General features: G+C 42.4%; 1 protein-coding gene across 3 annotated transcripts; it reads left to right on the top strand.

Annotated features, from left to right (window-relative positions):
- The first annotated feature begins 50,232 nt into the window (after positions 1-50,232).
- LOC308386254 (uncharacterized protein) lies at positions 50,233-57,854 on the top strand. Of its 3 annotated transcripts, XM_080865670.1 has the most exons (8): positions 50,239-50,320; positions 52,104-52,296; positions 53,062-53,158; positions 53,247-53,308; positions 53,574-53,688; positions 53,922-53,983; positions 56,936-57,001; positions 57,317-57,854. In XM_080865670.1, exons 1-7 carry the CDS (start codon positions 50,286-50,288, stop codon positions 56,960-56,962), a joined length of 591 nt encoding a protein of 196 aa, XP_080721796.1. In that variant the 5' UTR covers positions 50,239-50,285; the 3' UTR covers positions 56,963-57,001; positions 57,317-57,854. The 3 variants fall into 3 exon arrangements, 1 of the variants encoding a protein (XP_080721796.1); XR_013969757.1 differs by lacking the exon at positions 53,247-53,308 and having other exon boundaries at positions 50,233-50,320; XR_013969756.1 differs by lacking the exons at positions 53,062-53,158; positions 53,247-53,308; positions 53,574-53,688; positions 53,922-53,983 and having other exon boundaries at positions 50,233-50,320.
- Positions 57,855-72,089: the final 14,235 nt, after the last annotated feature.

Here is a 72,089-nt window from a genome sequence, read left to right as displayed (position 1 = left end):
AAAAAAGGAAAGGCTATGAATAAGATAGGAAATAAATATGAAAAATTAAAAAGGGCAAATTTAACTAGGAAGGAATAAAATATAAATTAAGGTTAAAAATGAAATAACTGTACAACACAAATTAAAATGAAGGGTAAATTTAACTGGGAAGAATAAGATAAAGATAAATATATAAATTAAAGTTGAAAATAAAATAACTGTACAACAAAATACACAATACACAATATAGAACTATATAAGAATGTATGAAGAAATCTAAATATAAATAAATATATACACAATAACAGCAGCTGTACAAGTATTAACCGGAAATGAAGAATATAGTGACCAGTGTTGTGCAAAACCAAAGTCCAGAAAGTCCAGTGTGTGTGTAAGAACCATATGTGTGGGTCAGTACTGTGTGGTGGTGTGATTGAGAGACCGTATCGCCTGCGGGAAGAAGCTCCTCCTCAGTCTCTCTGTGTTGGTCTTCAGGGAGCGGAATCGCTTTCCTGACCTCAACAGAGAGAACAGTCTGTTGTTGGGATGGCTGAGGTCCTTCACGATCTTCCTGGCCTTGGTCCAGCACCGCCTGCTGTAGATTGAGTGCAGGTCAGGGAGCTCGGAGCGGATGGTGCGCTCAGCTGACCGCACAACCCTCTGTAGAGCTCGTCTGTCCTGCATGGTGCTGTTCCCGAACCAGGTTAAGATGTTTCCCGCCAGGATGCTCTCTATGGTGCACGAGTAAAAGTTCCTGAGCACCTTGGAGGGCAGTTGGAAGTCTCTCAAGCGTCTGAGGTGGTAGAGACGCTGTCGGGCCTTTTTCACCACGGTGTTGATGTGACAGGACCATGACAGGTCCTGCGTGATGTGAACTCCGAGGTATTTGAAGCTGTCCACTCTCTCCACTGGGCACTCGTTGATGACGGGGGTCTGGTAGTTCCTCTCCTGCTTAGTGCTGAAGTCCACTATCAGCTCCTTTGTCTTACTGACGTTTAGAAGGAGGTTGTTCCTCTGGCACCAGTTCTCCAGATTCCTAATCTCCTTCAGGTAGGCCGTCTCGTTGTTATCAGAGATCAGGCCCACCACAACGGTGTCGTCAGCAAACTTGATGATGGTGGTGGAGCTGGTAGTGGCCACACAGTCATATGTGTACAAAGAGTACAGCAGGGGGCTCAGAACACACCCCTGGGGGGCTCCAGTGCTGAGAGTGGTGGAGGCTGAGACATGTCCGCCCATCCTTACTGCCTGTGGTCTGCCAGTTAGGAAGTTGGAGATCCACTGACACATAGATGAGCTGAGTCCCAGATGCTCCAGCTTGGTGGTGAGTGTGGAGGGAATTATGGTGTTAAATGCAGAGCTGTAGTCTATGAAGAGCATTTTAACATAATTCCCCCTTCTAGTGTCCAAGTGAGTGAGTGATGTGTGGAGGAGATGAGAGATGGCATCGTCTGTGGAACGATTTGGACGGTAAGCGAACTGTAGTGGGTCCAGTGTGTCTGGTAGTGAAGAAATGATGAAGTCTCTGACCAGGTGTTCAAAGCACTTCATCACTACTGAGGTGAGGGCTACAGGGCGATAGTCATTGAGAGAAGCAGGGTGGGGTTTCTTCGGGACAGGAACAATGATGGACTCTTTGAAGCATGTGGGGATCACCGACTGAGATAAAGAGATGTTGAATATCTCAGTGAACACAGGAGCTAGCTGGTATGCGCAGTCTCTTAGGATACGACCTGGGATGCCGTCTGGTCCTGCTGCTTTCCTGGTGTTCACTCTCTTGAAGGCTCTCCTTACTTCATGCTCGGAGATGACGAGCACGTTTCCGGTGCTGGCAGTATCTTCCTGTCTGCAGCCGTTAGCGCCGCTAACACTAGCATTGTTGGAGACCTTAGCTGCAGCCTCGAAGCGAGCATAGAAAGTGTTCAGCTCGTCTGCCAGAGTCACGGCCGCGTTCGTCATACCGGTTGTTGGTGCTTTATAGTCCGTTATTGTCCTTAGTCCCCGCCACAGGCTCCTAGAGTCACTCTGTTGGAGTTGTGACTCTAGTTTCCTACCGTAGCGCTGCTTCGCCTCTTTCACCGCCCTCCGCACGTTATATGACGCGGCTTTGTACGGGTCCATGTCCCCCGTCATGAGTCCCGTGTTGTAGGCAGCGGTGCGGGATCTCAGAGCGTCGCTGATGGTTTTATCCACCCACGGCTTCTGGTTGGGAAACGTTGTGATAGTCTTTGTCTCCACGGTATCATCCGCTAGTTTCCCGATGAATCCCACAACCACTTCCGTAAACACGTTGACGTCATCGTCGGAGCTGTTTCTGAACATGCCCCAGTCTGCGTCATCGAGTGCGTCCTGTAACGCGGCCACCGATTGATCCGTCCAGCGCGCGACCTTCCTCTGAACTGGAACTTCCTGTTTCAGCCTTTGTTTGTATTTTGGCATGAGGAAGATGGCGGCGTGATCAGATTTGCCAAACGGGGGGCGGGATTGTGCCTTGTAGCCGTCCTTGACCGTAGTGTAGCAGTGGTCCAGTGTCCTTTCACCCCTGGTGGGGCAGGTGATGTGTTGATAAAAGTTCGGCGCTGCGCGTTTGAGGTTGGCGCTATTAAAGTCCCCCGTCACAATAAGCGCAGCGTCCCGGTGTTGTGTCTGGTGCTGTGTGAGTGCCTCATGCAGCTCGCATAAGGCGGTGACCGTGTCCGCTTGTGGTGGAATATAAACGGCACTTACAATGACCGATGTAAATTCCCGAGGTAGATAAAAAGGACGACACATGATGGACAGTAGTTCCAGATTTGGTGTGCAGGAGCGTGTGAGAGGAACAACGTTCGCAAATACTGCATGCTGGCCGTGGTGGATGCAGTGAAAAGTGAGTGTGACATCTGCTATTAAAAACGTACCCCTGTAGGACAGTTCAAATATTCGTAGAGTTGAAGTTCTGGCGTCAGACGAGTTTGAAATGCTGTTAGATGACCTGAAGAAAACTGATGTAATGTCTATAGCAGGAGATCACAGACAGAACTGATAATGCACAGTTGTGCGTATATGTCCGTTTTTTGGATGGGAAATTGCTCGGTTTACTACCGTTAGAGGGACACACAGCTGGCGAAATGATGTTTGAGAAGATTTAAGCTCTTTTTGAGGAAAATGGTCTGGATATGAAGCGTGTCTGTATACTTGTGACCGATGGGGCTCCATCCATGGCAGGAAAAGTGAGTGGTCAGCGAAATATTTATTTTAATTTGAAAGGGAATTATCAAAATGTTTTTTGTTATTATTATTATTATTTCAAATGTGCAAAAAATAGTTTAGTTATAGCTCCCTTTTTTTTAAATGGACCTTTTGGTGTGCATTTGTGAGAGGTCACCACCAGATTTATAGGGGAAAAGGAATAAAAAAAAAAATACTTGTTTTTCAGTACAGGTGTGTGGGTTTGAAATTGATCATGATCTGCTGCTTACTGGCTTCAAAAAAAATATCTGGCCCAGATAAATTCCTCGGTTTGAAAATCTGGCCCAACTAACTTCGTAGTTGAATAGGCATGATCTATGGGAATATAACAGTAAATACTAAATATTAAACATTATTGTTGACACGGCGAGTGAGATGAGCCGTGTGGATATAATAAAGGAGGATCCAATCGCAGGCAGTTGTGAAGGTGGTTTATTGAACACCAAAAATAAAAATGGACAAACGGCAAACGGAGAAAGAACTAAATTACACTGGGAACAACTAACTACTTGAACATGAACCAAAACACGAACCTGAACATGAAGGAAGATAGACGATGGTATATGATGGTGACAGCAGGGAGAACACACGAAAGGAACATGGTAGATACACAAACGGACCAGCAAGTACAATGACAGAAGACGCGACTTAAATAAACACAGAGAAACACAGGGAGATTACACAGAGGTGGTGGACACAGCTGGGAGTAATTAACGAGACGAGACAAGGGAGGTAAAACTGAACACACTCGCATGAGACGCAGACCTTCACAATAAAACAGGAAACCTGAACACACTACACAAAGACGCAGACTCGACACTGAGAGACAGACAGAATATAACACATGGAACCTGAACTAAACTAAATGTGAGACACAACCGAAGAACAAATCCTTAAACATGAATAAACAGAAACATAGAATTCTAATAACAATAATAATAATAGCACCCGAAAACACAACAATCATTCAAAAACAAACCAAAACATCAGAACTCAAACTACTGGGTTGAACCGACCCAGAACCGTGACAATTGTGCAGCACGTAAGATTGACAGCGCACAGTGTGCTTTGAGATAGGAGCCAAAAAGGGTGTAGTTTGTGTGTGTGAGCACCCGTGTGTACACCTGTGACCGTGAGCGCGCTTGTTTTTAAAAGGTTCCTTCATGTAATGATCTGCTAGAGGGTGTGGGGGGGCCACAGCCCCGTCCTCCAGGGCATGAAGCAGGTATGGAGGAGATCAAAACTCCAGACATCCAGAGGCCCCCAGAACACAAGAGACCAAGGAAGACCAACAGAGGGGCAGCCGCGCCACTGTCCCAGAAAGAGCTGAGGAGAGTCCCAGATGAGGGCTCACTCAGCAGCCGCAGAGCAGAAGCCAGGGGGAGTTGCAGTGACGTGCCCGTGAGCTCCGCCGGCAGCCAGCTGCGCCTGAGTGACCGAGCCCCAGGCCGAGGGGCCGGGGGCACCCCACCTCCGGAGTGGCCGGAGCGAGCCCCAGGCTCCAGGCCCTGATAAGCGGCCGCCAAGGAGTGAGCCGGTGTGTACCTGGACGCCCATCCCCGGACACAAAGAACCACCAACACACCGATGTCTGAGGGCGTCCGCCACCGGCAGGGGAAGTGGTGGTGGGGGGAGATAGGCCTGCATATCTTCGAGGGCCTTAGATGTCCCCAGAGAGGTGGCGTCTGATACCCAACCTGACATATAGACACAGACATACAGGCACACACAGACACAAACATCCATTCCCACCCTCATGCTCTCATATGCACTTACTCCACACTCAACCAACGTGGAGACAGACATAAAGAGACGCTGTACACACGATCACACTCCCCAAGCGTACTCTACAAACCGGGTCTAGGTACCCTTGCCCCTGGAGGGGGGAACTGCACCCTGCCCCGACTCAGCAGCAGCAGGAAGGCCCCACATTCCAGACCCCAATCGGACGGCCAACTCCTCCTCCTAGCCCCCCCGCTCCAGCAGGCTGCAGAGAACGGGGGTGTGTGAAGACTCCAAACCTTCCTCCACCCGCTCATATGTAGTGTTGATGCATGTGTGTTCTAAGGTGCATTTAAAACCCAGGAGGGCTTGGAGCTACCTGCCAGAGAGCAGCAGGTAAGCGCATAGCCCCTCCTGCTAGCCCTCAATGTCTACGTGTATTTAAAATTGAGAGGTGGGCAACAACGCCAGGGGTGAGGTGTACACCCTGATGGTCTTTTGGAGACATACATATAGGACCTTGGCCTATATGTATGTGTTATGAGACTGTGAGTAATGTGAATGTCTAAGTTGTGGGATAAAATTGAGGCAGAGGCAGCCAGAAAAGGGGGGGGGATGCCTCCCCTGCACCCTGGTGACACACCTTTACCCCAAGGCCCTGTATGTGTGGGTGATTGTAGTGGAGCGGGAAGAGGGAGGCAGCTGGAGATGGGGAGGGAAGGAAGGGATGGTCAAGTGATCCCTGTGCTCTCCCTCTAACAAGTATATACACTCACACATCCATATATACAAAGGTAGCTGGATGAAAAAACACAAAAGAATAAATCAGTCACAGATGTTCTAACACTTTGAGAGGATCCTGCTCTCATTAATCACACCTTATCAGTCACAATCTGAATGTAGAGGGACAGAAAATGGAGTAAGATGGAGGCGGAGTGCTCCTCTGTGTTCACTGTGTGACTCAGAGGTTCAGCACTGTCCCTGACCTCCTGCCACCTAACTGAATTGAATAAAAAATCAGCAGCAACCCAAGGGCATAGTGTTAAATAATACCCAGGCACACGGAGTACATTAAGATGTAGTATAAATAAGGAAAAGTAGAGCATCGGATGGCCTCCATGTTGCCACCTCATTAACCCTGTCAGAGAAAGAGAAAAACAAGTCTAAAGGGATATGTCAAAGAAAAAATGAAAGCCCACATGAGGTGGTGGCTGGAGGCAACTGAGGAAAAAAACTTGGGATGCAGGTCACATTTCAAAGGTTTTTAAAGCAGGGATTATAATGCTTTCCCCGGGATGATGTCCAGCTGCTGAATGCATACTAGTAGCAAACACACTCAGCAAAGCTGAGAAGAAAGGTGTTTTTCATTAATCAGATTAGTTATTGAGAAACACAAGCATCAGCTTAGACCCCATTGTAGTCAACAGTCATATAACTAGGTCACAATATATGCTACTGATTAATGAAGAAGCGAGTTTTTTTGTTCAGCAGAAAAAAAACAACTTCAATTGCAAATGCAAGCATTCGTTTGAGAGCTTCCTTTTTTAACCCCATCAAAATACAGTTGGTTGTTAATTAATAACAGTGGAGACCAACTCAGGACCTTCTTGCTGTAGGGCAACAGTGCTAACCACTGCACCACCTGTCTAATCAAGTCTGGCCGACTATGTCCAGATGTAACTTAACTGTCACAAAGGACATCATGGACATGATGTTTAAAAACTCTAACCTAACTGGGTATTATCACCATCTCTGCTATATATACAACAATGATTTGCAACCATTTCTGTGACGATCACTGAAACCAAGAGTGAGATGATTGGCAATAAGATGAATGAGACTTCTGATTTCTTTGAACTCTTCTCTTTCCATGGTCCAGTCCAGCATACGTGTTAAATGACTAAAACAAAACAAACAAGAATTGGATGCATAAGTTTGAATTCATACATTGCTTTAATACGTGGTAGCCTACTAAAGGTTCTCCAATGTCTTTTAACTTGAGAAGGCCAAGGACAATTCATTTTTATTGGTGATCTTGATCGGCATTAACTAGTAGTTTCTCTTTGCTATTGTGAAAAGGATATGCTTGACGGCACTTGTTGGTTTGACCAATACTCAGAAATATAGGAAAGTCCAAAAACTGAGTAAAAGAAGGACTAAACAGGACCTTGAAATCAATTATAGCATGTGGTTGAACCAAATATTGGTGGGTGAATCTATACATGTGTATTGTGGGGATGAACAAAAGTATTTTACCAGCATAATATAATCTGCAGTATGATCATTGCTTTAACAATGTAACAGATAGCTTTAAGATGGCCTTAAGATGTTTATGCATACTGTTATCATCAGTGTTGGGAAGGTTACTTTTAAAATGTATTCCGTTACAGAATACAGAATACATGCCCCAAAATGTATTCTGTAACGTATTCTGTTACGTTACTCAATGACAGTAACGTATTCTGAATACTTTGGATTACTTAATATATTATCATGCTTTTTACAACAACGTGAATGTACTATTGCTGTGTGATTTATTACTATTACTGAAGGTCCGCGACTCCGAACTGTAGTAAAGGGACCTCTGGCTAATACGGCGGGGTCCCTGTCGGCTCATAGCCGAAAAATAGCTTTACTTTGTTGTGTGGGTCAATTTTTCTTGCGAGAGACAGAGAGAGGCGTTGAAAGGCTGCTCCAACGGAACTTATTGTTTTCGGAGGAAAACACGAACACGGTGTACAGTCGAGTCTTAATAGCTTACTTACAACTGGGCTCGTCAGGCACTCTTCTTGGCTGAAGTGGTTATTATTATATTTACATGCTTCCAGCTCCCGTTTTTCCTCGACGACAGCTCGTACCTTTCCACTCGCCTTTTTCTCCCTCCTGGCGCTCACAGACCCATAACGTGTATGGCAGTCCATTCTCCCTGCAACACGGACTACACTGCCCATGATGCTACATTCTTTAGAGCTATGCTTGTAGCATTCTGCCTGTTAGCTTAGCACAACAACAACAACGAAAAGGCGCTCTCTCACCCAGGAAACACACAGTCGCAGAAAGAGAGAGAGAGCGAGCTGTAACCATGGCAACTGTAACGCTGCCGCCTGGAACTACAGAACGTAGCTGTCAAACAAAATCCAAACAGTCCTGACCCGCGACAATATGAAACAGGAAAGTACCGCAGTGTAATCCATTTATTTCAACAAAGTAACTGTATTCTGAATACCACCTTTTTAAACGGTAACTGTAACGGAATACAGTTACTCATATTTTGTATTCTAAATACGTAACGGCGGTACATGTATTCCGTTACTCCCCAACACTGGTTATCATATTAACTTTGTATTCCAGATGCAGTTATAACTATTTTATACATATTGCATATCTGTGCTTATTTTGAGTTGATGTTCGGTTCGTTAAGGGTCTTAAGCTTCACTGGCGTGACTGTCCAGGTGATACATGTTGATGGAAACTAGAACATAGAAGGAACAAAACACTTATATCAGGTCATTTTTATTATCTTTTATATGTTCATATTCTTGTATTGAGTTTTAAGTAGTATCAGTTGGTTAAAACATTTATTCAATTTACATTACATCTATAGTTTTAGTAAAAGGTTGACAGTGGCCTCTGTTTGACTGTGAGCGTTAGTAGGTGAGAGGTGACACAGAGTGCCACGTAAGGTCGTGACATATCACGTTGTCTTGTAATTGTGGGCTTGCAGAAGTGCTCGCTCACTGCAAAATCATTGTCTGCGGGTTTGGAGAAGCGGGTTGACAGGAAACATCTGTCATGGCCTGGGTCTAGGGACCCAGGGCTCCGGCATTTTCAGTGTATGTTTATGTTTATGTTTTCCGTGTGTTGTATTGGTTTGCTCTCCGTCTCTCCATGTGTCTGTGTGAGCTTCCGGAGGTGTGGGTTCGCTGAGGAGACTGCGAACCCGGAAGTGGTCTACTCGAGAGACAGCCGCACCTGCCGCTCGTCGTCCTCTGCCAGCTGCAGCAGATTACGCTCGTCTAGGAACGGCATTTAGGACTGCAGCTGAGCTGAGGCCGACGCTGGATCCTTGAGTCAGAACTCGTCAGTACTGCCGTGAGCTTTTACGTAACCTCCGAACAGATCCCCTGCTAACCCTCTGCCTTTTGTGTTACCAGGAATCGGGAGCGGAGTACGCCTCTAAAGTCACGGTGTGGGAATTGGAGTTTTTTGGAGTCGCCACCTTTCACTTCTCACGGACATCTGCACTGTGTGGGATTCAGGGAGAATCACCACGGGACCACAGTGCTGGGATTTTGTATATAGTTGTGTGTTTTTCACCTCCTGTAAATAAATCCACTGTCCTTCACTTAGAGTCTCGCGTTTGGGCCCTGCTTTCACTGTCACTCCACGGTCTGCCATCGCAGCCCGTGACAGAAGGATCCAGCCACTATGGACCCAGCGGACTCACCGCGGAAGCGCAGCTCCCGTTTTGACGGGACCCGACTAGTGCTTGGAGGGCCTCCGTGCTGCCGTTCCTCGCTGGCAGCCTACCCTTCGGCCCACTCGTCTGCTTCCTCTCCGCGGACGCCTCGGTCTCGCAGAGAACGCCCTAGCCGGTCCCGGGAGGATTACTATGAGCCAGACAGCAATCAGCTTATGCCCGCTCAGGCATTCTATAAGATGCTAGGGATTATTCTCATGCCACCCGACACACCCAGCGCTCCCACATCACTGCAGGAGCAGCCACATCAAAATCCGCCCTCGTCACGTTCCGCCAGCTTCATGAACACTACAGCTCGTGTTTCTCCGGTTTGGGAAAATAGAAGTTTTCGTTTTAAGAGCGATTATTCTCCCATAGGTTCAGAAGATTGTGCGCCTGACGTTCTTTCAAATCCAGGAATCAAGACTGTTTCGTCTAGAACTCTTTATTCTGGGGCTATGTTTGTTCAGTCAGCTGATCAGCAGCCACCTTCAGTTCGGTTAGCTGATCAGCAGCCATCTTCAGTTCGGTTGGCCGATCAGCGGCCACCTTCAGCTCAGTTTACCGCGCCACGTATGGACCCAGCGGTCTCTGAGGAGAGGCTCAGGGGGGAGGTTATGGACAAGGTTTACTGCATGTGTGAGTTGTGGTGGGAGAAGCCCACGGAGGGGTTGCGTCGCGCCGTGGAGAGGCGGCTGCAGGGGATGCTGTTTGAATTCCCCTGGTTGGTGGACTCCCTTAATTCAGTAGTCCTGGACTTCCTGCTTTCCACCCTCCACCTCCACTCTCCTCCTCAGGCTGCTCACCGGCCCGGACAGCTGGTGGATTCACAGCCTGAGACGCCGGCCCCGACGTCTACATGGAAACGACGTTCGCGCCGCCGGCGTTCCTCACCGCAGCCGCCCTCCCGGACATCTCAAGAACCGGCTGTGGTGAGTAATAAGGACACTTTTTCATTTCTCACCCCATCTGCTTTTTTGTTTTCAGTGGATGGTGACACCGCTGACGCTGCTGCAAGCCGGCCTACAGTACGACTAGCTTCACCGGCTTCACCGTCTGCGGATGTAGCGCCGTCATCTCATCCGCATGTAGTCACCCCTCAGCCATCTTCTTCACCGGCTCTACCTTCACCTTCCCCGCCTGCGTACACCGCATCACCATCTTCGCCTCCGGATCATCCATCTGTGGCTGAAGCGCGGCCGGAGGTGCCCGCACGGCCGGCTGTGGAGCCCTGCGAGCCGGAGCAGGAGCCCAGCGAGCGGGAGGAGCTCGCTCTGCCCGAGCCGGAGCTCATCGAGCGGGAGCCGGAGCTCATCGAGCGGGAGCCGGAGCCCAGCGAGCGGGAGGAGCTCGCTCTGCCCGAGCCGGAGCTCATTGAGCGGGAGCTGGAGCTCATCGAGCGGGAGCCGGAGCTCATTGAGCGGGAGCCGGAGCCGGAGCTCGCTCTGCCCGAGCCGGAGCTCAGCGAGCGGGAGGAGCTCAGCATGCCCGAGCGGGAGCTCAGCGAGCCGGAGGAGCCCGCGTCGCCAGCTGTGGAGCCCAGCGAGCCGGAGGAGCTCAGCAAGCCCGAGCAGGAGCTCAGCGAGCGGGAGGAGCCCGCGTCGCCAGCTGAGGAGCTCAGCGAGCCGGAGGAGCTCAGCATGCCCGAGCGGGAGCTCAGCGAGCCGGAGGAGCCCGCGTCGCCAGCTGAGGAGCTCAGCAAGCCGGAGGAGCTCAGCATGCCCGAGCGGGAACTCAGCATGCCCGAGCGGGAGCTCAGCGAGCCGGAGGAGCCCGCGTCGCCAGCTGAGGAGCTCAGCGAGCCGGAGGAGCTCAGCATGCCCGAGCGGGAGCTCAGCGAGCCGGAGGAGCCCGCGTCGCCAGCTGTAGAGCTCAGCGAGCTAATGCTGGAGGAGGACAGTGAGCTGGAGCAGCTCAGCATGCCGGAGGAGCACAGTGAGCCGGAGCAGCTCAGCGAGCCACCCACTGAGGACCCCGCACCGCTGCTGGCGAACCTCAACGAGCCGGAGGGACCGGCATTGCCAGCAGAGGAGCTCAGCGAGCCTGGTGAGCCCGCGCTGCCACCAGAGGAGCTCGGAGGTCCGGAGGGATCCGCTGAGCCAGAGCTGGAGGTCGGCGTGCCGGAGGGGCCGCCACGTCCCGCAGCCCGGCCGCCACGTCCAGCAGACCGGCCGCCACGTCCAGCAGACCGGCCGGTACATCGGGAATCGTGGGTGGTGCTGAGGCGGGGGCAGCAACGCCGTCGCCACTGGACCCGTGGCCGCCCGCCGGAGCTGCAACGCCGTCGCCACCGGATCCGTGGCAGGCCGCCTGAAGCATTCTGCTTCCATCACGGGGGTGGAGGTAGGCCGCCAGAACTGTTTTCCCCACCACTGCCTGAACCATAGCGGGTTTTGCCTGTTTTGCGGCCCGCTGGGTAGGCCGCAGGAACTGTTGCTGCCGCCATGGCAGTGGTTGGACTTTTGAACTGGGGTTTTGGGGCCCTCCGTCCAGGTCCCCCACCGCCCGCCCGGGGTTGGTTGTGCTCTGGTTTTTTTTGTTTTGTGTTTGGTTTCTTTTGGGTCGTCGGGAGCCGACCCTTAGAGGGGGGGTACTGTCATGGCCTGGGTCTAGGGACCCAGGGCTCAGGCATTTTCAGTGTATGTTTATGTTTATGTTTTCCGTGTGTTGTATTGGTTTGCTCTCCGTCTCTCCATGTGTCTGTGTGAGCTTCCGGAGGTGTGGGTTCGCTGAGGAGACTGCGAACCCGGAAGTGGTCTACTCGAGAGACAGCCGCACCTGCCGCTCATCATCCTCTGCCAGCTGCAGCAGATTGCGCTCGTCTAGGAACGGCATTTAGGACTGCAGCTGAGCTGAGGCCGACGCTGGATCCTTGAGTCAGAACTCGTCAGTACTGCCGTGAGCTTTTACGTAACCTCCGAACAGATCCCCTGCTAACCCTCTGCCTTTTGTGTTACCAGGAATCGGGAGCGGAGTACGCCTCTAAAGTCACGGTGTGGGAATTGGAGTTTTTTGGAGTCGCCACCTTTCACTTCTCACGGACATCTGCACTGTGTGGGATTCAGGGAGAATCACCACGGGACCACAGTGCTGGGATTTTGTATATAGTTGTGTGTTTTTCACCTCCTGTAAATAAATCCACTGTCCTTCACTTAGAGTCTCGCGTTTGGGCCCTGCTTTCACTGTCACTCCACGGTCTGCCATCGCAGCCCGTGACAACATCTGCCATGAAGATAGACAATGTTCCTTTTCAAACTGTGTTAAAAGTCATTGTGGTTTTGAATTGACGTATGCATATATTGTATCTGATGACGCATGAAGGGGCGTCATTAAATTTAAGCCCTGATGGTATAAAATATCTGTTTATGCTTTGATTAAGTCGGAGATCAGCGTCGTCTGCGAACAGAGCTGGTCTTCCCACGCGTGTTTTTCATTAAAATCAATTGTTTGACCAAGCTCTTGGACCATGGTTGTTTGTACTCTCCTTCCTCAATATTTGAACCTTAACAGTATACATTTGTATATATTTGAAACTGTACATGTACTTTACTTTGAAATAAATTCAAACTTGTTGTTACGGCCCCGGCCATAATCTGAATCCTGTTGGCTGTTTTTTTGTTCTGTGTTCTGTATCTTTAAGAGTCTGCAGGTCCTTTCTGATTGGAGAGCTGGCGACTGGTTGGTCTCCTGATTAAGTGGCTGTCTTGAAAAACCCTCTAGAGCAGTTGTCTCTCTGGCAGCAACTAACAGCAGCAGCAGACCCGTTGTTGGCCACCAAACCCTCAGGGACATTTGTGCGTGTGTTTTCCCGAGGATTGTTGAGCTTTGTAAACAGATTACTTTTTATGTGTAAATAGGTGCTGAAGCTGACGGGGTGAAATGCCTTATTATTTTCTGCACTTTCTCTTGTTTATTGAGTTAGGGAGTTAAGGGTAGCACCTGTCTTTTGTTTGTTTTTTGTTTTCAGGGTTTAGATAGCACCTCCCTTTTCGAATAAGCTTGTTTTGTTTGTTAGTTTGGCCTTTGTTCACCCCGGAGCTGAGCTTTCAGTTTAGACAAGATAAAACCACCTTTCACCTGTAAACCAGGGTATGGTTTTGGGGACTAGGGTGGGGTCACTTTCCTTTAAACCTGATGGGTCTGTCTAGCACAACACTACAACAGCAAAAAGAATTGGACACCAAGCAGAGCTCTTTGTCTGATCTCGTGCACGAGGGAGAGAACTGTGACGAGCGCTGTTCCTTCCGCTCGAACCCCAGTCGCTCTCAGCCAGCTTCCCCCAACACTGCTCTTTATTGTGGTTACATGATTATGCATAAGTTCATTAACATATGACGTCTTACACAGGCATACATGTGAACAAAGAGTACCTTGTCTGTGTGTACGTATAGGCATGCGTGTGTGTGTGTGTGTGTCAAGATGTGACCCTGTGAACGACTCCCCAAAGCTGGTGCTAGGAGCCCAGCGGTCCACCTAAACAAAGGGCTCTTATACTTAAGCAGATACAGAGTAGGAGTCCTCCTGTACCATAAATCAGTAAGAGAAGGTACGACCTCTCTCATGACCCTAGGATGTGTGTGTATGCCAGAACACTCTGGAAGGCACACAGAGTCTTTGCAGACTGCTAAGGATCAGACCTCTATCATTATGCAATCGATTATTAAACTCTGAGGATATATGAGTATATATTTCCAAGCATAAATGACAATCCACAATATAAACCTTACAAAACCCTTATTTTGCATTCCGGTACCCCTAGATCAGGATGTAACACTTGTGTTTTTTTGGAATTTTGTTGGGCAGTTACCAGCTATTATATCAGTAAAGTTTAACTGTGATAACTGTGGTATGTACTTCATTTTGAAAACTGTTACAAGTTGTCATGTCTCTGTCTCTACTAGCTAAATAGAATTATCCATCATCCAACATCTCCTGGCTGAAAATTGGTTGGTGATCTCTCCCTACAAAGCTGCCATAGAAGTAATAATAATGTATAACTTATTGAGCGCCGTGGGGAAATTCCTCTCTGCATTTAACCCATTCACCCGGTGAAGCAGTGGGCAGCCATTGGGCACCCGGGGAGCAGTGTATAGGGATGGTACCTTGCTCAGGGGTACCTCAGGGTAGCCGTTCAGTGGCTTCAAACCCCAGACCTTCTGATCATAGGGGCCACCACTCTACCTACTGAGCTATCCCTGCCCTCAGTATATGCCTTCCGGCATATGTTCCATACTTAACAATGTAGGTAGCGCACTTCATGCAAGTGTTCTGAGTACTGTGAGTACACTTGTGCACTGCACTAAAAATAGCAAGAATAAATATGGCTGTATATCATTTAGGACACTCTGTAATCTGTAGCAATAATGCACATTTTACAGTTTACAAAGTAAAAGCGTGTCAAAAAGCAAATCCATCCCCACAGGCTTCCAAGGTAAAATATTTAATATCACAATGAAAATGTCATATTTACAGGCCTGCTCAATAACAAACACACACACACACACACACACACACACACACACACACACACACACACACACACACTTACACTTGTTTGTTTTTGTTTTTTAATGATTCGCCAATATGGATTCTCTCAGGCTAAAAATTAGTGAGTATCAGTATCAGTTAATATATTATTAAATTATTTGTGAACTAAGCCTTCAAGCATTAGCTGATAACTCCCCCCCCCCCAGTCTAAATCTGGATGATGACACATGTACCATCTCTGCTCCTTCTTTTATCTATTCTTTAAATCTGACATCAATATATTTTTCCTTCCTTTCAAGATGCAGCAGCCAGATCAATGAAAAGACTCTTAGCCGAGCCACACTTTGAACTTGTGCTATCGAAAGAGAACTTTGAGGTCCTACTAAAAGTGCAAGACATTTTTCTCTATTGTTGGTCTCTGTATACGAATCCTTTGAATTGTTGTGTGTGTGCGTGTGTGTGTGTGTGTGTGTGTGTGTGTGTGTGTGTGTGTGTGTGTGTGTGTGTGTGTGTGTGTGTGTCTGTGTGTGACAGAGATGGAGCGAGTAGGTATTTACATTTTTGGTAGACATCCATGATATGTAAATCCGAAATGAAACTGACATGTTATACTAAGGAAAAGGCAGTATTTGACCATCAGTCAGGTCATGAATATAAAGAACAAACAAACAAAAAACGTTTTATCTCGGTCAACCTAACCACTAAGTGGGTGCTAGACATATGACTACACTCAGTAGATATATTTGCTAGATCTTTCCTGCTTTTCCCCTACATTTCTGTGTATCTTGGCAAAAAATAAATCAGTAACTTTAAAAACAGCTCACTACAGGCGAACATTTACTGCCATTCATTTGTAGTTAGTGTAGCCTGTTAGTTTGGTGTTTACCTCAGCTGGTGTCCACGTCTATTCACTCTGTCCTTAACAGAATTTGTTTCCCTTGCATCTTGAGCGCACACTGGGCAGGGAGAGCGTATCAAGTTGACTCCACCTCAATTCCAACCAAATAGACCTGGAAGTAGTGATGTTTTACTTTTCTGAAAACATGAAAGATGAGTGTTGTTACATTACCATTCAGTTTTGGGGTTACAATAGAAAAAGATAGATTTATTGTGGTATCGGGTAGTGGTATCAGTTTTGATTATTTCAACAAACAGAGGACATTTTGCCAAATAAGAGGATAATTGGAGATTAAGTATTGGAATCTCAGGAGCAGGACCACGCCTCCAAACACACTCCTTCCGGTTCTCATCTATATAGGTTCCCCCAGTTCTACAAGCTGTTCATTCTTCTTTATGTGCCCCACCCACCCTCCCCTTTTCAGTTCTTTAACCTCTTCATTTTTATTTAGCACATGAGGATCTGCCAGGCCCAGGAGCCATCACCAGTCCACTTCGAGGTCTTCCCCAAACTGCAGCTCAATTCATGTCCAAGCCATTCGCCTTTACCTACTAAAATGCTGTCAAACCTAAAATGAGGACGTAGGCCCAGCTAGTGAATCATGTCTGTGTAAACTCCATTCATATAAACTTTAATATTCAATATACCACATTTTCAACAAGTAAATCGCTCCAAGTTTGTTTTCAGACGTCCTAAAAAAATAAAACATTTTCTGATTGTTGCATGTTGCCAAAAGTTATGTCTGCTGAAGTCTATTTTATTCTTGTAAAACACAATTCTGTAGTTGAAAGACACGAATGTGGGATACTGTTTGTTCATGATTTGGACAGAGGAAAAAATTGCAGCAGGGCCAGCATGATCGATTAAAGACAGGACTCTGAAATGTTAATATTACTTTCAGGTAAAACATTACTTTAAACCCAAATATGGCAGGGGGATGACTCATTTGGCACTTAACTTTGTGTTTATGTTGCATATTTACACCTTAAAGCATCCACACCAGACAGACAACTTGTTCATGTTATATTCTCTTCAACAAAGCCAGTGTCTGTTCTAACATCAACTTTTGTATTTCATTCCACACTGCCAGAATCCGTATCTCCCATCTAGTCAACCTATTTATTATTTTAATTTACATATCTTCAAGATTATAATAAGTAACTGCACTTAATCTTTGTCTTTTGAAGTCTTTCTGCCACAGCTTTCCCCTATTTGCGGGAACAGATGCTATCAGGTTGACCTTACCACAATTTGTTCCCCCTGTTTAAATCAAACACATCCTGGACAGGGAGGAACGCTGGTTTGAGTGCAGAATCAAGGAGGCCATTTACGCTAAAAGGGAAAGACCATCTATGAATCGAGGAGGGGGCCTAAGGGTACATCTGTTACCATCTTACAGTGCTGTGATTGCAACCATTCCCCAACTCATGGCCATTATTCAGTGGTCTATGATCCATGATCAGTGGATGTTGATCAATGGTCATGACAATTTGCATACTAATGATCAAGGAACTGACCTCACAGCCCATTGTTCATTCAGTGGTGAGGGTTTCAGTCATTGTGCAAAGGTACTGTTTATAAGATTGGGGAAACCTGCAGTCAGCTGAGACTGAAGAAGTCACTTGAATGAGTGACGAAACGTTTCTCCCACTGAAAACGCTACGTCCAGATGAACAGACCTTTTGGGACACTCATCTTTCACTTTTTCACAAAGTAAAACATCACTACTTCCAGGTCTAGTTGGTTGGAATGGAGGCAACGCCAACTGGATCCACTCCCCCTGCCCAGTGTGCGCTCCTGATGCAGGGAAACAAACCGGTTGGGCATGAGTACTTTAGCATGACAGAGACGGTAAACCTTTGTTAAAAGAGTCTGATACAAGTTGATGGATCAGGGAAGCTCACCTCAGTCTGATGGCAGTGATATAGAGATTGACAGACCATGTGACTTTTGCACATTGCATGCCGGGTACTCGTGGCAAAACAATCAAAGCAATGCATCAAATGCAAGCATTTGCAGCACCGCAAAACGTTCATTCTCCGGTTCCAATACCTTCTTGCTTTTTCTTTGTCCCCCAAAAAAGTTATGTACAAAACGAAGGACAACAATGCCGGACCGTACAAAGACAGACTCGACGAAAAGTACAGGAAAAAGGAAAAAATCAAAGGAGTGAAAGGGTCAGACCCTTACGAGCACACAGAGTGGACAAAATACGTTAGCATGCTGCCCAACTTTCACCACGCTCATATTTATAATTATACGGTTGTTGGAGTGAGTGCATACACTCATGAAGTTTAGTAACTTCAGGTCACTGCAACAAGCCCAGGTACAGTTTACCGACGGATGGGTACAGGACCTTGAAATGCACCGTGTAGAACGAAAGACCATCGTACGAACAAAGGTAAGTTTACCAGTCTCACAAATCGTCGTCATGAATACACATGCGTTAACCGTTCATTAATAGGACCTTTAAGCTCAACGGTATTTAATTAGTAGTGGAAATAATTTCTGGTTCACATTACAGAAATGTAGCAGTGACAATAATATTGTATGTTGTAATCGTACTGGGCAATTAGTGATACAAAAAAATTTGTTTTATCCTGTGAATAAAAGTATATGTTTTTGTCAATGTACCATAATAACAGAAGCAAAACGCAATATTGTGTCAGGACAATTTACTATTTATGCACAATAAACAAAGGAGCATAGCGCGACAATTTCTGTTCAGCGCCAGACTTGCTTGTAACCTATATCACCAGTTATGTTATGAAAAATGACGTATTAACTACAACAGAAGACTGACCTTTCTGGGAATGCTTGGAGCAGACTAACCTGTGAGCTGGAGTGTTCTGGGACGTTATATTTGGTCTTTGAATGGCTGCAATCCAGGCCATCCATGGCTCTTTGTTACTTCGGAAACATGGCTCGAACATTTTCTCTTCAATGACGTAATCAGATAACAACCGATCTCTTTACCCGTCGGCTTCCCGTGACTGTCATGCGACCGGCTATTGCAGTTAATAATACAACAGCTTCTTGCCATTTTTTGTGTTTCTTTTTATCGCTGTATAACTGATTTCAATTGAAAGCCTGCGTGCGCTAGTACCTCTTGCCACGAGTTCCCAGAATCCTTTGCGGTTTTACCCCTGAATGACGTCACATTTTCGATCTCTATAGTGGTTAACTGTTGTAGCTTGAGCAATGTTAGCTTATAATCAGCTGCTGTTGTCTGGTGATAAGTATAATGTCTGACAATGAATAGGTGTGACAATATTGAGAATAAAAAGGCATGTTCATAACTATTTATGTGTATCAGTTCAGGAGAAGAAGCTTGAGGTGAGGGGGAAAAGGATGATATTCTATCCAGATGCTGGTCATATTCCCTCTTGGATTTTCATTTCTTTATAGAGGGCACCCCTTCTCAGATAATGAAATGTGTATGAACCTTCATAGCTTCCATTTGAAGTTGCAGATATGAAATTAAATTTGTCTCCATAGCACACATGTGTATAAGTTCTGTTTTGCTCTGCCTTTGGTGTACTGAGGATGCTAAAAGTGGAGCAGACAGCCATGAAAATTATAGGACAGAACGCTCATCATTGCTCTCAGTCCCTTTATAAATAGTGGTACAAAAAGCCAACTGTTAACTTCTGGAAGAAAATACACAATGTAAGTTTTAAAAATGTAAGACTTCATTTTTGCCTTTTTCAGTTAATGCTCTGAATAGCAGGCTCTAATGTGGAAATCACTGTGTTAGTGTAGGATAACAGTTATAGCTACACTTCATTTTGATCTTGATGTATGCGAAGTGTTACTAAATTGCGATCGATGATCAAACAGTGTGCCAAGCCCAACCTAGAGGTCAAAGGTTGATTTTCATCAAGTAATAACATCAGGGATAAAGTGTGTACGATCATATGTACTATTACATATTTCTACAGTAAAAGTCCCCATGTTTCTGAGATGTGCTCTTTGGGATGTTCTTTACCCACTCTGTACTAATACTTAAAAAGGCTACTAAAAGAAATATCATCTGTATATCTTGCATCATTATTAGGACGTGCAGATGCTAATTAAGCTATATGAAGAGTTTGGTTTTATATTGTTAAGTAGCAATTATTCAGGCTGTGTTGCAGAGAAATCCCAACGTCATGTAACAAGTAGTGTAGCAAATTGCTCTCTATAGGCAGTAATGAATAAAGTAATGGATAACACAGTGCACTCCCCTATCACCAGTAATTAATAAATACTAATTGGTTTAAATATTGTATAAAATGAGCATTCTTACCACTGGCCGCATGTACAGGCTAAAACATTAAAGTTACCTTTAAATTTGTAATAAATATTTGAACTAATAATTTTTGAGGGTTAACATCTGAGAAAGGGAAACAGTCACAACAATGTTAAACCCCTTAAACTGCAAACTTTGGATGTAAAGTCAGTGGATTTAAAATCTGTTGTGATCTTCCTCAGACACAAAACCATAAAAATGTATAATTCCCCAAAACCTACGAACTTAACTATACATTGCGTTGGGGAACTTGCTGCTTTTCTTAAACCACTGCATGCACACTCATTAGCAGAATAACAACTAGGAATTTTTTCTCCACAGCTCCAGTTAACCTTTTAACTGATGACGGAGCTAATATTAACAAAATGCAGCTAATAAATCAAAAGGTGAAGCTGTCACTTCACTTGTGTAAACTGGATCTCTGTGGTCTGCCTCATCCACAGTAAATAAAAAGACAATAGTTTACTGGCATGTTTTCTTTGCTGGCTTTAGTGTGATTGAAATATTTATTTATTTTAAACAGATACTTTCTTGCTGTATTGCCAGTTGTTACTAAATAGCTGCTTTTACATTATGCTGAGTCCTTGTTAAAGGTAACTCTCATCGGTACTCTGATTCAGTTAAGGAACTGAATCAATGGTTCATCAGAATTTAATATCCCTCATCGTACTGTGATGGTTATGGCTTCTGCTCAATGACTTTTGATTTTCCAGTGAAAGAGAAAGTGGTTGTGGGCTTGCTTGTTATGGCTGACACGTAGATACTTATGGGTCACTCCTCTTAGTTTATCTGAGGATTCAATTGCAACCTAAGGGTAAATCAGAAGCAATGACAAAATACATCTTCTATGCATTTTAAATCAGAATTAAATCGTACATGATGCAAGCCTTTCGATGCCTTCATGCACATGCTGATGGATGCTCTAACCCATTCCACACGAACACAGGTTTTTGTCTCTGACCCCTGCTCCTGCCTCTTGCTCTTGCCTGCTTTCTAGATGAAACACTGATAATGTGAAAAAAGCCTGTTGCAAAGCTGTTTCTTGCCATATTGTGATGATGTCATTTGTCACTGCACTCCAACTTTCCTCTTTGCCGTACAAGTGTGATCAAATCAAAATAAAAGGTTAAAAATAATAGTGAGCAAGAGCCACAACATTTGCAGACATGCCTTTTATAGCAATAAGGTTTAAATTCTGATTTACTCCATTCATACAATCCCAACAGAGCACTTAGAACTTTCTCTTTGTTGTGTGGTTTTAGTTTTTTTCTGTTGTGTGGAGGGTTACTGGGTGGTGTTGGCAGGTTGGGCTGAGGCTTTTAACTGTTACCTTTGCTGGTCAGCATGGTGGTGGTACAGAATTCTGTTTCGGAGCAGTTGACTGGCCGGCATGCTGTTAAGCTGGTGCTGGCTGTCAGCTGCTCGGTGGAGAAATGCAGTTTGTGGGTGAGTTAGTTGGGTATAGCAGTGTAAAATCAGCCTCCTGAATGAATAATGCAGTGCTCATCTTTGTGTAGACAAAGTGTATGAGGTTGTTGAGAATGGTGTAGCGATTAAGGATACACTCATTTCTCTTCTCTCGCTATTAAATCCTGTAAAGAAAGTCACGATCTCCAATGTTCCACCGTTCATCAGAAACAACCTTTTGGAGAAGCTGTAAACTCCTATCTTCTATAAAAATGTTCCCTTTAGGTTGCAAATTTCCACACTTAAAACATGTAGTATTGTTTAGAAGGCAACTTCTAATGATTCTCAAGGACAATATGGAGATCTTAAATCTGGCTTTCAAATTTAGGATTGATGAGACTTTGATTACACCATTAATGTCACATCCAAAAACATGAAATGTGTCAGCTGTGGGATAGATGGGGAATCTGATTAGTGCATGTCCAGAAAGAGTCAGGGAGGGCTGGGCACCTGGTATAGATGGTACGGTGCGGGTGCTGCCGTTTGTGAAGGCAGATTCACTGTTTTTTCCAAAAATAGAAAAATAACACAAACAGTGAGAACAGAGATACAATGTCTCCAGTGTGTCCTAGTTCTTCCCCCAGCCTCCTCCGAGAGGGACATGCCCTCATCCAGGAGTCATCCTTGTCAGGTGGCTCCTTTTATCTGAGGATTCAATTGCAACCTAAGGGTAAATCAGAAGCAATGACAAAATACATCTTCTATGCATTTTAAATCAGAATTAAATCGTACATGATGCAAGCCTTTCGATGCCTTCATGCACATGCTGATGGATGCTCTAACCCATTCCACACGAACACAGGTTTTTGTCTCTGACCCCTGCTCCTGCCTCTTGCTCTTGCCTGCTTTCTAGATGAAACACTGATAATGTGAAAAAAGCCTGTTGCAAAGCTGTTTCTTGCCATATTGTGATGATGTCATTTGTCACTGCACTCCAACTTTCCTCTTTGCCGTACAAGTGTGATCAAATCAAAATAAAAGGTTAAAAATAATAGTGAGCAAGAGCCACAACATTTGCAGACATGCCTTTTATAGCAATAAGGTTTAAATTCTGATTTACTCCATTCATACAATCCCAACAGAGCACTTAGATCGTCCAACCACAGGCTCCTAGCACAACCTAGGACTCGAATGAAGTTGAGAGGCGACTGGGCCTTTGCATCCGTGGCACCCAGACTCTGGAATAACCTCCCCGTTCATATTCGCACTGCCGAGTCTATCCAGTCTTTTAAATTACGTCTTAAAACTTATTTTTTTACTTTGGCTTTTGATTCTGTCTAGTTGGCTGTTTTAGCTTGTTGCGTTGTTACCTATTGTTTGTTGTCCTCTTTTATTGTTTGTTTTAACTGTCTCATGTTTTTATTGACTGTGAAGCACTATGGTCAACACTGTTGTTTTAATATGTACTATATAAATAAATTTTGATTTGATTTGATTTGAAATCAGTGAAGGTTTCTCTGCAGGTTCAACTGAATGCAAGCCATTAATTTGTTGACTGAAACTGGGAGGAACTCTGATCAGACACTGAGCAATTAAATTAAATGCCAACACTCAATGTGATGTGTCCAGCCCCTATGTATTGTCAGTGGCACAGCAGGAGTTAAACCTAGTGAACCCATGCTCTGCCTCTCTAAGCCTATAGCTGGGAAACAATGCCCTTATCTGGTTCACTCAACCTGCTTTCCCATTTAGCCCCTCTGCCAGCCACAAATTTGCATGTCAATCATAGCAGCGGATGACATTTAAAAAGCCTGTAAAAAGACTGGTAGAAAATCACAGAAATTAATTGCAAAGCGTATGTTCATGTTTGTGTGAAATGCACACATACATACATTCTCTCTCACATGTACATACACAGTCCTGCTATCTTCCCACGCACATACTGCTCACCAGGAATTGTAATTACTTTACATTTCTTTGTGGAAGGCGGAAATAACCAAAATGGTTGAAGTAAGCGTCTCTGCACATAATTAACACTGCAGCATCACAACTCTTTCAAAACAAAGAATTCTCTCCTCCTTTCTTTTGAAAATTTCTTTCTCTTTCTTTTCTATTAAATAAACCTACCAGCAGACTTCTGTCTTTAAGATCAATAGATCATCTAAATACTGGGTATTCGCAATCATCACTTTTAGTGTTTAGTGTTTTCATTCAGTCTTTATTCACTCTCTCTCTCTCTCTCTCTCTCTCTCTGAGTGGGTGTGGTGAGTGAGTCGAGGAGTGTGGTGCAGCATGAGTGCATTGTGTCAAACTTTCTCTTTGTTGTGTGGTTTTAGTTTTTTTCTGTTGTGTGGAGGGTTACTGGGTGGTGTTGGCAGGTTGGGCTGAGGCTTTTAACTGTTACCTTTGCTGGTCAGCATGGTGGTGGTACAGAATTCTGTTTCGGAGCAGTTGACTGGCCGGCATGCTGTTAAGCTGGTGCTGGCTGTCAGCTGCTCGGTGGAGAAATGCAGTTTGTGGGTGAGTTAGTTGGGTATAGCAGTGTAAAATCAGCCTCCTGAATGAATAATGCAGTGCTCATCTTTGTGTAGACAAAGTGTATGAGGTTGTTGAGAATGGTGTAGCGATTAAGGATACACTCATTTCTCTTCTCTCGCTATTAAATCCTGTAAAGAAAGTCACGATCTCCAATGTTCCACCGTTCATCAGAAACAACCTTTTGGAGAAGCTGTAAACTCCTATCTTCTATAAAAATGTTCCCTTTAGGTTGCAAATTTCCACACTTAAAACATGTAGTATTGTTTAGAAGGCAACTTCTAATGATTCTCAAGGACAATATGGAGATCTTAAATCTGGCTTTCAAATTTAGGATTGATGAGACTTTGATTACACCATTAATGTCACATCCAAAAACATGAAATGTGTCAGCTGTGGGATAGATGGGGAATCTGATTAGTGCATGTCCAGAAAGAGTCAGGGAGGGCTGGGCACCTGGTATAGATGGTACGGTGCGGGTGCTGCCGTTTGTGAAGGCAGATTCACTGTTTTTTCCAAAAATAGAAAAATAACACAAACAGTGAGAACAGAGATACAATGTCTCCAGTGTGTCCTAGTTCTTCCCCCAGCCTCCTCCGAGAGGGACATGCCCTCATCCAGGAGTCATCCTTGTCAGGTGGCTCCTTTCGATGTAAAGGAGCATCGGCTCCGGTTTCTAGCTGGTTTCAAGCTTGGCAGATAACTAACAGGTCCACAATAAACATCCAGGAGTCAGCGGATACATTTTAGATGTTTACTGTTGAAGCCCTGTAAAACTGGTACAGAAACAAAAATAAAATATTACATTTCTGCTGTAATTGCATTTTCTTTACAACATCAAACATTAAGCCATGCACTACAATGTATATAACACATAAACACAAACTTATCCCAACCCTTTCGCTGGTTATTAGGCCCACGCGTTTAGCGATTAGCTTAATGCTAACATTACATGGGAAATCCCATAGATGGGCTAACGTGTTAGCATCGCAGCCGTTTTTCCTCACAAAAGAAAGTTTCTCACACAAAACTCTAAACTGCTGCACAAAACTAACGCTGGAAAGCTTACAAAACAAATAGCAACTACTTACAGGCATGTGCTCTCTCAGGCTCAGCAAGAAAAAGTAAACAAAAAGTGGAAAAGACGACAGTTTGGCTAAAGGACTGTTTTTCACTGTTGAGGTACTACGGCAAGTCTGCTGGTATAAAAAACACACACCCAAATTATCATGCCTGCCTTAAAGGGGGAGCACACTCTCCGCCTGGTATAGAGTACTATACCACTATGTCCCTTCTGAGTAACAACACAACTTCAGTGGCGGGTCTCGAATACACCCTGGGGGTGCCTGCTTGAACAACTCTCACCTCCACTTTCCGGAGCCTGCTGTCTTGACCCGGAAAGGTATTTACCACCAGTCCTGTGGGCCATTGATTTCGTTTAGCCTCCTTGTCCTTTAGGAGCACAACATCTCCAACTTGCAGGCTGGCTTGTTCTGCTTGCCATTTCCTTCGTCGGGTACTCTTGATGCCATCTTTTCCAGAATGAATCCGCAAGGCTTTGAACTTGCTTCCACTGACTTCGGTAGAGATCCTTGAGGTTGATGTCTTCCAAGGGAGCAGACACGGAGTCCACCTTTTGTGTTAAAAGCATAGCAGGGGTGAGTATGGTCGGCATGTCTGGATCTGACGACACAGGGACTATTGGCCAGGCATTCATGATGGCTGCAACCTCTGCCATCAGCGTGGTGAGCACTTCGTGTGAAATACTAGGGGAATGCATCTTGAGTAACATGCTATCCAAAATGCGGCAAGCCATCCCTATCTTTCTTTCCCATGCTCCCCCCATGTGGGAGGAGTGTGGAAGATTGAAGTCCCACGTGCAGCCTTGGCCTTTGAGGTAAGAATGAAGTGTTGCATCTTCTGGGGTTATACCAAGTTCTTTACATGCACCAACAAAGTTTGTGCCTCAGTCTGAATGTAAGAGCTTTGCTGGACCTCTGATGGCAGTGAATCGCCTAAGCGCATTTTCAGAGCAGTGGTGAAGTCCAGTTTTTATCATTTAAGGCAACCGGCAAGAGTAAAACCTTTTCTTTCGAGGCAGCACCTTGAAATAGTGATCCATGCTTTTATTTCTTCCCGCCTGGACTACTGTAACGCACTTTATGTGGGGGTCAGTCAGTCGCTGCTGTCACGTCTGCAGGTGGTTCAAAATGCTGCTGCACGACTCCTAACAGAAACTCGTAAAAGAGAGCATATAACCCCCGTGCTGGCCTCTCTGCACTGGCTGCCTGTGTCTTTTAGAGTTCATTTTAAAATTCTCATGTTTGTTTTTAAATGCCTTCACAGTCTTGCCCCGCCTTACCTCTCTGAGCTTCTTCATCCCCACATACCCTGTCGGTCTCTCAGGTCAGCTGACCAGCTGCTCCTGGAGGTACCGAGATCCAGGAGGAAGCTCAGAGGGGACAGGGCCTTCTCTATTGTGGCTCCAAAATTATGAAATAATTTGCCCTTGCACGTTAGAGAGGCCCCTTCACTGTCCACTTTTAAATCGCGTCTTAAAACCCACTTTTGTTCTTTGGCTTTTAACCTCACTGAAACTTAGTTTCTTATTGAAATGAAATTAGTTATTTAATTAATTATTTTAGTTTTTCTTTCTTTTATTTGGCTTTTATTTATAGCTTATGTAATTTTATTTTATGGTTCCAATGTACAGCACTTTGTGTTAGCTGTGGTTGTTTTAAACTGCTTTATAAATAAAGGTGATTGATTGATTGATTGACCTCTTTACATTGCTTTCAAGCCCCGCTGCAGGTACAGCCACCATGGGTTCCGGCGAAACTTCAATACCAATGACACTAACTCAACAGTGTCCATCTGGGCCAAAACTCATTGCAAAACTGACCGGGCTGTTGACCACAATCTGCTGGCCCACCTTGTTAGAGCGGCTAAGCCTACTGTCAGACATGGTAATTCCAGCATCAACTTTGGTCTATTAAATATCCGCTCTGGTAATTGGCATCTCGTCCAGGATCTCCTCTCGGACCGTAAGTTGGATTTTCTTTGCTTGACTGAAATGTGGCAACAACGTAATGGTTTTGTTTCACTTAATTTTCCCGTTCAGCACCATGGTTTACTCTTAACCTGTGCCATCTCAAAGATAAAGGACGCCAACTGGAACATCTGTTCGAGAAAACCGGACTTACCATACACAAAGAAATGTATAACGATCATATCTTGTTGTATGTTGTTGGACTGCATTGCTTCAGCCAAATCTGCATACTATTCTGGTTTAATCAGTTCTAGTAAAGGCAACTCCAGGTCTTTCTTTTAGAATAGAATAGAATAGAATTCAACTTTATTGTCATTGCACATGCACAGGTACAGGGCAACGAAATGCAGTTTGCATCCATCCAGAAGTGCTTTAGTGATATAGATATATTACAATATATATTAGCAATAATATAGATATGTGAGTATATTACAGAAATGGGTCTATTATGGTATGTTATAATGTACACGGTATGAAGTATGTTGTGAATATTCTATAACTATAAGTATGTACAGGCTGTAGTGAGTACAAGCTATGTACAGGATATGAACAGGATATAAATATGAAAAACTATACAGAATATGAAATAAATAACTTTACAGAATCTGGGATATACAGCTATACAGAAATGGGAACTATGCAAGTTGTAAACAGTTGTAAACAGAAATGGGAACTATGCAAGTTGTAAACAGTTGTAGGATTAAAGATTATCGAATGTACAGAATGATTATTTACACAGAGCTATACAGTAGTGCAGTTAAGATAAGTGAGGGTGTAGATAGTTTCTACAGAGGCTATATAAAGTGCTAGTGGTTGTGAGTGGTGGTTCAGTCCATGTTATTATTGTGTTTGAGGGTACAGTTGTCCATTGTGGGTGTGTGTATGTTCAGTCCATGAATTTAACGTGGGCAGATGTCAGGAGGCAGAGTTCAGGAGTCTGACAGCTGTGGGGAAGAAGCTGTTCCGGTACCTGGTGGTCTTAGTCCGGAGGCTCCTGTAGCGCCTCCCAGAGGGCAGGAGGGTGAAGAGTCCATGTGATGGGTGACTGGGGTCTTTGATGATTTTCCCAGCCCTTTTCAGACACCGCTTCCTGTAGATGTCTTTTATGGCAGGAAGTGGTGCTCCGGCGATGCGCTGGGCAGTTTTCACGACCCTCTGCAACGCCTTCCGGTCCGAGGCAGAGCAGTTCCCGTACCAGACTGTTATACAGTTGGTCAGGATGCTCTCGATGGTGCAGCGATAGAAGTTCACCATTGTTTAATGAAATTACAAAACCTCCGGACTTATTCCCCTCTCATATGGACTCTGCTGACTTTTGCAACTCTCTTATATCTTTCAAATTCAAATTTTAAATTCAAATTTTATTTGTCACGTACACAATCATACACAGTACGATATGCAGTGAAATGCTTGGACAACTGCTCGTGACCTAAAGGGAAAAAAAAGAAAGGAAAAGGCTATGAATAAGATAGGAAATAAATATGAAAAATTAAAAAGGGTAAATTTAACTAGGAAGGAATAAAATATAAATTATGGTTAAAAATGAAATAACTGTACAACACAAATTAGAATGAAGGGTAAATTTAACTGGGAAAGAATAAGATAAAATATATAAATTAAAGTTGAAAATAAAATAACTGTACAACAAAATACACAATATATATAGCAGCTGTACAAGTATTAACTGGAAATGAAGAATATAATGTCCAGTGTTGTGCAATCCACATTATGTTTTGTGCAGTGCAAATATGTTTAAAGTGATTTAAGTAATGAAGTGAAAACAATGTCCAGAAAGTCCAGTGTGTGTAAGAACTGTATGTGTGGGTCAGGACTGTGTGGTGGTGTGATTGAGAGACCGTATCGCCTGCGGGAAGAAGCTCCTCCTCAGTCTCTCTGTGTTGGTCTTCAGGGAGCAGAATCGCTTTCCTGACCTCAACAGAGAGAACAGTCTGTTGTTGGGATGGCTGAGGTCCTTCACGATCTTCCTGGCCTTGGTCCAGCACCGCCTGCTGTAGATTGAGTGCAGGTCAGGGAGCTCGGAGCGGATGGTGCGCCCAGCTGACCGCACAACCCTCTGTAGAGCTCGTCTGTCCTGCATGGTGCTGTTCCCATACCAGGTTAAGATGTTTCCCGTCAGGATGCTCTCTATGGTGCAGGAGTAAAAGTTCCTGAGCACCTTGGAGGGCAGTTGGAAGTCTCTCAAGCGTCTGAGGTGGTAGAGACGCTGACGGGCCTTTTTCACCACGGTGTTGATGTGACAGGACCATGACAGGTCCTGCGTGATGTGAACTCCGAGGTATTTGAAGCTGTCCACTCTCTCCACTGGGCACTCGTTGATGACGGGGGTCTGGTAGTTCCTCTCCTGCTTAGTGCTCATAAAATCGCTGATATCCACCAAAAACTTAACTCTGTAGGAGCTTCTAACTGTGAAGTAGACTGTCTTCCTCCCAGTCATTTTCAAGTTTTACTCTTCCCTCCATAGCTGATGTATCAAATCTTATTCAAAAATCTAAATCATCCACTTGCCAGCTCGACCCTCTTCCCACTGTGTTAGTTAAAGCTAGTCTTCCCTCAATGGCTCCTCTCATAACTAGTATTATCCACTCTTCCCTTAACACTGAAATTATTCCTCCATCCCTGAAAACTGCTTTTGTCATTCCAATTCTCAAAAAGCCTGATGCAGATCCCAATAATTCTGATAATCACTGCCCAATATCAAACCTCCCCTTTATTTCGAAAATCCTTGAGAAAGTTGTTGCCTTCCAGCTTCACTCATACCTCAATGACCAGATTAGCATCCATTGGCACCCCCCTTGGCTAAGACCGCACTCAGTTTATTCAATTTAAATCCCACTCTTCAAGTTTCTTTCCTGTTTCTGCTGGTGTGCCCCAGGGTTCAGTATTAGGGTCTCTTTTATTCATTATCTACATGCTCCCTCTTGGATATATATTCCGAAAATATAATATCAATTTTCATTGTTATGCTGATGACACCCAGCTCTACATTTCCTCCAAACCTAATTCATCCCTTCCACCTAACTCCCTCCATGTTATGGAGATGAGATCATGGTTCTTGTGGAGCAGGGAAATCATTTTACTGCTATTGGTAAATAATCATCATCATTACTATTGCATTAATAATATAATCGGCAGCATTGATATTGCATTCAGATGTTTAAACAGTGTGTGTGCCTTTCAGAAAGACTAAGTTGCAGGCTGACAGGAAGTTGCAGAGAGTTTGCAGAAGTGAAAGCAGAGTCTAAGTTATTCTGAGGAGCAGGTTAGACGAGGCTATTTGAATTACTAGGTTATTCAAATTGTCTGTTATACTTTTATATTCTTTTATTAAGCTTTTAGTAGAGGTTCTTGATTAAAACATTTATTCAACATAGTACATATAGTTTCAGTTAGGTTATTACACATAAGGATGAGCCTCTGGTCTGGTAAAAGGTCAGAAGTGCAACGGGTGAGATGAGAGAGCATTTGAGGACGACATAGACACACACACACACACACACTCAGTTAGAGAATCATTTATAGGTGGAAGTTTAATCATGTTTTGCTTGGGGTTGCAAAAGAGCAGTTTGTCGCAGAACTGCTGCTGAGGTGTCAAGATGACAAGAGAGCATCCGGCAGTGACAGGATGTACCTGCCATGAAGACGAAGACAACGTTCTTTTAAACTGTGTTAAAAGTTGTTAAGGAAAATGTTCTAAAACACTTCTTCAGTAAAGACTCAGAGAAGAGAAACACACAGAACTTCTTGCTAGCAAGGGCAGCCTCCAGACTGAGAGACTCGCGCTGAGAAACTGCCCCGGTCTTTATTTTATACTTGTGTGTGTGTGTGTGTGTGTGTGTGTGTGTGTGTGTGTGTGTGTGTGTGTGTGTGTGTGTGTGTGTGTGTGTGTGTGTGTCCTGCTGATCAAAGGGCCATGAAAGAACAAAAGGTACATCCTTGGTCTGGTCAGGAAAGGGTAGTCTCCCCCTCACCCTAAATAGCATGGTGAGGAAGTCCAGCAGTTCATCTATATGTAAAGAAGCACTTAAACAAAAACATACATAGCTACGTTAATCCTACCGTAAAACAATAAAACAAGGTACAAACTCTCATGCTCCCAGGACGTGGGGGTGCATTCCTGGAGTGCACACCAAGCCTGCAGCCTGTTAGAGATCACACATCCTGTCACTACACAATTAATTATATGCCTCTAAGCATACATGGTTAAATATTTCCTAATACAAATAACTACATGCAGTATTCTACCATATGCAAACTTATATCACTAAAAGATTATACTGACTACTAAATACAATTTTCCATTGACAAAAGTCATTGTGGTTTTGATGTGACCTATGTATGAAATGTATCTGTGATGTATGAAGGGGCGTCATTAATTCAAACCCTGATGCTATAAAAATCTGTGTATGCTTTGATTAAGTCGAAGATCAATCCCTGTCTGCGTACAGAGTGGTCTTCCCACGCGTGTATTCATTAAAATCAATTGTTTGACCAAGATCTTCTGGACCAATGGTTGTTTGTACTCTCCTTCCTCAATATGTGAACCTTAACATTCTCCTCCAATTTTCTCAAGCTTAACAGTAATAAAACAGAAGTCTGACTTGTTGGCACAGCCTCTACCTTAACCAAATCTCACAGTTTGTCCATTAATATTGAAAATTCCCCCATACTTTCTTCCCTGCAAGTAAAGAGTTTGGGTGTCATACTTGACAGTACTCTCTCATTTCGGTCTCACATTAATTACATAACCCAGTCTGCATACTTTCACTTACGTAACATTAACTAACTTCGTCCCTTCCTTACTCCCCATGCTGCTGCCATCCTTATCCATAGTCTTATTACTTCCCAGATCGATTATTGCAATTCCTTCCTATTTGGTCTCCCCAATAAGTCCCTCCATAAATTTTAACTTCTTCAGAACTCTGCATCTCAGGTCATAACTCGGACTCCCTTAAGAGACCATATTACCCCAATTCTTCAACAGCTTCACTGGTTGCCCATAGAAGCCAGGATAAACTTCAAAATCTTAGTTCTCACGTTTAAGTGTATTCATAACCTTGCCCCTCCTTATCTCTGTCATCTGCTTCATATCACCACTTGTTACGCCTCCTCGAGGGCAGGAAGGGGTAACACAACAACTCCAGAAACTCGGTACAAGTGTTATAAACAGAAACAAGTTTAATGGTAGCTTTCTCACAAAAACAATAACCCAAATTCATACAACAAATGTGGAGGAGAAGGGGACAGTCAGGTTGTGCCAAAAAAACCCACCAAAAAAGACAAAACCAAAACTTAGCTGAGCTCTTATCCTAGAAAAACAAAAAAATGGGGAAAAAAACCCCCTAATCTTCAACTCAAAACAAGCTCAAAATTGAATTTTTTTATTCAAGCAACCAGATCACGTTAATAATCACCACATCACACAATATGCATAGAAGCTTAAAAAGGATTTGATCATGAATCACACATTTGAGTTAGTAGGCAGTAATATTTTTCATTGGGGAAAGGCATGAATGTTTCCTTTTATTAGGGGCCAAACCCTATGCAAATGTCTAGCCATTGTGTAATTCCATTTAGAACTGTGCTTATGAGCTCCAAAACTGCTATTTGCAACATACCATATGTCTTATAGTGGTGCAGAAAAGTGAGTTCCTGGGGCTGCTTCTCAGCAATCTCTGGGGGTTCATGTGACCATTGGCTTTTAGTGTAATTGGTCCAGGTTTTTGTCTATTGGCTCTCAAATTGGTACAGAAGACATGACTTTTTTTCTCTGGAGAGTCTTGCACTTAACCCTGATGTTTTTTTTTTTTAAATGTTGACCTATTCTTTCTGTCATCATGTATTATACCACTGAATGAATGAGGAATATATAGTTTCAATGGATTCTTTGAATTGTATGTTATTATGAAGTTTAACTCAGGAATAATATAAATGATTTGTATGAGTATGCAGAATAAACTGTCTTATAGATACTTAGCTCGACCAGACATCAAACATTGTAACTTCCAAAAAACAGTCATGAACTTATTCAAAATATGAGTAGTATGGTTTTTGGCTGTTTTTTTTGAAAATTTCAGTGCATAATTCATTTGAGACATCTGAGCTAAATGCATCCATGAGGGGGTGACAATGCTGAGCCTTGTGGATTTTATATTTACAGTCAAATGAAAGTAATCTCTATTAAGAGGTGTATTTAAATGCCATGTTACATTCTTGATCAGGAGTTTATTTACTTTTTATAGAGTTAGCTCTAAAACAGTTTTAAACTGTGATTTAAATTGGTGTAATATGCATACTATGTGTTTTCTCTAATCATGTGTTTTAGGTTGAGAGGTATCGGGTAACATCTTTTGACTAAATTAAATGTGATAGCACTGGTAGCCCACTGTTGTATATGTCTGTGATTCATCTTTAGGAAAAATGTCTTTGTTGCACAGACAAAACTGCAGGCCTTCCAGCAGGTAGTTTCCATCAAGGAAAGTTGCCTTCTATAAGGAAAATGAACAATAAGACACTGTCACCTTCTTTGATTTGGCCTCAGAGCCATAGCTTAATTATAGTGTTCAAGTGTATGGTGGCATTGGCAAAGTAATGTACTTATTTAACACAACTAATGACAGGAAAAGTGATCTAACTTTTTCTATTCTGGTGGGTGTGGCGGGTGTTTTTGGTTTGTTGCATATGCCGAAGACAAGATTGAATACCCACCACCCTCATTAGGCCATGGCTTACATCCTGATCCCTTACTACCCGTTTTCAGTGATACCTTTCTCATGAACTAGCAAAGGTACCTTGTACAGAGGATCATGCACATGTACACCCACGCCCATGCATGAGTTAAAATGTTGGGGAATAAATAGTGCATAATGCTTACTACTGATCACAGTGGGGGCAAAAGGTGATTGAACATGGCATGGTTGTTGATGCCAGATGGTCTGGTCTGAGTATTTCAAAAACTGTTGATCTACTGGCAAATTTCCCACACATCCATCTGCTGGGTTTACAGAGCACGGTCTGAAAAAAATAAAATATCGGACTGTAAACAAACGGACTGTAGTCATTGGGTTATCATGTTCTAAGTTCCCTGTACATCTTTTTAATATTCGGAAGAATCATAGTCCATTCCTGATTAGTAAAGCTATACTAAGGTCAGTTTCCCAGGTTGATCGTAGTGTGGGGAGCCTTTATCTGTGTCCTTTTAAAGCACTGAATAATATTTAGATACCTCACAACCTCCCCCAAAGACTTTCCTAACATAAGCCTATTGTTAAAGGAGGTGTGGAGGGAGAGCCAAAGAGCTGGAGCAGTAGATGTCGAAGTTGCAAATATTTCAAAAACTGACACTGTGAAGAAGATGAATTCCTCTACGGATTCACAGTCTCCAGAGAAATGGACACTTATCAATGCATTTGTTGAACAGCCTGTTAAATTGATGAAAGTACTTTGTTGTCAGTAGATGGCTTGTAGTAAGGAACTCAATTATGGAGTATAATTCATTTTAATTATTTAACTATGCCCCAAAGAGAAAGAAATAGGGTGGGACCATCGAGCTATATTTGATCCAAATGTTTGAAAGGTATCTGTAGCTGTTTCAATTCTGTCAATTAAAATAAATTATAAAATTTTGGAGAGAAAAGTTGAATATTTTAAAAAGTATTAAAGTTAGAAATGAGAAAAGAAATAGCGCACTTGTCATATACATCAAAATAAGGAAATTTGATCTGCATTTGCTGAAGCTGCTCTCAAAAAGGGAAATAAAGTATAATTTTGTGTTTTAGGGCATCAAAATCAAAAGACCTATTGACCAAAACTGTTTTTGCTGCATAGAGTTGAATGGGTTTGCCTCAACAAAAGGTGAATAAACTCAACCATCATGTGATGAAAAATATTTTACTTGAAATGTGAAAAAAACATGACAATTTTAAAAACGTCAACTGAAAGAACAAAATGTAGAAAAGTATGAGCTTGAAACTATCTAAATATTATTTACAAAGATACACTGAAAACATCTTAGGAGCTCAATTATTTTTGTTAATTTAAGCAGAAAGATTAATTTAATCACACGGATGAGACAAAATGTCTTTGATGCAAGTGAAACAGATGATTATGAAAAGGCTACTTTTTTAGCCACATAATGCTGGGCATGCACTGATACACTGTGCGATTTTTGGCCCATTTTGAGCCGATTTTTCAGTCGTGCGACCGTTTTTGTCAGGGCAAGTCACAAGTCCATGACTGGGCAGTCATGGACTTGTGATATTATATGTATTTTTAGTGTTGCTGCCCCTCTTCTCCATGTTTGTAGATATGAGTGTGTGTGTGGGTGTGTATATGGGTGCAGGTGTGTCTGAACACTTGTTTACAGGCGCCTTCAGACCTGGTGGGTGTGGCCCTGCTAGGGGACTGGCCACACCCGAAGCCACACACCTGCTGCTGATCAGGGCTCGTCGGGGGAGCTACTTAGGAGAGTCTTGGAGCTCCCACCGATGTGGGATCATTGAGTTGGACTCCCAAGTCAGTGTTAGTCCAGGAAGGACTTATCGTGTTTGCCCGCAGGGGTCAGTGTCTAACGGCTGCTTCCATTATTTTCTCTGCAGGAGGAGCGTGGAGAGGAAGGACAGCACGCACAGGGTGTGCACAGTCATAACAGTGGGGAGCACGAACACGGACGCCACTGGAAGACACACACGGGAGTCTTGGGGAGCACGGGGATTAATTGTGCATCAGTATTTACCACACTGTAAATAAACGCACTGTCTACACACAGAGCTCCGCGCTTGGGTCCTCATTCCCTACATCTCCACGGTGTGCCAGCCATGACAGTTTTCGTGATCGGCCCGAGTTTTGCCTTCATCATCTGTCGTGCATCGTCTAGTATACATGGGGTAACAAGAAGCGATTAAGACCTCACGACCATATGTATAATATAATAGTGTATCAGATGTGGGTGTGAGCGTTTGCTCGTTGTCTCGGTGCCCTGTCCTGAGTTATATTAGCTATCTGCTTAAATTCAATATAGCAGAAACTGTAAAAAAAAAAGAAAAAAAGAAAAAAAAAGAGGTGATGTATTTTCTCCAACATTCTCTCCATCTCCCACTCTTTCCCTCACTCATGAAGAAGACCCCAAGATACTTAAGTTCCTCTGCTTGGGGCAGTGACTCATCCCTGACTTGGAGTAGGCATGGTGGTAAGCATCGGCAGATCTGAAGAGCCGTCCTTGGATCTGTTACATTTATAATTTCAGCATTCCTCATCTAGCCCCCACGCCTCCTGTTATTTTGGTACTTCATTGGACATGTCATATACAGTTTCGATCAAAACAACTTCTTTACCTCTGCCCTTACTTTATGTGTGTGTGTTGCTGGTAGAGTGATTACGTGTGCTACCCTCTGCCTAGTTCCGCTTTTCCGTCTGCATCCTGTTCTTAATAAACTGCCTCTGCAGCTCTGCACAAGATTTCCTGTTCTGCACAGTTCCAGTCTGGCTGAGCAGTTTGTTTGCGCGTCAAAGCTGGCCTTCCTTTATACAGGCCTTTATTATTAAAATACATAAAACAAAATACACAGAAAATAAGCACTAGAAAATATATTTTTCCTTAACAATACCCTTTTCCAGCTGAGGATCATGACCTCAGATTTAGCTGTGATTATTCTCATTCACGCCACTTCACACGCAGCTGCAAACCTCGGCAGTGCAAGCTACAGGGCACCTGATCAAACCACCACAACAATATTATCCACAAAAGGCTAAGATGACATTCTGAGGCCACCAAAGTAATTCAATTCAATTCAACTCAATTTTATTTATATAGCGCCAAAACACACAAAACCTAACTGAAACTAACATAATGAACTCCAATTCCCCCCCCCCATGGTCCCGAGTTATGGAATGAGCCAATTTGCAGTCTTCCATCAAAGCTCGCTCCGCCCCTTTTCCACCTCTTGGCTCCTCAATCAAGGGACTGGAGCAGCTGCAACAAAGGTAACAAAGATTAAATCATACATAACAGTGTAAACTAAAATGTTCCCACTTATTTTAGAATGCCGTGTTATGTGGATGTGTGAATTAACTCTAAACCAAAACCAGTTATTTATTGTCCTGTAAATTAATTCCTATATTTAAAGAAAGACAAATGTGAATGTGAATGCGATGTTATGTATAAGCCTGTAAGTGCAGCCATCACACATACCAATGGGCCAAACACCCCATGCACCTTGAATAGTTCCCACAAAAAAGTCAAGTGCCTTCCCTAAGCCCACCAAAGAGATGTGGACTTGTTGGGTAAACTCTCACTCACCCTCGACTATTCGTCAGTTCAATTCAATTGAATTTAGTTTTATGCATAAAGCACCAAATTACCAGAACAGTTGCCTCAAGGCACTTTATATTGTAAAGTAAAGACCCTGTGATAAAAATCCCAATAATGGTAAATGGTAAATGGCCTGTATTTATATAGCGCTTTACTAGTCCCTAAGGACCCCAAAGCGCTTTACATATCCAGTCATCCACCCATTCACACACACATTCACACACACTGGTGATGGCAAGCTACATTGTAGCCACAGCCACCCTGGGGCGCACTGACAGAGGCGAGGCTGCCGGACACTGGCGCCTACACACCACAGGCCTTTAAGCTAGCATTAGATAAACTGTTACTTAAAAAGCCATCACTTGACCCAGCTGTCTTAACTAATCATAAGCAAATCTTCAACCTTCCTTTCATCATTGAAAGAGTGGTTTTAAAACAGCTACCTTATCATCTGTAGACGAATGGCTTATTTTAGGAGATTCAGTCAGGTTTCAGGACTCATTACATCACAGAAACAGCTTTAGTGAAGGTTACAAATGATCTTCTGACAGTGGAGTCACGTAAATGGGGAGTCCTCTCCACAAACAAAGGTTAATGATGGAATTCCACAGGGATCCATGCTAGGACCAATATTGTTTATATTATACATGCTTTGCTTCGCGAATTTTATTTAAAGGTATAGCATAGATTGGCATTGCTATGCAGATGATACTCAGCTCTACAGGGAGTGCAGAATTATTAGGCAAATGAGTATTTTGTCCACATCATCCTCTTCATGCATGTTGTCTTACTCCAAGCTGTATAGGCTCGGAAGCCTACTACCAATTAAGCATATTAGGTGATGTGCATCTCTGTAATGAGAAGGGGTGTAGTCTAATGACATCAACACCCTATATCAGATGTGCATAATTATTAGGCAACGTCCTTTCCTTTGGCAAAATGGGTCAAAAGAAGGACTTGACAGGCTCAGAAAAGTCAAAAATAGTGAGATATCTTGCAGAGGGATGCAGCAGTCTCAAAATTGCAAAGCTTCTGAAGCGTGATCATCGAACAATCAAGCGTTTCATTCAAAATAGTCAACAGGGTCGCAAGAAGCGTGTGGAAAAACCAAGGCGCAAAATAACTGCCCATGAACTGAGAAAAGTCAAGCGTGCAGCTGCCAAGATGCCACTTGCCACCAGTTTGGCCATATTTCAGAGCTGCAACATCACTGGAGTGCCCAAAAGCACAAGGTGTGCAATACTCAGAGACATGGCCAAGGTAAGAAAGGCTGAAAGACGACCACCACTGAACAAGACACACAAGCTGAAACATCAAGACTGGGCCAAGAAATATCTCAAGACTGGTTTTTCTAAGGTTTTATGGACCGATGAAATGAGAGTGAGTCTTGATGGGCCAGATGGATGGGCCCGTGGCTGGATTGGTAAAGGCAGAGAGCTCCAGTCCGACTCAGATGCCAGCAAGGTGGAGGTGGAGTACTGGTTTGGGCTGGTATCATCAAAGATGAGCTTGTGGGGCCTTTTCGGGTTGAGGATGGAGTCAAGCTCAACTCCCAGTCCTACTGCCAGTTTCTGGAAGACACCTTCTTCAAGCAGTGGTACAGGAAGAAGTCTGCATCCTTCAAGAAAAACATGATTTTCATGCAGGACAATGCTCCATCACACGCGTCCAAGTACTCCACAGCGTGGCTGGCAAGAAAGGGTATAAAAGAAGAAAAACTAATGACATGGCCACCTTGTTCACCTGATCTGAACCCCATTGAGAACCTATGGTCCATCATCAAATGTGAGATTTACAAGGAGGGAAAACAGTACACCTCTCTGAACAGTGTCTGGGAGGCTGTGGTTGCTGTTGCACGCAATGTTGATGGTGAACAGATCAAAACAATATAGGTGGCTATATTGGTCGCTGATTTGTTTTTGTTTTGTTTTTGAATGTCAGAAATGTATATTTGTGAATGTGGAGATGTTATATTGGTTTCACTGGTAAAAATAAATAATTGAAATGGGTATATATTTGTTTTTTGTTAAGTTGCCTAATAATTATGCACAGTAATGGTCACCTGCACACACAGATATCCCCCTAAAATAGCTAAAACTAAAAACAAACTAAAAACTACTTCCAAAAACATTCAGCTTTGATATTAATGAGTTTTTTGGGTTCATTGAGAACATGGTTGTTGTTCAATAATAAAATTATCCCTCAAAAATACAACTTGCCTAATAATTCTGCACTCCCTGTATCTGTCCTCTATCTATTCCTACATCTGATAAAATGTAGGAATATCTTAAAGACTTAAAGACCTGGATGTCTTCTAATTTCCTGCTTCTAAATCCAGGTAACACTAAGATTATTGTATTTGGCCCATGAGGACTTGGAAACTATCCACACTGCTAATACTATTGAATTGTTTGATGACCATCTTATTACAGAGTTTCAATGGCCCATCCAAAAATCTATCGATTTGCATCAAAAAGAAGATGTGAAACATATGACCCAAAAATAAAGATGAACTGAAGGCCACTATCAAAGCCTATTAGGGAGTTCATAAATGAATATTTGTTTTTCAGAAGTTGGAAATATTTGGACATATTTAAATAGTTTCGGATAGTGGTTTTTATTTCCCTGAGCTACAATTTTCCATTTTTGAGATGCACTATAAGTGTGTGGGTGCCACATGTCTATGTACATGTTTAATTGATAACCTGATCCCTGAGGTAAGCACTCATAAGATGAATATTCGCTATTAGGGTATTCTCATTAGTGTGTGACCTTCAAGTGAGCTCTCTCTGTATTGATTGCCTCAGCCACGGTTGACACTGGCCTTTCAATGAAGATTGCTCCCCATCACTGCAACAACAACACCACCACCACAGACGTTCGGTTGGAACATTATCGTTTAAAGAGCAGAGCCAGGACAATAATCTGTTCTTGTAGAGGCCAGGTGATGATCAATCAGAATGAGTGGATAGGATGCTGAGAAAAGAGCAGCACCCTAAAGTCAAAAGATATAAGAAATATTACATTAACTAACTTTATCACGTGTATCAAAAAAACAAAGAACAAAAACAAAAGACAAAGTTTGGGAAAGATTTAACTGGAAAATGTTGCCAAATACACTGGAAAAAGGAGATTGGTATTAAATTCACAAGTCGTTTTGAAAGAGGAACGGCCATATAAGAGGAAAAAGCAGAAGAAACTCGTTCCATAGCTTAAAGTGGACATGAAGTACTACATGTATAGAGACTAATTTAGACTTTGGAGCCCTGGTCTCAAAAAACGTTGTAAATTTAACACTGACTGTGAAGCTGGATTTAAGAAATAAGTATTTGAAGTTTTTACAAAATGTTTAGTGCCACGGAAAAGAGGGATCCAGGCGCGGTTCTCCTCAAAAGCAAAACAGTGCGTTTATTTACAGTGAAACAAAACAGGTGAGTCCAACAATTCACTCCAAAAGTGCAATTTTCAAACAGTGCTCGTCCTTTGCTCCCCGTGTTCTCCGTGCTGAGGCTCCGTGAGTGCATGTGCTCCCCAACTTGCTTCTCCATCCGACACTCCTGGAGGAAGAAAGAAATCCACAATTAGCAACTCGCTAGCCGAATACCAAAAGCACACTTCTCGAACACACTCTACCAGTTAGGAGTAATAATCCCATGTCGACTGTTGCCGCGAGCCCAGCCCACCACAATCACTTAAGGTGGGCATGAGACACTACAAGTATAAAGGCTAATTTACTCTATGGAGCCCTACTCTAAAAAGGCACGATCAATTTAACACTGTCTATAAAGCTGGTTGAATTTTTTCAGTAATGTAAAAAATACATACTCTGTGTGTAATTTCCATTTTTATTCAACTGTCTCTAGACTCAGTACTTTTTTTCTTCTAAGGAAATATTCTCTGAAATCGTAAAAACTATTCAAGACATACTGTATAAAACAGTGAGGGGAAAAAAAGTATGTACACATGAAACATTCAATGCATCATGGGAGTGTAGGCCTATTGCAGTGTCACTAAGGGCGGATTCAGGGTCGTCTGGTGCAGCCCTAACTATATGCTTTAGCAAAAAGGAAAGTTTGAAGCCTAATCTTGAAAGTAGAGATAGTGTCTGTCTCCTGAATCCAAACTGGAAGCTGGTTCCACAGAAGAGGGGCCTGAAAACTGAAGGCTCTGCCTCCCATTCTACTTTTAAATACTCTAGGAACAACAAGTAGGCCTGCAGAGCGAGAGCGAAGTGCTCTAATAGGGTGATATGGTACTACAAGGTCATTAAGATAAGATGGGGCCTGATTATTTAAGACCTTGTATGTGAGGAGCAGGATTTTGAATTCTGGATTTAACAGGAAGCCAAAACAGGAGAAATCTGCTCTCTCTTTCTAGTCCCTGTCAGGACTCTTGCTGCAGCATTTTGGATTAGCTGAAGGCTTTCAGGGAGTTTTTAGGACTTCCTGCTAATAAACAGAGAGTTAGAGGTCATGCAGTTCTTTAAACCTTTAAGATATTCCTGCAGTAACTAATTAACTAATTGAGCTAATTTTAGCAAACTCTGGTGTTTGCCAAAGGCATGTGCCTTTTACTGATGAGTGACTTCCCTCTGGCACCTCTATCACAGAGGCTTTATTGGTGGAATGATGCAGGAGTGGTAGTCTTTCTGAAAGGTCGTAGTCTTTCCAGCATTGCACTCTCTCCACAGAGCAGTGTTGGAGCTCTGTCAGAGATCTCCGGGTTTTTGGATGCTCACTGAGTAGTCTAGACTAGATTAAGGCCCTTCTACCCTGATTTAAGGCCATGTGTCTTGTCTAGACTAGTCAGAGAGCTAAGGCCTTCAATACTTATAGTTTTTTTCATTTATGGAAGATGGAGGCCACTGTCATGTCAGGTGGCAGAGCAGGTCACCTGCCAATCCCCTGTCTGCTCTAGTCTGCATGCCAAGTATCCTTGGGCAAGATAGTAAACCCATGTTTCTCTCTGATGCATCCATCTGAGTATGAATGTGTGTGAATATTAGATAGAAAGCACTTATGTAGAAAGAGCATAGTTGAAAGAGGGAAGTGTAAAGGGCTTTAAGTGCTCAGATAGAGTAGAAAAACACTATATAAGAACACCATAACCAAGTGGCCGGCACAGTATACAGGTATATCTGTGCAGAGTATGGCCTGGAAGTCCTGAGGTCAAAATGGGATCTACTCCCTAGGGTGGTCGAGAATGACTGAGCTAAGATCCTGTGGAAGAAGAAATGCGAAGGTGAAGACAACAGTGGTTTCAGTGGTAATCAGAGCACTCAGTGCAGTTACCCCCAAGTTAGGCAAGTGGTTCCAGCAGATTCCAGGAACAACATCTGAGATCCCTGTCCAGTAGGCCACAGTCCTAGGGGTGAGAGGGGGATTTTTTTTAATTTATATATTTGTTTTTGTTTGTTTGTTTGTTTGTTTGTTTTTGGCTGGTGCTGAAAAATTAATCCATGGAAAAATTAAACATAAATTCTGGCTTAAGCTGCCATATGTCCATAGTTGGTTTCAGCAGATTATTGGTGTTTTAATCGTTTTTCTTTTCGTGTGTGGACATCAGCTCTGTTAGTTACAAACAGAAATTTCGGCTAAAAACTGCAACTGATTTTACAGGCAGTCAAAAAAAAAAATACTGTGAGGGCATTTTCAATGCTCTGTAATTCATCTTCAGTTAAAACTGTGTTTAATCCACCATTATTGAATGGTTATTGAAGTGCACGCTTTTTCAGTTTGGTGTTGCTGCCTTTACAGATGTGGAGAGAGACACAAGACATGCTGCTGTTTGTACATATTTAATAATCAGCTCTAGACAACAGTTGAAGGAGAGTCTAGTCTGTTGCTCTTACAGTTTAATACTCATCCAACTTAAAGATTACATTTTCAGCTAAACAGTCATCTTAACATTAGAACAGCCAAAGTCAGTTTGTTGTATTAGATTGTTTTATTAAAGCATAAAAATGTACAAACATTAAAAAACTATTCTCACCTCTTATCTCCCAGGGGTCTCTTAGCTTCTGTATTAAAGTTTCCAGACACTAATAGGCTTAGAAGCCAATAGCTGTGGATTAAGGCATAAAGGGAGGTGAGCCACCTCACTGTGTTCTCTTCTTGTTTCCCTTTTAGATGAAAAGAGGCACAGACTTAATCTGTCGCTTCGTAGGAAGGAGACATGGCTGGCTGTTCATTTGAAGAGGGTGACATGCAGTGATCTAGTTTTTCTTTCCAGGTCTGTCTAATTACTGGCTTGATCACTGGCCTGACCTTTCACATTCACGCTGGATGGAAGAAAGTGCCAACACCTTGATGGAGCTGGATAATAAGAACAGGAGGATCAGAAGGGTGGCAGAGACACACAGCATGAGGAAAAAAGACAGAAAAAGGGCAGGTCTGCAAAACAATTTGGTAATTGTACCTTTTTATCCCTCAGCAAAGTAATGAAATGACCCATATCTCCAACCTTCCTTTCTTTCTGTTGTTCTTCAATGTCCTTTAATAAATTTTTATCCCCTGATGGGCCTACAGCTTTATTTTATACTTTATTGGAGCGTTACAAAAATTGCCTAGAAATATTATTGTCACCATCAGTTTCATGCTGATTATCGATATCAGAGTTCTCTGGAAAGGTGAAATTTGCAGGTTCTGATTTTAGAATTATGCAGAGCAACTTTCTGAAACAACCTGCAGTTAAAAAGTGCCTTGGAGTTAATGTTATGCATAAATGCATGGTTAGTTAGATTCATAATTCACAGTGCAGCCCTAAAATGAAATGAATGATAGTCAGCCCTAACCTGATCGTTATTCATTGCATCAATCACAAGGTAGAACATGTAGTTCATGATGCTGTTGAATCTGTTAGAGACCATTCTTGCAGGGAGCACCTTGTAGTTTCCGTTTTATGATGAAATTAATTTTTTTCCACTTCTGGATTATGGCCGCACTAGTGCTCACTGGAACCTTCAGTAGTTGAGGAATTTTTCTAACCCTACCCATCATGAGATGTTTCTTGCATGACACCTTGTGTGACACATCACTTTATAGGCAGTCAGCTAGGACTGAACCAGGTAATAGTAATTTGCACCGAGGGATTGGATTACTTCCTAATTACATGACGTGGGCAGTCTGCAAAGGTTCAAAAATGCACTCCAGTGTGACAGATTAGTTTCAGTTTTAAAATACCTTTATTAATAGTAATTTAACAAAGAGAAGTTAATAATGTGGTAATTACTAAGTTATTACCATGAAATTGCCAAAATAATAACCACTTAATATCCAAGTAATATCATGGTGGCAAAAGTGGTTGTTGGGGAATATTACCCTGATATTTATAAAATAGGATAATAAGATCCCCAAAACGGGGGGTAATAATATGAAAATACAGCTTGTAATAGAAAGAAAGAAAATTTATAGAAAGAAAAAAGAATGTAATAATCTGGTAATTAAGTGTGCCTATGCCAAAAGGCACACTTATTACTATTGCTCGGATTTATTATTAAGTGTGCCTATGCCAAAAGGCACACTTATTACTATTGCTCGGATTTATTATTCTTATTAAGTGTGCCTATGCCAAAAGGCACACTTATTACTATTGCTCGGATTTATTATTATTAAGTGTGCCTATGCCAAAAGGCACACTTATTACTATTGCTCGGATTTATTGTGTGGATGATTTAAGCATCCACACTATTGAGTTCCTGTTTCTCTTTATTCTTTATACTTTATTATTATTGTGTGGATGCTTTAAGCATCCACACTATTGAGTTCCTGTTTCTCTTTATTCTTTATTGTGTGGATGCTTTAAGCATCCACACTATTGAGTTCCTGTTTCTCTTTATTCTTTATTATTATTGTGTGGATGCTTTAAGCATCCACACTATTGAGTTCCTGTTTCTCTTTATTCTTTATACTTTATTATTATTGTGTGGATGCTTTAAGCATCCACACTATTGAGTTCCTGTTTCTCTTTATTCTTTATTATTATTATTGTGTGGATGCTTTAAGCATCCACACTATTGAGTTCCTGTTTCTCTTTATTCTTTATTATTATTATTGTGTGGATGCTTAAAGCATCCACACTATTGAGTTCCTGTTTCTCTTTATTCTTTATTATTATTATTGTGTGGATGCTTTAAGCATCCACACTATTGAGTTCCTGTTTCTCTTTATTCTTTATTATTATTATTATTGTGTGGATGCTTTAAGCATCCACACTATTGAGTTCCTGTTTCTCTTTATTCTTTATTGTGTGGATGCTTTAAGCATCCACACTATTGAGTTCCTGTTTCTCTTTATTCTTTATTATTATTATTATTATTGTGTGGATGCTTTAAGCATCCACACTATTGAGTTCCTGTTTCTCTTTATTCTTTATTGTGTGGATGCTTTAAGCATCCACACTATTGAGTTCCTGTTTCTCTTTAATCTTTATACTTTATTCTAGTTGCTTCCGTACACTTTTTGGCACTTAACTACTTCCACAATTTTCAGCCGATTTTCACCGTTCAAATTTTAAACTATTCTGCTATTTTTGCTCTTTCCGGCTATGACGTTTGGTATTTTTAACTATTATACTTTTTAAAATATTCCACTTTTTTCCTTTAATTTGTCCCATTGAAATGAATGGGAAACTTCAGCAATTCTGCTAAAATTTGCTTGTTTTTGAAACTTAACTACTTCCTCATATTTTCACCTAGAACAACCATTCAAACTTTAAAATGTTCTCAAATTATTGGGCTATTCAGGTATAAATCAGCTTTTTCAAATCTTTTACCTTTTTACTTTTATGCCTCTTAAAGTTTTGAGTTGCAAAATTGTGATTTTTCACAAAATACATGCGTTGTTATGGTTGCTATGCTCTTGGCTTCCAGTGTGACACTGAAGCTTTTGCAGTCTTCTCTTCATGTCCGAACAACTGTTTGCTACTTGCTCAATTTTCACTCAACTTCCACAAATTATACATCAAAACGTAGGTATTTTTGCTGGCTTTCAGGAAATGTCACTATCATTGTTGTGGGATTTATAGAATTTTCGCAAATCTCCTCAGACCAACACAATGTCAGAAAACTCTCCATATAAAGTGAATGGAGAGCTTGTTCAAAATCACCGCTGGATTTCTGTAATGAGAGGCATATTCGAATCGTCATATCTCCTTAACGAAGCAAAGTTAAGACATGAGGCTTGTCCCCGAATATCTTCAGACACCCCTGACGCTCACAATTCAAGAATTTCTTTCTCACCTATTACCGTTCTGAAATGAGTTGGACTTGTTTGAGGGTAGGAAATTCGTCCTTCGCTCAGATTTCTTCAGATTTCAAACTGTGGAAATGAACCACTTTTTTCTCTCGTCATAACTTTTTGTTGGATTTCCACAGAGACCTGAAAATTTCCATGATTGTTCACCAAAGCCTGCTGTCTCTTACGGTGAAAGAATGATATCGATACTCCAAATAGATTTCAAGTCACAAAGCGTTGTTTGAGGGCAAGTCAAGGCAGTTTTTGCTTCGCTCTACTCAGTTGTGGTGCATTAGAAGTCAAATATCTTTAATGATAAATTGTAAACACTGGAAGATTCCCCCATCTCTTCTGAACAAAATGGTGTAAGAATGACCGCTCTAGCCCCTACGGTTTGGAAATTATGGTCATTTGTGTGAGGGGAGTCCTCACTATGAGAAATAGGCTGCAATAATCCTGTGCCTCTCTGTGCTGCGTGTGTAAAAAGATGCACATGTTTTGGCAGGAAAACGTAAACAGCCACTCTGATTGGTGGATTCAAATTTAGCAGCTCCCAGGCTGACCTAGAAACTTACTTCTCTCTCCCTGTGCATTTTTTTGCTGATTTTTTCATTTAACAAGTATATTTGAGGAACCCTCAGCATGTTCAGCATTTTTTCAGCTGTCCATTTTGCTTTTCCAATTTTTCTGTTTAACTTATTACTATTGTGCTAAATCATACTATTTCTGCTATTTTATAAGATTTGTGCCTAATATAGTATTTCTGCTAAATTACAGTATTTCTGCTTTTTATACTATTTGTGCTAAAACATAGTATTTCTACTAAATGTAGTGTTTATGCTTAATCATCCTATTTCTGCTTTTTATAGGATTTGTGCTTAATATAGTATTTCTGCTAAATTATAGTATTTCTGCTTTTTATAGTATTTGTGCTAAAACATAGTATTTCTATTAAATGTAGTATTTATGCTTAATCATAGTATTTCTATATATTTCTGCCAGGTCCCCAGGCAGCCAATCCTCTGTGAGGACTGAGACATTCAAATTTTCAAATCAGGGCCTGCACGGTTTCCCAGCCAATCATATATGTGGCCTCAGGCATTCAAATTTGCATATTGGGGAATTCGTGGCTTCTAAGTCAACAAGTCATCCATGTCGTATATCTCTAAAAATTCACATTTTAATGATAAATTGTTAACACTGGAAGATTCCCCCATCTCTTCTGAACAAAACGGTGTAAGAATGACCGTTCTAGCCCCTACGGTTAGGAAATTATGGTCATTTGTTTGTGGGGAGTCGTCACTATGAGAAATAGACTGCAATAATCCTGTGCCTCTCTGTGCTGCGTGTGTAAAAAGATGCACCTGTTTTGGCGGGAAAACGTAAACAGCCACTCTGATTGGTGGATTTAAATTCGGCAGCTCTCTCCCTCTGTGTCTGTCTGTGTGTGTGTGTGTGTTTTTCGTTTTAGGAGGACAATTTTCAAGACAAATCAAAGAGCTATGAGGACCCTCTGTTACATGAGGACATTTTGCTGTCCTTTTAAAATTGACCTTTTAAAATTGTTTCTGGGCATATTTTAATACCCAAAAAGTGTTTTTCTCAAAAGTCTTTGTAAACCAAAAACTTGACATATGTTGTATATTTGTGTGTCCGCCACTGCCCCCTGTCGGTTCGAGTTGTCCCTGCATGCCGCACACACAAGCGCGGGAAATTATACACGAGCGCGGGACATTATACACATGGCGCGAAATTGGAAGCTGCGCATGCGCATTTTAACATTACCCATTTAGACCATTGATATTTACATCAATGATTTAGACCGACTGATTGGGCGCTTCTTATTCATCCATCAATTTTGGCAGAGTTTTGACACGCTTTGGAGAAAAGGTAAGACGGTAATTATAAAACTTTTAAAAGACGGACGTTCTGACAGACACAGTGCTTCAGAGTAGGCACAGCCGTGGTGAGGAGGTATGGTGGAAAGCATACGGCGGAGAGCGCACCGCGGGGACCGGACCACGACGAGCGGAGAGCGCACCGCGGGGACCGGACCACGACGAGGTGAGGACGGCAGAGCGGGCCGGAGCACGCGGAACGGTTCACGGAGGTCACAGCAACACGCGGGGCGGGGATTCCCGGACTGTCCCGGACTGGGTTTTTTTTTTTTACCCTGGCCTAATCTCATCACTTGTTTCAAGGTAAGAAATTACACAAGTGTGTGATGTTTCACTGAGTTTGAAAGAAGGCCTTTTTCACTACAAGATCACTACACTTGTTTAATGTCAAATGGCTGCTACTACTACAACTACTATAAGTACTACTTCTGTAACTAGTAACTACTACCTATTGTACTAATGGTAGGAGTAGTTGTAGTAGATGCAGTTGTACTAGCAGTAGTACTCACACCTGTCTTTTTTGTGGTAGTTGGAGCTGTTTTCCTCCTGTTCTGAGATGATTATTTAAGATATTAAAAGATGATCTTTGCCCAAATACCAAGGAAACATTGGAAGGCAAATACAAATAAACTTTTTTAGATTCATGAAATTTAATTGAGACAGTATTGATGTCACTCTGCACACATTTGTTTATAAAATATTGTAAAAAAACCAAACACCACATTTGTTTTGCTCTCTTATAGTTGTGTTGATGAAGCACATTATTCCTGAGAGATCTAAAGCTTAGTTTGACAGACAGGTTTAGGCTAAGTCAGAGTTAGGCTTTAGTTAAATTAGGACATTTAAGTATCTTTAATATCTGCAAGTGCATGCTTTCTGTTAAAACAACTCAGACATCAGCCTTGTCTGTGTCTGTTATGTTAATGTAATGAAAGCATAGAACTCAATTGAAACAGTTTCAGTATCCATGCTATTAGTGAAATAAGAAAAATTGGGTGGAGCATGTCAGATACTTGACTTAATCAACACAGTCGGAACACAGTCAAGTTAATCTGCACAAATACAGCCTTGCCCCCATCCATTTATCTGTTAATCAGAATCCCTCCAGCACTCATCAAACTAAAATAACCTTAAACTAATAGTACACTAACAGGGGGGGGGGTGCTTCTCATTCAGGCTTTACTAATGCCCTTGTAAGCACAAAGGCTTGAAGTTTTGATGTTGTTTACATTTTTATCTTATTTCCTTAGCAAATCATGTCATGGAGAACTACTCCCCTTCAGGATGCCATTAATCACATCCTTGCAAGAAGAGACAAGAATTCAATGTTAGAAATTAAATTTATTAATTCAGTTAAAGGTGAGTGACTTCGACACACTGCAGGCTAGACTGAGGGGTTACGCATCACCAGTGGTGACCTGTACAAACATCAATATAAATTAAAATTAAAGGTATTTTAATAATTTAGTTATTAGCGAGCCTGGCTATTTATGTTTTCTGCACTTTGACATGTTTTCTTTATTATATATGTAGAATTGAAAAAGCACAACATTGCATACTTGTTATTTACAGATATACATATTTAATGAATTGATTATTTGCAGTGCTGCCACACCTGTGTCTCTAATATGGTTGTTTCTTCAGGTCGTGGCATCTTCACTTTAGCCAATTTCAAACAAGGAGACTTTGTGGTCGAGTATAGAGGGGAGCTTATTGATCCAACTGAAGCTGAACACAGACGTAACCTGTACCCCAGCGCATGTTCAGGCTTCATGTTTGAATTCATATGGAAGCAGAAGACATTGTGGTAAATTCAAAATGACTGAATGTTTACATTTCTATTGCAAGGTCAGGATTTCTGAAGCAAACATCTCATATTGCTCTTTAACGAGTCCTTACCTCTAGTACCCGGCCCCGTCAGTCCCCAGAATCTATAGAAGGGGGAGTGACGGACCCGTGGAATAGCGGGATCTCATTCTTACTAAGGCTCCGTCATTTCCCGGTGACCCTGTGGTCCCCGGGAACTCTCGGTACTGGGGACTGATGGGACTCCCACATATGCTGAGGGCCCGTTAGTCCCCGTATTAAGCCTGTGTGTGCCTTCTCTAATACACACTCACGGGCGTAATGTACGGGGTTAGAGGGGTAATAATATAAGCCTACATTTTACAGCTAAGACAGTGTTTTCACGCTGCTGTGAAGATTTAAAATATAATATAGAGATAGAGAAAATAATAAGAGAAAATTCAAATGGCCAGGGCTGAATGAGCGCCCCTGTGTCTGTGCGCATTTGGCACATGTGGACACGGAGACCCGTGCACTGTTCTACTGTGTCCAAAACTACTGTATAATATGTACAATGCCAAAATAGTACATGTCAAGTGTTCTGCCTGTGAGGTAGGTAGATGGATGGCTTGATGGATAGGTGAAAAACCTTTCAACACAAAAAATAAAGAACATTTCATTAATCATTCAGATTAATTAAATGCATTATACAGAAGACAAATGAAATAACAAAAATATACACTTTAGTAAAGCCACTTTTGTCTAAACTATCATTTATCCTAGTTTTACATTCATTAGTTTTTGAATCAGAGGTGAGTAATTTCAAACAACAAAGATGAAATAAACTGTGGTCTACCTTGCACTTTCTGTAACAATTACATTTTTAAAGTATACATTTTAGAGTTTACAAATATTTTAATAAAGACTTTAACCAAGGATTTTCTTTTACAAAGAATTATTTTCCTTAAATTAAACCAAACATATTTACACTAGTTTTAAGATTTAACCAAGGATTTGGGGTAATTACTTTTAGTATTAATTAACATAAATGTGTGGGAAACACTATCTACATAAACAATCTATTCAAACTTAAACATTTATTTTAATATCAATATAATTTTTTAAACTTAAATGCAGTAACTATTTCCCAAAGCATAAATACATTTCCACAATTGAGCTTCCATAGTTCCCAAGCATAAGCAGCAAATATGAGTCCAAGCTTACCGATAGCCCGTCTAACTCAAAGTCTTCCTCACAGTGGAAAGTGGATTGTGCTTGGTTTGCTGTCCTCTCAGCATGTCACGCTCGGGTCAAATGACTGCTGCATGCATTTTAAGGTCTACTAGGCACGCCCGCCCTTGATTGCTCTAATTCAACTCACCTGGCAGAGCAGTGCACACCAGGCTGCGCTTAGCTGTAGATTGCACAAGGTCTAATCAGTGGCCACGCGCAAGCAGCAGCACAGAGCAGGTAGTGGGCAAGAGAAGAGAAGAGCAGAGAAGAGCAGAGAAGAGCAGAGAAGAGCAGAGAAGAGAAGAGAAGAGAAGCAGCCACAGCTACTAGGTCAGCGCAACAGTACAACAAAACCACGTTTAAGCTCTAAGCACAAGTAGAAGCGCAAACACTTATCTCAGTCAGAAAGCAATGCGTCCTTGACTGATGGACCCTCTTTAACTTATCAACTATGCATTTAACAACTAAACTTGTATTGGATGTTGTGTTTGTGTTGGTGCTTAAAAATTATAGTATAGTTCATAGGCATGTCACTATAAATGTTTGTTTAATGTATGTTTCCAAATTTGCAGTATTGATGGAGCACTTGAAGATGGGTCATTTGGGCGACTAGTAAACGATGAACACAGGACACCAAATTGCAGAATGAAGTTGATTGAAGCAGAAGGGAAGCCACATCTCTGCCTTTTTGCACTGAAGGAAATTGCGGCAGGAAGTGAAATTACTTATGACTATGGTGGGAAAGAATGGCCCTGGCGGAAAAAGGTGGGTCATTTAAAAAAAAATTTCCCCCTATGAATTGTTGTTTAAAACATACATATCTAGATGTCACAATTAGGGCTGCAACTAACGATTATTTCAATAATCGATTAGTTGTCGATTAATCGATTAGTTGTTTCAGCCCTAGTCACAATATTTAAATGTCCTCTTGGTGGTATTCAATCTGGTTTAACTAAATCTTGAATTTGTATGACTTTCCCAAGTGATGATTGCAAGCTTATCTGTTTTGTGTCCCCTCCACAAGTGTGTTTTACTGAGTGGCCACACACTGGAGGTGAAACAGTGAACGCATCAGTTTGAGCTCAGATGTCATTATGAGGCTGATGGACAGTGTCCTTGAAAACCTTGGGTTTTTCTGTGTCAGGCATATACATGCACCTTTTACTCACAGTCACTTTAGCTTCTTAGTATTGTCTTACTTTGGCTTCACTTAACTAGGTAAGGGTTAATCACTCTGTTTCCTTGCAGTTAGGGTGAAAGTTAGAACTGTATTTAACTGAAGGTGAAACAGAAAATGCTTAACTATGTGTGTGTGTCTGACACAGACAAACTCAAGGTATGTGAGAACACTGTCCTGACATCTGAGCTCAAACTGAGTCTTTCACTGTTTCATCTCCAGTGTTTGGCATACTCAGAAAAACACATGGGTTGAGGGGACACTGGTTAGAAAAGACCACTCGTAGTGGATTAAATACATTTCCACTGTAGCTGCCAGATGTTTACAATATTTGTTCTACTTTTCATACCCAGCTAAAGATCGCAAGCATCCCTTCTGGTCAACAGTGTGTTGCAGAGCCTATTGCCCATGACGTGGAGCACCATGTGATCTCTACAGACTCATTCACAGGTGAGTCCCTGCTTGAGTAAGCACTACCTGTTAAACCCTGGGGTCTTGCAAAGCACTATGCCTCCATGTCTTGTGTTCTCTTCTACAGACAGAGAATTAAAAGCAGAGTGTCAGTCATCTAGACCTACAGCAGACAACTCTGAGCATGAGGTTAGCATGGATTCATCTGTTTACTAAAGATTGTATCAATGTGTAGTTTGGTAAATAGTGTGGTTTGTAAAGATCATGTTTATCAATTGATTACAATTATACTGCATGTACAGTCTTTAAATCATTGTAAGTACAGGTAGTCATCATTTAACAGTGCATTTCCTTCTCAACATCATTTGGGTGTTTTAAGGTTTGACTGAGAGTGTCCCTCTTGATCAGATGGACACTGTACCATTGATGCTTGTTCATCTTTGCATCTTTTTAGGTGCATTCTGTTGGAGGTCAGCGTGGCACTTCTTCTCTGAAAGAGTTAATTGGTGAAGTTGGTGTCCAGTATCAGGAGTTGTCACCCCAAGCGTTCTCAGAAGAACTTACCAGTGGTCAGTTTTGAGTAAATGTTGTTAACTTCTGGCAATGCATGACATGCCTGAAGGTTTGCTGCATGAAAAATGTGCCAGTATTGGGACATTTCTGATGATTCTATAGTGTCTTGATGGATATTTTGAGTAGAATTGTAACAGTCAGGGATGTGAATTGATTGCGTTATGCGTAGATGTGTTTTTTTGACTTAACGAAAGTCAAGCACTGAATCTCCTTGTGTTCCCTTGTACAGAGAGCAAATCGAAAGAGGTGCCACAATCATCCAGAGCTGTGCCTAACGACTCTGCTTGTGAGGTGAGTTGAAATTGACCTTTGTTTTAAAATTGACCAATGGTTAGAAGTGTTATGGTGTTTACACGAAACTCCATTTTGAGTATTTTAGCAAACATCTGGCAGCGGTGGTGGAAATGTCCTCTATTTAGAACAGGAGGTCTTTTCTAACCACAGTGTCCCCTTAACAAGTGTGTTTTACTGAGTGGCCACACACTGGAGGTGAAACAGTGAAAGCATCAGTTTGAGCTCAGATGTCATTATGAGGCTGATGGACAGTGTCCTTGAAAACCTTGGGTTTTTCTGTGTCAGGCATATACATGCACCTTTTACTCACAGTCACTTTAGCTTCTTAGTATTGTCTTACTTTGGCTTCACTTAACTAGGTAAGGGTTAATCACTCTGTTTCCTTGCAGTTAGGGTGAGAGTTAGAACTGTATTTAACTGAAGGTGAAACAGAAAATGCTTAACTATGTGTGTGTGTCTGACACAGACAAACTCAAGGTATGTGAGAACACTGTCCTGACATCTGAGCTCAAACTGAGTCTTTCACTGTTTCATCTCTAGTGTTTGGCATACTCAGAAAAACACATGGGTTGAGGGGACACTGGTTAGAAAAGACCACTCGTAGTGGATTAAATACATTTCCACTGTAGCTGCCAGATGTTTGCAATATTTGTTCTACTTGTCATACCCAGCTAAAGATCGCAAGCATCCCTTCTGGTTGTTATTGCAGTTCTGTTTGTACTTTGCTGTGTAGTTAATACCATTTACAGTGAGGAAAGTAAGTATTTGCTATTTTGCAAGTTCTCCCACTTAGAAATCATGGAGGGATCTGAAATTTTCAGCGTTGGTACATGTCCACTGTGAGAGACAGAATCTAAAAGAAAATTCCGGAAATGATAATGTATGATTTTATTAAAATATTTTTGTATATTACTGCTTAAAATAAGTATTTGAACACTTGCTTATCATGCAGATTTCTGACCCTCAAATACCTGTTATTCTGCTTTTAAACAGTCCAACTACACTCTGCTCATGATTCTAATTTAGCAGCACCTGTTTGATGCCGTTAGCTTTTATAAAGACACATGTGCACCCCACAATCTGTCAAAAGTGTTGCAGCAACATGAGTAAAACCAAAGAGCTTTCCAACGACACAAGAGACAAAACTTTAGACCTTCACAAAGCTGGAAAGGGCTCCAGAGCCACTGCCAAGCAGCTCGGTGCGCGACAGTGCGCGTGCACGCATGTGCGTGTGCGCGATGGAGCGCATGCAGGTGACTGTGCGTACCCTCTGCAAGACTCCTGCAGGCGCCCCTGAATGGAAGAGGCTAATGTCTTCCTCGGACTGGAGCCCCACGTAAGATCTCAGCTCGTGGGGTGTCAGTGATGCTAAGAAAGGTGAAGAATCAGCCCAGAACTACACGGGACGAGCTGGTCAATGACCTGAAGAGAGCTGGGACCACCGTTGGCAAGGCTACTATCAGTAATACACTGAGACGTCATGGTTTAAAATCATTCATCACACTGAAGGTTCCCCTTCTTAAGCCAACCCATGTCCAGGCCCGTCTGAAGTTTGCCAGGGACCATCTGGATGATCCAGAGTCATGGGAGAAAGTCCTGCGGTCAGATGAGACCAAAATAAAACTTTTTGGTCTAAACTCCATTGTTGGGGTTTGGAGGAAGAAGAAGGATGAGTCTCATCCCAATAATACCATCCTACAGTGAAGCATGAGGGTGGAAACATCATGCTCTGGGCTGTTTTTCTGCACAGGGGACAGGACGACTGCACTGTATTAAGGAGAAGATAAACGGGGACATGGATTGTGAGATTTTGGGCCAAAACGTCCTTCCCTCAGTCAGAGCATTGAAGATGGGTTCTGGCTGGGTCTTTCAACAAGACAAAGACCTGAAGCACTCAGCCAGGAAAACCAAAGAGTGGCTCCGTAAGAGGCATTTCAAGGTTCTGGAGTGGCCTCACTAGTCTCCAGACCTCAGTCCAATAGAAAATCTGTGGATGGAGTTAAAAGTCTGTGTTGGCCCGAAACATGACAGATCTACAGAAGATCTGTGTGGAGGAGTGGGTCAAAAGACCTTCTGCAATGTGTGCAAACCTGGTGAAGAACTACAGGAACTGTTTGGCCGCTGCAATTGTTAACAAAGGCAATATTAATATAGTTTGACTCAAGTGTTCAAATACTTATATATATATATATATATATATATATATATATATATATATATATATATATATATATATATATATATATATATATATATATATATATATATATATATATATATATATATATATATATATATATAAATAAAAAAAAAAAAAATATTACTTCTGATTTGCCTCACTTCTCCGAGACTGCAGCTCAAGGTACATTTTCAATGCTGTACTCAAAGTTTGCCCAACATATCTTAGGTAATGAGCTGGGATCTGTGAGTTAGTCTTGTTCAGAGACAAATCCAGTGAAATATGCAGTAACGTATTTTAACAGCGCACATCACGTATGATAACGATGCTCTCTTGTTTCATTAATGCCACTTGCATCTCTGTTTTTCATTGCATTAAAAATGAAATCAGACTTTACTATTAACACTACTATGCTGATTACGATAACCTGGGATTGTGTATAGAACAATATTACTAACCATCAGTACATTTTTACATGGTCGATTGTTAGTTGTTCCATTCCTAATTGTGACACTAATGCTTTATGACTAGTATTTTGATGCTTCATCAGTTTTGGCCAAGCAAGATTTGGCCTGTGCAAAATCTACATCATTTCCCAGTAAACTTATTACCCAAGGTATTGTTGACTTCATCCAGTTCAGCAGCATTGCCATGTGTATAGTTAGTATAATAGAACTGGCTGTCATTGTCCCCTCTGTGCTCATGGTGTTTGATTGGTAGGCAGAAAGCCTCTTTAAGCCCATACATTTATACTGTGCAATATTTTTTAGATGACCAGGGGAATGATGCCTGTGTGACTTCTGGTTCACCTCCTGTCCCTGACTCAGTTACTAAAGGTATGATATAAATCAGATGCCATGTCCATCACTAGGCACTATGTGCAGTTAACACCAACATCATGTGGTTAGACATTATATAACATATAAAGAAGCTGAATGTATTTTGTGTTTACCAAGCAGTGTGATGAACTATCATGTTAATGAAAACAATCAAACTTTAAATTTTATCAGGTCTACAGTCTATTTATTATCACACACAATTTGTTTAGACAAGTACCAGCTTGTTTTCACAGTTTTGAACACCATCTCTACCTACAAGTGCATCTCACATGATCTTTTTAAACTTCAAATTTGTTTTGTTTTATTGAACAGGTTTACGTGTTTCATCAAGGCAGTGTGTGAAGAGACCATGGTCTGAGGAGGAGATAGGAGCGGTGATGAAACATATGAAGCCTTTTATTGAAAACGGTATCACTGTCACCAACCAGCAGTGTCTGAAGTGCAAAGAAAAGGAACAACCTATCTTGGAGACGAGATCTATTCAAAACATTTGAGATTTTGTGCGCAACAGAGGACTGGCCTTTAAAAAAAAATAAATAAATGTTAAACACTAAATGCACTTTTTGACAGTCTGAGCCTTTACCTTTCTGGGCCTGATTTCAAGGTTAGTGTTCTCCATTCAAAAAGTATGTAGTTGACTTCACTGTGCTCACAGGCAGTGTTTTGTTTTGATGTGTGGTTAGCCTGAGTCTTTTAATGCCAGGATTCACTTTTATTTTCCTTCAATAATTGTTACAATGCTGTCCTTTTAAGGAATTGATTATTGAGTTGGTTATATTAAATATAATTCAGTAATTCAACAAATGTGTTGTGTGTTGATATAAGTCTTATGTATAAGTCATGGTGTCAGCCCGACTCACCCTGGTGTGCAAAGGTGCTGTTTTATTGGTCAGCCACTCAGTGCCAGTTTCTTCAGGACAATGAAAAACTCTATAATACATAGTTTGTTCTAGTTGATGCAAGCACTGTTGTGTTATGCTTCTAGTTGTTTTAATGACACTTTGACCACCTGTTAGTAGATCAAAACAGATATGATCTGTGGTGTTTTATGTAAGCTTGTATGTCAGATTGTAATGCTCATCAGAGAAAACCAAAATATAGTCTTTTTATTATTTTTTTTAATTTATTCATCCATCCATCCATCTTCAACTGCTTATCCGAGGCCGGGTCGCAGGGGCAGCAGCCTAAGCAAATTTATTCAATTTTACTATAATGATGTATCAGTCACAGTCTTATAATACACCTTCTTTTCTAAGAAGGTTATACTTAGTGCATGTGTGAGTATATGTACAGTAAACTGACTTTACACACCATGTGTCCTTTTAAACCAGATTTAATCAGTGTGTGTGTGTGTGTACAGTAGACTGGCTTTACACACCATGTGTCCCTTCAGAACAGACTATACTTTGTGTATATGTATGATGACATCACTGACCTTGTACACCAGACTGTCCTTATAGACCGAGCTACAGAAAAGTCTCTACAAACCACCAGAATGTCTGAAAAAATAGCCTTTTTTATATCTCAGTCGAGCAAAGAAAATGTTTAAATTTTAAGTTGTGTATAGGTTTGCTGATTTTTTTTCATGATTTTTGATATGCATATTGTAGCTCTAGCACCTCTGGAACCCGGTGTCCCCATAGCCCTATGTCCAGTCTGATTTGCCAAAAATTTCAGAAATTGTCCCTCTAACCCAAGAAACGGGGGTGTGTGTGTGTGTGTGTGTGTGTTTAGTGGGAGAGAGAGGACCCTGCCCTTATTTGGCAGCATGTCATTGTAGGATTTAAATTGAATATAGTTAGACTGGTTGACTGGATTAGAGCCTGTGTTTGTGTGTCCCTCTGTGCATTTCTGTTTCAATATGCCTCCATATTTGTAATTTTGTAAGTTATTACTATTCTGCTAAATCATAGTATTTCTGGTACTTTTCGGTACTTGTGCTAAATACAGTATTTCTGCTAAATCATACTATTTCTGCTTTTCATAAGATTTGTGCCTAATATAGTATTTCTGCTAAATTATAGTATTTATTCTTTTTATAGGATTTGTGCCTAACATAGTATTTCTGCTAAATTATAGTATTTCTGCTTTTTATACTATTTGTGCCTAATATAGTATTTCTGCTTTTTATAGGATTTGTGCTTAATATAGTATTTCTGCTTTTTATAGTATTTGTGCTAAAACATAGTATTTCTACTAAATGTAGTATTTATGCTTAATCATAGTATTTCTATATATTTCTGCCAGGTCCCCAGGCAGCCAATCCTCTGTGAGGACTGAGACATTCAAATTTTCAAATCAGGGCCTGCACGGCTTCCCAGCCAATCATATATGTGTCCTGAGGCATTCAAATTTGCATATTGGGGCCTTCATGGCTTCTAAGCCAGCCAATCATATCAGGGCTGAGGAATTCAAATCCACAAATCAGGGCCTGCACGGCTTCCCAGCCAGCCAATCATGTATGTGGGCTCAGCCATTCAAATTTGCATATTGGGGAATTCGTGGCTTCTAAGTCAACAAGTCATCCATGTCATATATCTCTAAAAATTCATATTTTAATGATAAATTGTCAACAATTGAAGATTCCCCCATCTCTTCTGAACAAAACGGTGTAAGAATGACCGCTCTAGCCCCTACGGTTAGGAAATTATGGTCATTTGTTTGAGGGGAGTCGTCACTATGAGAAATAGGCTGCAATAATCCTGTGCCTCTCTGTGCTGCGTGTGTAAAAAGAAGCACCTGTTTTGGCGGGAAAACGTAAACAGGCACTCTGATTGGTGGATTTAAATTCGGCAGCTCTCTCCCTCTGTGTCTGTGTGTGTGTGTGTGTGTGTGTGTTTAGTGGGAGAGAGAGGACCCTGCCCTTATTTGGCAGCATGTCATTGTAGGATTTAAATTGAATATAGTTAGACTGGTTGACTGGATTAGAGCCTGTGTTTGTGTGTCCCTCTGTGCATTTCTGTTTCAATATGCCTCCATATTTGTAATTTTGTAAGTTATTACTATTCTGCTAAATCATAGTATTTCTGGTACTTTTCGGTACTTGTGCTACATACAGTATTTCTGCTAAATCATACTATTTCTGCTTTTCATAAGATTTGTGCCTAATATAGTATTTCTGCTAAATTATAGTATTTATTCTTTTTATAGGATTTGTGCCTAACATAATATTTCTGCTAAATTATAGTATTTCTGCTTTTTATACTATTTGTGCCTAATATAGTATTTCTGCTTTTTATAGGATTTGTGCCTAATATAGTATTTCTGCTTTTTATACGATTTGTGCTTAATATAGTATTTCTGCTTTTTATAGTATTTGTGCTAAAACATAGTATTTCTACTAAATGTAGTATTTATGCTTAATCATAGTATTTCTATATATTTCTGCCAGGTCCCCAGGCAGCCAATCCTCTGTGAGGACTGAGAAATTCAAATTTTCAAATCAGGGCCTGCACGGCTTACCAGCCAATCATATATGTGTCCTGAGGCATTCAAATTTGCATATTGGGGCCTTCATGGCTTCTAAGCCAGCCAATCATATCAGGGCTGAGGAATTCAAATCCACAAATCAGGGCCTGCACGGCTTCCCAGCCAGCCAATCATGTATGTGGGCTCCAGGCATTCAAATTTGCATATTGGGGAATTCGTGGCTTCTAAGTCAACAAGTCATCCATGTCATATATCTCTAAAAATTCATATTTTAATGATAAATTGTCAACACTTGAAGATTCCCCCATCGCTTCTGAACAAAACGGTGTAAGAATGACCCTTCTAGTCCCTACGGTTAGGAAATTATGGTCATTTGTTTGAGGGGAGTCGTCACTATGAGAAATAGACTGCAATAATCCTGTGTGTCTCTGTGCTGCGTGTGTAAACAGAAGCACCTGTTTTGGCGGGAAAAAGTGCACAGGCTCTCTGATTGGTGGATTCAAATTCAGCAGCTCCCAGGCTGACCTAGAAACTTTCTCACACACACACACACACACACACACACACACACACACACACACACACACACACACACACACACACACACACACACACAGAGAGAGAGAGAGAGGCAGGCAGGCAGGCAGGCAGGCAGGCTGGCTGGCTGGCTGGCTGGCTTGGATCTTGTGTGTGTGTCTCTCTGTGCATGGCTGTCATAAATCTTTTGGCAGATTTTTGTCATTTAACAAGTATATTTGAGGGACCCTCAGCATGTTCATCATTTTTTCAGCTGTCCATTTTGCTTTTCCAATTTTTCTGTTTAACTTATTACTATTGTGCTAAATCATACTATTTCTGTTTTAGTACTTGTGACAGCTCATTTGTTAAACATTTCTGAATGAATTTCAATCAGTGATAAACCTTTCTTATTGGAAGTTAATTTAAGAGAGTTTAAATAATATTCAATTTCAATCAAAAACAAATTAAATGATGGGGTTGAGTTTTGAAATTTACATTTATGTATATGGAATTTCCCTAATAAGATATAAAGATTGACAATGGCACATTTTTCTTTTTCTTTAGTTTCAAAATAAGTGATAATGTTCTTCCCTTCAATTTTGATTTCGTATGTTGTCTTGCACAGTATATAATTTTCAAGCTCTCTCCAAAATGTAGCACTATATAAACAGTCATAAAACAAATGAGTAACACTTTCAAGTTCAGTTGCCATTGCTGGAAACTGGAGTTTGGCTGGGCCATGACGTAATCGGTCTACAAATGCGGCCTCAGGAGGATGCAGCCCATGAATTTGGACACGACCAATAAGTCGTACAGCTGGGTGGGTGCTGTGTTACTGATGGTGAACTTTATTGTATTCATAAGGTTAGTTATTGGGTTGCCAACCGTCCCGTGCAAACGAAATCTTCCCGCATTCAGAGAAAATATTACGCGTTTCGTATTGAGCTGAAAAGGAACACAGTTTGTCCCGTACTTCAGGTAGAATGGAAGAAGACACAAAGCTGGATTTATTCTGTCGTTACTCGGGCTCCCCTGTCATTCTCTCGCCTGTTGCAACTTCAATCGTGAAACTGATCAATGATCGGCTTTTCTCTCTTGTTTGTTTATCGCGCTAAACAACAGCAGCACGTTTAAGCTTGATCAGCTGTTGTTAGAATTCATTTGATTTTAATTTCTAGTATCAGCTGATGTTTGATGGAGCCACAGCTGAAAAAAAAGGGCTGGTCCTAACCATGAGATGTCCTTACTGAGTCATCAGAGCTGAACTGGTGATGGAGAAACAGGTTTACCTTTTAGGTGACATGAATGAGTTGAAGGGAAGTTATGAACTGTTTCTGAGAGACAACTAACACCAAGCTCCTTTTTTATGTAGCTGACAGCTGCTTTTTTTTTTTTTTTTTTTTTTTTTTTTGTATGTGTTGGGCTGTGAGATGAAAAGCTACAGCCGGCTGTGTGGGTACAGCAACTATGTGTGAAAAGTGGTCCATAACGTAATGCTTCAAAGTGTGTTCATGCAAACATTGTCGGGTCTGCTTATGAACCTCTGTGCACAGCGTCTACAAGTTGGGGCTGTACGAAGTCACCTCATCTTTACACAAAACTGTAAGCTGTCATCTGTGAGGCGCGAGCGGTGTTTGGTTTTACCATAGTTCATGGTGGAGAATGGCTGCTCCACTGAGTTTTGCTCTCTGTAGCCGTTTGAATGGCAACCTATACTGATTAGCGGCGGCATAGGCACACTTAAAATTTCTTCAGAAATTTTCGCTTTCTAGTTTCTAAGTTATTACTACTCAATTACCTCTGGAGGTTTCTGTGTAATAAGCAGGAAATACAGCTGCAAAATGCAGAACTGTCTGTTTCTATTTAATAGCCTATTAAAGCAAACTTAGAAAGTGTGTGATTATTACCTGGAAATACCTGTGGTAGTTTCTGTGTAAAAAGCATAAATAGAAACAGTGTGCAAATAGCTGGCTGTCAGTAAGTGGCAGACTGCTGCCTACTGGGAGTCTGCACATTCAGTTTTATCCCTGGATCAAGACAAAGAAGAAGTGGGGCAACAACTGCTAACTTTGGCCACCATTTGTCTCCTTTTTGGCTTGCCTCGTAGATCCATGCTTGCATAAACCGATGTATCATACACAGTATATTTGGAACAACAGTGGAGACCAATTTCAAGCCAATAGTACAAGTCCCCATCAAGTATGGGATCTTCCAAGGAGATGCTCTGTCCCCACGGCTGTTCTGCATAGACCTGAACCCCCTCAGTGAGATAATTAACAAGACTGGCTTCAGAAACTGACTGACAGAATGGACCAATCATCAGCCACCTCCTGTACATGGATGACATTAAGCTGTATGCCGTTAGTGAACGAGACATCGAATTACTGATCCACACCACCAGGACATACAGCAATGACACCGGAATGTCGTTCGGACTGGAGAAGTGTAGCTGGATGATAACCAAGAAAGGGAAAGTAGTCAGAACTGAGGGGATCGAACTACCAGAAGGTAACACTGCAGATATGTCTTATATAGTAGTTGCAACTACCTGGGTATCCCACAGGTAAATGGGAACCATGAGGAGTCCACTGGGAAAGCTACAACCACCATGTACCTGCAGAGGGTCCGGCAAGTCCTGAGGAGTCAGCTGAATGTTGAGAACAAGATCTGGGCTATCAACACCTACACCCTGCCCGTGATCAGGTACCCAGCTGGGATAATAAGCTGGCCAAAGGAGGAGATAGAAGCCACTGACATCAAGACAAGGAAGCTCCTGACCATGCATGGAGGGTTTCACCCCAAGTCCAGCACCCTGAGGCTGTACGCTAAGCGGAAGGAAGGAGGCCGGGGACTGGTGAGAGTCAGCACCATGGTCCAGGATGAGACAACGAACTTCCACGAATACATCACGAAGATGGCCCCAACCAACTGCATGTTCAATGAATAGCTCAGGCAGCAGAAACCCAAGAAAGTGGTGGAAGAGGAGGAACCATCATGGAAGGACAGGCCCCTGCACGGTATGTACCACCGGCAGATAGAGGAGGCGGCTGACATCGAGAAATCCTACCAGTGGCTGGACAAAGGTGGACTGAAAGACAGCACAGAGGCACTAATCATGGCAGCACAAGAACAAGCTCTGAGCACAAGATCCATAGAGGCTGGGGTCTATCACACCAGGCAAGACCCCAAGTGCAGGCTGTGTAAAGATGCCCCTGACACAATCCAGCACATAAAGGCAGGGTGTGTTATTATGTTATTATATGTGATGTGATATTAAACCTTTTTTTTTTTTTTTTGTGTGTGTCCCGTTTGGATCTTTAGCCATCAGAATTGTTGTCTTAAGGCCAAGAAAGATGCCAAGCGGATTTATTTTACCAAGTGGACCATCATGGCCTTGCCATATTGGTCCATTTGATTGACCTTTATTGTAATTATGAATTTATTTTATTTTCAGTTGCTACAAACGGGACAGACATGACTGGGGGGTAGGACAGGGAGAAAGAATGAAAGAAAGAGAGTGAGAGAAAGAAAACCAAAGGGGAGAAGAGACGGTGAGGAGGGGGGGAAGAAAGAAAAAAAAAAACAAAACAAACAAAACACCTGGATCAACTGTATGGAGAAAAAAAAACAGAAGAGAAAGCAAACAACAAAGAGCAACATAATAAAAAAAACAGCACCATCACAATAAACTAGCTAGCAGTAGATATCAGTAGATACTAAATAATAAACGATATTGTGCAGCACGCAAGATAGACAGCGCACAATGTGCTTTGAGGCAGCAGCCAAGAAAGCTGTAGTCCGCGTCTGTGAATACCCGTGTGTACACCTGTGTGCATACCTGTGTGGATCAGCATGCTTGCATTCCAAAGGTTTCTCCATGTAACGATCTGCTAGAGAGTGTGGGTGAGCCACAGCCCCGTCCTCCAGGGTATGAAGCAGGTATGGAGGAGATCAAAACTCCAGACATCCAGAGGCCCCCAGAACACAATAGACCAAGGAAGACCAACAGAGGGGCAGCCGCGCCACTGTCCCAGTAAGAGCTGAGGAGAGTCCCAGATGAGGGCTCACTCAGCAGCCGTGGAGCAGAAGCCAGGGGGAGTTCCAATGACGCGCCCGTGAGCTCCGCCGGCAGCCAGCTGTGCCTGAGTGACCGAGCCCCAGGCCGAGAGGCCGGGGGCACCCCACCTCCGGAGTGGCCCGAGCGAGCCCCAGGCTCCAGGCCCCGATAAGCGGCCGCCAAGGAGTGAGCTGGTGTGTACCCGGACGCCCACCCCCAGACACAAAGAACCACCAACGCACCGACACCTGAGGGAGTCTGCCACTGGCAGGGGAAGTGGTGGTGGGTGGAGATAGGCCTCCAAGCCTGAGATGTCCCCAGAGAGGTGGCGTCTGATACCCAACCTGACATATAGACACAGACATACAGGCACACACAGATACAAACATCCATTCCCACCCTCATGCTCTCATATGCACTTACTCCACACTCAACCAACGTGGAGACAGACATAAGGAGACGCTGTACACACGATCACACTTCCCAAGCGTACTGTACGAACCGGGTCTAGGTACCCTTGCCCCTGGAGGGGGGAACTGCACCCAGACCCAGGTGGTGTTACCCTTTTCCCTGCGGTGGGGAGAGGCAGACCGCCCCGACTCCGCAGCAGCAGGGAGGCCCCACACTCCAGACCGCAGTCGGACGGCCAACTCCTCCTAGCCCCCCCGCTCCAGCAGGCCGCAGAGAATGGGGGTGAGAGAAGACTCCAAACCTCCCTCCACCCAGTGTTGATGCATATGTGTTCTAAGGTGCATTTGTACACCCCGATGGTAATTTGGACTCCGTGTATCATGCCCACCCCCAAGATCCTATATGTATGTGTAATGAGAGTGTGAGTAATGTGAATGTCTAAGTTGTGGGATAAAATTGAGGCAGAGGCAGCCAGAAGGGGACAGAGAGGGGGGGGGGGGTAGCCTCCTCTGCATCCTGGTGACATACCCCTACTCCAAGGTCCTGCATGTGTGGGTGGTTGTGGTGGAGCGGGAAGAGGGAGGCAGCTGGAGATGGGGAGGGAAGGAAGGGAGGGGCAGGTGACCCCTCCCTGGGACCAGCTCCCCCGCTGACCCCAGTAGGCACTCCCATACTCCGCGACCCGCCAGGGAAAGGGGGCCCAGGCCCATCTAGATGGGGGCCCAGCCCAGCAGTGCCCCCCGGCCCCACAGAGCCCGGAACAGTCCACCCAACCCCACCACAGAGAAAACTCCACCCACCCCACCATCCACTCATCTTCCAGACTACATGAGACAATAGACGCCCAGGCTGAGATCTTCCTCCACCTCTCCTGTATCTCCCCCTCCTGCAGAGAGAGCTCCTGAAGAGAGAAGAGCTCCTGCAAGGTGTGACAATCTCCCCCACCAGTTGAAGAGCCCCCCAGGTGGCTCGATGCACCGGCGGCACCCTGTGCCAGGGATGGGCCCCCATGCACCCATCCGCCCACAACCCCGGCAACACACAAACCAGGACCCAAGGCCCCGAGGCCCGGCCAGGGCCCCAGCCCAGAGACGGAGCGCCCCCAGAACCTCACGCCCATCCCGGACCCACCCAGGGGCAGACAGGCTACCAGGTCAGTGACCCACATCCGTCAGCACAGACCCTCCCCTAGCCCTGCTGCACGCAGCCACGAGGAAACAGTCACCCGAGAGCCAACAGAGCCCCTAGCCGGACATGACCGCTACCCCGGGTTGAGCCCCCCAAGGAAGATGCCTCCGGGGAACCCCCCGACGCCCTAAGCCTGTCCCTACCCCCACACCAATCACAACAGTGAAGGCGGGACCAAACTATGACCCCCCACCCCCACTAGGTGATGGAGCTGATCAAAGGAGCCCAGAGCAATTGATCTGATGTGGTGGCAGAGGCTGTATCAAGACTAATGTAATCTAATAGATAATTTCTATATTGGTTAGAATTAAGATTGTTTTTATTTTTCCAGTTCATGAGGACAGTTTTCTTGGCTATGCATAGGGCAGTGAAAACCATATGGGCTATATTCTTTTCTGAAGGGACATTATCTAAGCTGCCCAACAAACACACTAAGGGGGAAGTTGGAATGTTACATTTCAGACACTTTGATAAGTCTTCACATATCTCGCGCCAAAACTTCTGCACTGGTGGACAGAACCAAAGAGCGTGACTTTCATTGTCTGGTGTATTGCCTTGACAGTGTGAGCAGTTGTTGGAAGATGTAAAGCCCATCTTGAACATCCGATGACCTGTATAGTGCACTCTATGTAGTATTTTGTATTCTATTAATTGCAGACTGGGATTTTTAATCAATTTAAAGGTTTTTAAACAAACCTGAGACCAGAAGTTTTTGTCTAAACTGACTGATAAATCTGCTTCCCACTTTGCAATAGGAATGGATATTGATTCATCTAATTTAGAAAGTGTTCTGTATATTGTAGATAGTAATTTGGGGGATTTAAGAGTAAGAAAATGTGCCGCACTTGGTGGTGTTTGTAATTCAACTTGACTGAGGTTAAATTTCTTTTTTACTATGGATTTAATTTGTTGATATTCTAAAAATCTTTTCTTGTTGATCCCATATTGTGTAACTAGTCTGTCAAATGGAATAAAGTCTGTTCCTTCTAATATATGTTCTAAGTATTTAATTCCTTTACAACTCCATTCTGGGAAATTAATCATATTATTGTTTTGTAATATGTCAGGGTTATTCCAGATAGGTGTACGTTTGCATGGGATTAATGAAGACTCCGTTATTTTTAGAAACTCCCACCATGCTGTCAGAGAAGAGCTGATGTTGATACTTTTAAAGCATTCATGTCTTTTGATGTTTGAGCTAATAAATGGTAGGTCTGAAATCTCTAGATCCTTGCATAGTGCCTGTTCAACATCTAGCCAGGGCTCATCTAAGAAGGTATGTTTTGACCATTCTGAGATGAACTGAAGCCTGTTGGCTAAGAAGTATTGGTGAAAATTAGGCAGATCTAATCCTCCTCTATCCTTGGTTCTTTGTAGCGTTCTTAAGCTGATACGCGGGGGTTTATCTTTCCAAAGGAATTTGGAAATATATGAATCCAGAGATCTGAACCAATCCTGTGATGGTTTGTTAGGGATCATCAAAAATAAGTAATTTATTTTTGGCAAGATCATCATTTTTATAGTGGCGACCCTTCCCATGAGTGATATGGGTAAAGATTTCCATCTAGTCAGATCGCTTTCTACTTTCTTTAGAAGTGGGATGTGGTTTAATTTAGTTAAGTCTGAAAGCTTAGGAGAAACATTAATACCTAAATATTTAATATTTCCGGATTGCAGTGGGGCAGAGGAAGAATTATGGAAGGAGCAGTTAATGGGGAGAACTGTAGATTTTGACCAGTTAATTGAATAATCTGAAACTCTTGAAAACCAGTTTATTAGAGTAATTACCTCAGAGAGGTTGGTTTGTGTGTTTTGCAGAAAAAGCAACACATCATCCGCATAGAGACTGATTTTATGTTCTGTGTTCTTACATTTTATGCCCTTAACTGTTGTAGCTTGTCTAAATGCTGCTGCTAGAGGTTCGATAAAAATTGCAAAAAGTGAAGGGGAGAGTGGGCATCCCTGTCTGGTGCCCCTCAGGAGACAAAAGCTGGAGGATGTCTGGTCATTTGTTCTGATACGAGCTGTTGGGGAATTGTATAATATTCTTATCCAGTTTATGAAAGAGTTTCCAAAACCAAATTTGTGTAAAGTTGCGAATAAAAATTTCCAGTTAACTCTGTCAAATGCTTTTTCTGCATCTAGAGATAATATTATGGTTTCGATGTTTTTATTGTATGAGTAGTCTATTAAATTAAGTAATCTACGTGTGTTTGTTGATGAGTGCCGACCTTTTATGAAACCAGTTTGGTCAGGATGAATTAAGAGGGGGGTTATTTTCTCTAATCTCTTTGAGAGAGCTTTGCAGATTATTTTAAGGTCTACATTTATAAGGGATATTGGACGATAGCTTGAGGGATATACAGGGTCTTTGCCTGGTTTTAGCAGGAGACTAATGTTGGCAGAATTCATATTTGGTGGTAGTCTGCCATTTTCCTCAATTTCCTGCAACATTCCGTGGAATACTGGTGCCAGAATTGTCCAGAATTCTTTGTAGAATTCTGCAGGGAAGCCGTCTGGACCTGGAGCCTTATTATTGGGCATACTTATCAGGGCTTCCTGGAGTTCACTTGGCGTCAGTGGCGAATCCAGTTCCATTGCTTGACTGTCTAGTAATTTTGGAAGAGTTACGTTGTCAAGAAACAGATCAATTTCATTTTTAGATGGGTTTATTTGTGGTGAGTATGAAGTTTCATAGAAATCCCTAAAAATGTTGTTTATTCTTCCAGGGTCGTATATTGTGTTCCCCGATAAATCTTTAGCAGCACATATAGTTGTTTTTTCTTTATTTATTTTTAACTGGTTAGCTAGAAATCGACCTGATTTGTTACTGTGTTCAAAATTCTGCAAGCGTAGTCTTTGTATAAGGAATTGTGTTTTTTTATTAATAGTTTCATTTAATTCTAGTTTTGTCTTGCATATTTTGTTCAATGTTTCCTGATCTTGGTCGCACGCGTAGGCTTCTTCTAGTGATTTGATGGTTTTTTCTAATTCCTGAATATTTTTGTTTTCTTCTTTCTTTTTATGTGATGAGAAAGAAATTATTTTACCTCTCATCACAGCTTTCCCTGCTTCCCATAGAACAGAAGCAGATATTCCGGGAGTGTCATTAAAGTCTAAATATGAAGTCCACTCTTTTTTAAAATATTTAATAAAGTCTTCATCTTTAAGCAATGATGTATTAAATCTCCAGTTTTTACTTGGCGTAGTATTATTCTTGTGCATTAGTGTTAAAGATACAGGAGCATGATCGCTGACAGCTATAGGATGAATCTCAGTGTCTGAAATGTCGCTCAGCAGTGAGCTGCCGACCAAAAAATAATCCAGACGAGAGTAAGAGTGATGAACATGCGAGAAAAAAGTCGCTCATATACTGTTTGATTATATTTGTGGATTGCCAATTGCGCTGAGTTCCTGTTGTGTTGAGCCTATCCATGTCTTCATTTAGTCCAAGGTTGAGGTCACCGCCAAGAATGAGTGTGCAATCGAGGTGTTTAGAGAGTGCACTAAAAAATCCGTGGAAGAATGAGGGTTCATCAACATTTGATTGATTGATTGATTGAATCTTTATTTTGAACATGTTGAAAAAGTATAAAAAAAAAAAATAGAATTAAAAGAGACAAATGAACAAAGCAAACAAAAGGAAAACGAGCAACCACAACTCCAAATAACGTCCATGTTCAAAAAGGAGCAGGAAGAAGCATAAGCTTATTTAATCCCACCCCTTTTCCACTATCTAGTATCAATAGACTACAGAAATACCTCCTTGTAATTACATTATATGTTATGTGTAATTTTTTTTTTTTAATATATACACATATATGTTTCTATCTATCCATACCTACGTATATACACACATACGCACATATACACATTTTCAATAACCCCATTAACACCTGAAGGATACACAACCTACAATTTTATATATATTTAATATATATATATATATATATATATATATATATATACATATATATATACATACATACACACACATACACACATATATATATATATATATATATATATATATATATATATATATATATATATATATATATATATATATATAAGGTGTACTCTCAGTGGCAAGGGAACAATAAGAGAACAGCACCACCAAGGCTGGAGACGGAGCAATACTGGAAGAGCATATGGGAGAAGGATGCAACCCATAACGGCAATGCTCAGTGGCTAGAGGATCTGAGGGCAGACCACAGCGACCTCCCTGAACAGGGTCCAGTAACCATCACAGTGGCAGATATCCAAGAAAGGGTCTCCAGTATGAAGAGTTGGACAGCACCAGGGCCCGACATGGTTCACGCCTACTGGCTGAAGAAGCTGACTGCACTCCACGAGCGTCTGGCAGCACAAATGAACCAGCTGCTAGTTAACGAAAGACACCCGGAATGGCTAACTGAAGGCCGGACGGTCCTGATCCCCAAGGACCCCAAGAAGGGACCGGTCCCCTCCAACTACCGACCAATAACCTGCCTCAGTACTACATGGAAGCTCCTGTCAGGCATCATATCGGCTAAGATGAACAGGCACATGGGTCAATACATGAGCGGGACACAGAAAGGAATTGGCAAGAATACCAGAGGTGCAAAATACCAGCTACTGGTAGACAGAACAATCAGCCGAGACTGCAAGACCAGACTGACCAACCTGTGCACTGCCTGGATTGATTACAAGAAGGCCTATGACTCAATGCCCCACAGCTGGATACTGGAATGCCTAGAATTGTACAAGATCAATGGGACCCTAAGAGCCTTCATCAGGAACTCAATGGGGATGTGGCGTACAACACTAGAGGCCAACTCCAAGCCCATAGCACAAGTTACCATCAAGTGCGGGATCTACCAAGGAGATGCTCTGTCCCCACTGCTGTTCTGCATAGGCCTGAACCCCCTCAGTGAGATCATTAACAAGACTGGCTACGGATACCGACTACGGAACGGAGCAGCTGTCAGCCACCTCCTGTACATGGATGACATCAAGCTGTATGCCAAGAGTGAACGAGACATCGATTCACTGATCCACACTACCAGGCTATACAGCAATGACATTGGAATGTCGTTCGGACTGGAGAAGTGTAGTCGGATGGTAACAAAGAGAGGGAAGGTAGTCAGAACTGAGGGGATTGAACTACCAGAAGGCAACATTGCAGACATAGAGGACAGTTACAAGTACCTGGGGATCCCGCAGGCAAATGGGAACCATGAAGAGGCCGCTAGAAAGGCTGCAACCACCAAGTACCTGCAGAGGGTCAGGCAAGTCCTGAGGAGTCAGCTGAATGGTAAGAACAAGATCCGGGCCATCAACACATACGCCCTGCCCGTGATCAGGTACCCTGCTGGGGTAATAAGCTGGCCAAAGGAGGAGATAGAAGCCACTGACATAAAGACAAGAAAGCTCCTGACCATGCATGGAGGGTTTCACCCCAAGTCCAGCACCCTGAGGCTGTACGCTAAGCGGAAGGAA

The sequence above is a fragment of the Rhamphochromis sp. 'chilingali' genome (assembly GCF_963969265.1).
Source record: "Rhamphochromis sp. 'chilingali' genome assembly, chromosome: 18".
In the NCBI taxonomy this organism is placed as follows: Eukaryota; Metazoa; Chordata; class Actinopteri; order Cichliformes; family Cichlidae; genus Rhamphochromis; species Rhamphochromis sp. 'chilingali'.
This window is presented reverse-complemented; position numbering and strand designations above follow the sequence as displayed.

Bases quoted from the DNA above. Each gene is read 5' to 3' on its own strand.
- LOC308386254 (XM_080865670.1), top strand. From the start codon at position 50,286: ATGTTTGAATTCATATGGAAGCAGAAGACATTGTG. The intron at 53,159-53,246 runs GTGAGTCCCTGC...TCTCTTCTACAG, and splicing joins CTCTACAGACTCATTCACAG to ACAGAGAATTAAAAGCAGAG. The intron at 53,309-53,573 runs GTTAGCATGGAT...GCATCTTTTTAG, and splicing joins CAGACAACTCTGAGCATGAG to GTGCATTCTGTTGGAGGTCA.